The sequence below is a fragment of the Vidua chalybeata genome, chromosome Z (assembly GCF_026979565.1).
Source record: "Vidua chalybeata isolate OUT-0048 chromosome Z, bVidCha1 merged haplotype, whole genome shotgun sequence".
Classification (NCBI taxonomy): Eukaryota; Metazoa; Chordata; class Aves; order Passeriformes; family Viduidae; genus Vidua; species Vidua chalybeata.
The window spans coordinates 68,482,752-68,553,604 of record NC_071570.1 but is presented as its reverse complement, the minus strand read 5'-3'; the positions used below and the strand labels follow the sequence as shown (position 1 = coordinate 68,553,604).

Below are 70,853 nucleotides of genomic sequence, written 5' to 3'. Positions count from 1 at the left end.
TGAATGGTAAATTTGTTCTATTGCAGATCTGCCATTTCTTTCAAGATCATTATATTGCCTCTCCATCTTGTCCGAACACAACACTCTCAGTTTCTTTCCTCTTGTATTGGTTTTGCATTGGTTTTGGTAGGAGGGGATGCTACAGGGCTGGCTCCTGTGAGAAACTGCTAGAAGCTTCCATCATGTTTAGCAGAGCCAATCCCTGGTGTCTACAAAGATAAATATGCTGCTGGGCCAGTTAGAAATGGTGGTAATGCCTCTTAAAACACATTTAAGAAGAAAGATAAACAAAAAGTTGTTGCACAGTTTTAATTCCAGCCAGAGGAGAGCAGGGTGAGAACATGTGAGAAGAACAACTATGCAGACCACAAGGTCAGTGGAGAAGGAGAGGGAGAAGACGCACCAGTTGCTGGAGCTGAGATTCATCTGCCAGCTGTGGTGAAGACCATGGTGAAGCAGCTGTGCCCCTGCAGCCCATGGAGGTCCATGGGGATGTAGAGATCCACCTGCAGCCCATGGAAGAGCCTCCACCAAAACTGGTGGATGTCTGGGAGGAAGCTGTGATCCTGTGGGAGATCTGTGGAGAGAGGAGCTGTGTTCCAGCTCCTATGCTGGAACAGCCTGTCCTTGAGGGACTTCACCACATGGCAGAGTGACCCATGCTGCAGCAGTTTTGGAAAGACACCTGCCTGTGGGATGGACTCACATTGCAGCAGTTCACAAGGAGCTGTTGCTTGTGAGATGGAGCCATGTCAGAGAAGTTCGTGGAGAACTGTCTCCTATGGGAGAGACCCTATGATGCATTAGTGGAATGCTCCTCTTCCTAAGCAGCAGGAGAAGCCACAGGAGATGAACTGATCGTTCCATGTCTCTTTGCACCACTGGGGTAGGAGATAGAGCTGAGAAGGATGCAGGGGTGGGAAGAAGGTGGTTTTAAGGGCTTGTTTCACTTCTCATTATCCTGCTCTGATTTTTTTTTCTTTTGGGGTGTATTTTTGTTTTTGTTTTTGTTTTTGGTTTTTTTTGTTTTGTTTTGTTTTGTTTTGTTTTTGTTTGTTTGTTTGTTTGTTAGTAATAAATTCACTTAATAGCCCTAAGTTGAGCCTGTTTTGCCCATGATGGTATTTGATGAGGTGTCTCTCCTGGTCCTTATCTCAACCTATGAACTCTTTGTTATATTTTCTCTCCTGTGTCCAGCTGCAGAGGGAAGTTAATGAACGGCTTTCATTGGTGCCTGGCATCTGACCCAGGTTGATCCACAGCACCTCCCAAGATAGTTATAATTGACAAACCTGCTTAGTATGCCTGCAAATCCTGCATCTAAGTCATCTGTGAAGACATTGAAGAGTGCTGGGTCTGGAATGGAGGTCTGTGGAACGCCACTAGTGACAGATCACCAGCACCCCATTCATTGTCACCCATTGTGCCCAACCTATGAGCCAGTTGCTGTGCTTGTGATGATGCATTTATCCAGCTGAGTACTGACATTTTGTCCAAGACACTGTGAAAAACAGCACTGATGACTACAGAAATCGAAAAAGATTACATTAACTGTCTTCCCTTGATTGATGAAGTGGAGAATCTTGTCATGAATGGCTATCAGTAGAACTTTCCCCTTATAAACCCATGCTGGCTGCGAATGATGACTGTGATGTCCTTCAGGTATTTTTCAATAACTCACAGAATAATCTTCTCCAAATTCTGCCAGGCACTGAGGTGAGACTGACAGGTGGGTAGTTACCAGGGTCATTCCTCTTGCCCTTCTTGAAAATTGGGATGTTAGCCACCTTTCAGTCATCTGGGAACTTCTATGATTCTGTGTTTCTGTGATTATATGGTGATAGAAACACATACAAAGGCTGTGCAGCTCTCATACTTTTGGTCTTGAGTAGTATAAATAATTTCCCTTCCTCCCCTACCTATATAAAAGATAAGTTGCCACATTTTCAATTTTAGCTCTCTAAATAAATTCAGTTGACTTAGAGCCTTAGATTTTGTAGCAGCTTCAGAACCATTTGATACTAGAAAGTATAATGTAGAAAATAGGGTTCTAAATTTAATATGGGTATTAATAATGGGTACATTATTATGGGTAATTATTTACCCATAGTTAATATGGGTAAACATCTGCTTTATATCTGCAAGTAGGATAGATGTTCTAGACCTTGTTCTGCCCAAGCTGGACATGACAGCATTCATTTTCCCAGAGGCAAATAAGACCAGGGCTTATTTGCCTGAGCAGGTGGGTGCTTCTGGTCCAATTTTTTATGTTTTCCACTAACATGCCATGAAATACCTGAATTCCAGTATGTGATATTGATTTAACTGAAGTATTTGTACTCTTTTGGATATAAGTAGTAGATAGTCATTAAGATTTTAATTGATAATCTTGGAACTTTAGCTGTCCCCAAGAAAAAACCCTTACATTCATGTGTTGGTGTAAGTTTCAAGAAAAAGAAAGCTAAAGTAGGATATATTAAAAACTGGTTAATTATAAAATGTTATTTTTTTTATTTGAATGCAAACTCTGTTGTCCTTGGTGCCGATACTTGTCTTCAGTACCTATGAAATTGAAATATTTTTCTCATTTTTTTAATACTGTGGATGCTGTTCTGTCCATTTGCATTACTAGATACAATAAATCAGAAACAAAATAATTTGTAATGTTTCAAATTTTAAATGAAAATAAAAATTTTCATGTTAGAATCAGGTTTGTTTTCTTTCTGAATTGATAAAAGGGCAGAATTATGATTTAAAATGCAAGTTTTGGGGTTTTATCTGTGTGTTGTTGCTGTGGTCACTGTTCTGTCACGTCCACTGTGGTCTTGAGTGCAAAGTATAGTGAAGTAAATGTACTCAACATCCCTTTTGCCAAGGTGTGAGACTTGCCTTGAACATGACATTCCACAGCAAAATCCTGTTGAAACATTTAGGGTTATCTTCTGTTTCTTTTCTCCCAGCAAACACAAGTTCAGTTTTAGGTAGCATATGTACCATTCTCCAGGGAGCAAAAGCAAGGGAAGGCTACTGTGAATATGTTTTATTCAGTAAAGTTAAATCTACAGCTTCTTAAAATCTTTCTCAGTTTAAATGGCAAGATGATAATAGTTTCATATTTTCAGAATTAATTTGAATATTTTGTTCAGAAGCTACTTAAAATCTAAGACTGACAATGGACTACAAGCCTTCTATGTAGAAGAAGCATTATAAACTTGGCTAATGCTTCAAAGTGAAGTTGCAACTCTTAACAGTGGAAGGAAGAGAGCATATGCTTTGTCCAAGGTTAGCCCTTGACCAGCAACCATTTTGGGTTGTTAAATAGACGCACCTATTTTGACTATAGTTGCATGTGTCAATAATGTCCTTGGTACTTTTCAAAACTGATGACATTTAATCCTAGAAATATTCATGGCAGACTTCTCAGGGACTCTATGCCCATACACTGAAAGACAACATCCCCTTAAAAATTCTGCAGCAAGTCTTCCAAGTGTTTCTCTTTTCTTCCTAGCTAGTAATCAGGAATCTAGTTCCTAAGTTGTTATTTAATCTCAGTAAGAGGACATATGGATGAAATAGATGTGTTATAAACCTTAACTAGCATGGCAAATTAATATTTTCTAGTTACTTCCACCATTGTGAAGTTTACAGAATAAACTGACTCCAGCAAGACTTTCACAGGAGTGTTGTTAATTGTGGGAATTGTGCCTGTTGCAGAAATACAGGAAGAGGGTCAACATTCAGCCTGCATTGCCTGAATCTCAGAAGTTCTGTTACCAACAATGGCAAAAACAGAAGTGTTCACAGGCTTTTCCCCTGAGGATATTTCCAAATAATGTCAGTGATATATCTGACACAGATGTGTGGCAGCAGGTATCCTATCATCACTGAAAGAGCATCCATCTACTAACGTTACCAGCCAAAGCCAAGTGCCCACTTTGTTGGGGCTACTGCCAAACAGTGAAATGTTCCTTCTGCAATATGCTACCTGACACTCTACTACTAGCTCTGGCTAAGATGGCTGCTTGCCCAAGCTTCTTTTTTTCTTTATTTTGACTATCTGCTGTTAGTCAGATTGGACTTCTCTTCAGCAGCAGCTCCCAAGCTGAACTGTAATCAGTCAGGCTTCCTCTTCCTTATCAGCCAAGCACTCAAGAAAAATATTTGATTTAGGATTTTGTGTATTTTTCCCCGGGGCCAGTGTAACCCCCAAATGGGCCTCTCTAGCCGTTCTGTGAAGCTGCTGTAAAGAAGGATTTGGTCAAAGCAGGCAAGCTCTGTGAACTACTCATACTAACATGAGAAGGCAGTACCCTTCAGTTACAAACAACTACCAGTGGAACATGGAAGTGCTGCTAACATATTTTGTCCCCTTTTATTGTAAACTTAAGTACACTTTTGGCACTTTTAGCAAGAAAGTAGTTGCATGTTACGACGTACAGGTTTTCTGTCTTAGAAAGGCTTTTGGTTTCTTTCTGTCTGTGACTTGTAAATGCTACATTCTGCTGTCAGCTTCTCAAGGACGAGAGGCTGTGTCCAGATCACTTAAAGAAATATGAAATGAAATGGACTGCAGTGGAATATGAAGAGGCCTTTGAGGAGTCATGAAAGGAATGGAAAGGTGAACCTTCTTGCATAGGTATCATTCACAGGTGCTGTTAATGACTGTATGAACCAAGTGATTGCATTTTGCTGTACTATAAACATTTCCATATCTTGCCTTCTTCCTTCTTTCCTCCTTCCTCTCTGCCTTCCTTCCTCTTTCAACAAGGGAACCCTCTTCTGTTGTGTAATAAGTGCTGACAAGAAGACATATCCTTCCTATGAAATGGTCTCCCAAGCACGATCACTATCCAGAATCAAAGTCAACCTGCCAGACATGAGGCTCTGGGTTTCCTATTCCTCATGTCTGCATGGGAATGCCTGGGGGCTCAGTTCATGGTCACCTGGCAGAATTTAAGGACCCACTATTTCCAATAGCATTGATGATTAGAATTGGAGCCACGTTAGCCACTGGAACAGTAGTAGTAAGGTAATGCTGTTGATGATATTGTAGTTGATGTCCCATGTTTAGAACAGGTGCCAACTTAGGAGACAACTGCTAGAGTACTGACATGATGCACATCAGTGTTTACAGCCAATATCTACATGTGAGATGTGCATGAAACAGTTCTGCTGAGACACTGCTGTGACACTGTTCTTTTGATTGAGACTGCAGGCTTCCCGTGTTAGTCACTGGATTTCTTATCTATGGGCTCGCAGATATGTGTCCTGAATTCTGTGACACTTAACACTAAATATTTCGGGTGGTGCCACAGATCTTTCTTGTAACTGCATTAACTGCAGTATTGAACTGGTATCCCTTCAAGGGGATTTGAAGCTCATCCCTTTGACGTTAGTGTTGCCTCCTTCAGGCCTGGAAGAAAAGCCTAGAAAATGGAGGCTACTGAATTGAATAGAATGCCAGCTCCAAAAACTAGTTCACGAATGCAACCTCTTGCACCCAGAAATGTATATGTACAAAAGTTGAGGGGATCAGCCTGTACACCTGTAATTTTTTAACAATGGTGGACGTAGGCTCAAAAACTGCCAGCTCAAAACCACTCAGACAGTAGCTTAGTCTTTTTTTTTTTTTTTTTTTCTGACCAAGTTGCTGCAGATTGAGTTGCTGCCTCTCTCATGCTTTACTAGATGTCTCTCAAAATTCTGCTTGGTAAAAGCTCTACCTTATCTACCTCCACCTTGTCAGTCACGGCAGCATACTGCCTCAGTGAGATGTGTGTGGTTGTTGAAGGTAAATGAGAGGTAGACCTTAAAAAATAAGGTAGATGAGAGAGGAGCTGATGAGCTGATGAGTTGGTAGTGAAAAGAGGCTCAGAAAAGGCTTGCCAAACTTAAAGCAAAACTTGTAAATTTTGCCTTAAATCATACCTTCTTCACACCTCTTTAAATCTTGATCTAGTGGTTCCTCTGTGGTTTATTAGTGTAGGTGTAAGTGAAGATATATTGGTGGTTTTCCGTGTGGGAATGTTTTGTGCATACAGTTGAAATATGTAGCCTAAATAAACCCTTGAAAATAATGTCTGGCTGACCTATACATCATCATTTAGGCATGTTGTAGTCATTGGCCCATGTTTGTGACAGATTACTTTTTATAAGGTGAATGCATCTGTGTTAGCTTATTTTACATAGATATCAGCACAGGCAGGTGGCAGATAATACCATTTTCATTTAAAAGCTAGATTTGATGTGAAGGAGCAGTCTAGACATGATGGTAATATCTCACTACGATGTACTTAATACTCTTTTAAGGAGCTCTAATGGAGACAGATTCTTCTACATTGACAACACAGTGTACTAAAAGGAGATACAGTTTACTTACAAGCTGTGTAAATATTTACCTCCAGAATAGCTGCACTACTCACAGCTTTGCCTTGCAATGTTCTCACTAAATAATAATATTGATGCTTATATAAAATAAACAAAGTTACCAAAACACTTGATTCATGTGCCTAATTTCCATAGAGGTCAGCTGGATTTAACTTGATGTCTAATGTCTCTGCTTAGCTTGAAGCATTTAAGTTGTACCAGTTTGTTGGAATTCCAGTTATCTGGAAGAATCAGGTAACTAGACCAGGCCACTGCAAAGCCATTCCCTGTTGAAAGTGTGCAGGCAGACACGATACCCTGTTCATGTCAAGGAATTATGCACTTAGTAGTACTGAGTCTTGATAGATCATAGAGTTCTGGCTTAATCTGAAGTAGGTGTACTTAAATAAAAATTTGCAATATATGAAGAACTTGCTAACCACTTTGATTAGACATGTTGCTCCACAAACATTCAGAAGGCTAGATGCTTCAGTGTACAAAAAAGAGTAACACTTACTCAACTTAAAATTTGTTACATATTTAATGGTAGTATGCAGTATCAAAAATTTAGTTACATGTGTTAAACATTATTATTAGCTTTATACTGAAGTAAAAATTCAGTTTTTACAAGATAATTTTTTTTAATATTGTCAAAAATAAATTAATTTGCTTGAAGGTTCTTGTTTGCTATGAGTCTCTGTTTAAGACAGATGGAAATACTTACATGAATTCCTTAATATCTGTTTCAAGTAATCCTCACGGTTGCCATAAGGTGGTGTTTTTAGTCTTCATGAACAGAAGTTTGGGGGTTTTTCTGCTGGCTTGCATTTACTAAGAATATCAATGCTGTGGTTTTACACACTTGCTATTTTAAATCTTAGATTTTAAATAGAAACTTTTTACAATAACATATTTGATCACTTAGTGGAGAATTGATTGTTGATATTTATAATGGTAGTATTTCAAACAGAAGTCCTCTGACCCTTGTTAGGTTCTTTCATGGCTTGTGTATGTCCTCATTGCCTATAAAGCAGTTAGAATAGGTGAATTTACAACAAAAGATCAAGTGCTTAAATTTTTGGGAAAGTACAGATTTTCTCAGCAATCTTATTTTAATTTTCTACACACATGATGATATTATTAGTGACTGTGTCTCCTTTTTCTTTCCACAGTATTTTTTCTTGTTTACTGGACGATGGAAAAATCAATAAATAAACTTTCATTGTAATGTTTTCCTCACACATTTGCATGATTTAGGCCATATTCCAGTTTTCAAATGTAAAAGGTAATTACTTTTTCCTTAGCTTTATTTCAAGATACCCACACCAATTGTGTCTTAGGCCTTCAAATTAATAAAAATCAAATCAATTTTTACAGAATCACCAGAAGTTCTTATCCCCAGTCTACAGTTAAGGTACCAAGACCATGAGAAATTAAATTTTTACTAATTTTAGTAAGTTTTCTTTAGTTAAAACAGCTAGAGATGATTTTCCAGGGTGTTAAAGCATTTAATATATTCTGTGAATGTGCTGGTTTTTTAATTTTTGTGTTGTATGAGCTTTTATATACTCAGAATCCTAATTTGACTGATCAGGAAATGAGAACTACATAGTGAATGGCAAAGTGGACACATTTTGAGTTAAAAGGTTTCTTTGACATCACTTGGAGACTCATGACAGAGCTTGGAGTGGAATCAGTTTCTCTAGAGCATTGTTCAATTTTGTTTCCCTTTCTTTTTCCTTTTAAGCTTGAAATAAAGCACATAGATGTGTAATCTCCATGCATCCCTGTGGTGGTGCATTGCTACGCAGAAGGAGCACAAAGCTTTGTGAATTTGAAATGGGAGTTTCTGTTTCCTAAACCTAAAGTTGGAGTTTCTATTCTGTATATGTGTATTTACCCTTCCCTCTGAAGCTATTCCCATTGGATTTCACCTGTAATGTATTCATACTGGGCATTGTTTTATTGGTCTTACCTTATCTCTGATATTCCCAATAAAACTGTAACCCAACCCCAGACCGGGGTCACTTGTACGTGCGGCGTTTGAACAAACACAACTTACTTCGGACTGCACAACAAGTGTCCAATCTCTTGAGTCTCTTTATCCCGGTCATGGTAGCGCTCTCAAAATAGCTCTGTCTGTATCAAACGAACCCCAAAGGTGTTTGTTGCTTCTCTCCGACTGCTCCCATAAGCGCCTGGCCAGCGCCCCGGGAAAAAGGAGCCGGGCAGAAACAAAGAAGTTGGAGAGAGGGAAAGTGACAAGTGATGCCGCAACGTGTGGCTCTGATATGGCAGCTGTTTTAAAGCACGACAGATAGTGCCCCGCTCGGAGCTTCTCCAGACGCTGTTTTCAGCCGCTGTCACCGCCGAAGACACAGCCGCCGACGCTGCCACCGTTGAGCCGTCGGCGCCACAGTCAAATTGGAGGGGAGAAGTTCCCGGACCACGCCGCTCCTGGGGGTTCACGCCTCTCATGCCCGGCCAGCAGCACTATCGCCGCTGAGAAACCATTCCGGTTTCTGTCCAGTCCTGTTTTCAGCGGTGAGAAGACGCAACTTCCACACACCCTGGAAGACAGCTTCAGACCGGGAACTGCTGCTGTTTTTTGTTTTCTAAGGGTCAACGGTTCGGTAAGCTTCAACACTAGCATGGCAGGGCCCCGGCTAGTGAAATTGGGTGGAGGCACTCGTGTTCCTGCAGAGGGAAAGGGCCACGCAGCGCGGGCAGTGCCGCCTGTCGCCCTGGTTATCAAGAGTTTTCTAAAGCCTTCTGAGTTTACATTCTTGTAGAGAACTTTCTCTCACAACTTTCTGTAAATAACCTATTGTTTTGCATTCTTTCATAGAGGCGGAGAAATTTGATGTACAGGTAGTTTGTCCAGTGTCGTTGGAGAGGTGGCACGTTCACCCTCCAATCCACTGGCATCTTTTGAGAACTATAAAAGATTGGAGTCAGAAAAAATAAATTAGTCTCTTCATCGTGACCAAGGCTGTGGTGCGTCGTTTTTGCTTGTGTCATTTGGTGACATCTGGTGGCCGCCGGCGTGCACTACAGCTTAGGTCGGGTGAGAGTGTGCTTAACCCCCCCCTCCTCTTTGGCGTTTTGCCTGCTGTGTTAGTGATGGAAACCTCTATCGGTTTCGGGATGGAATCTCTGATGTTGGATCTCTGGAGGGAGGTCCTGCAGAGGAACAATGTTCCCATCTCCTGGAGTGATTTTGAAAGGCTGTTTTTGTGGGCGAGGCAGCGGGGGTTCTTTTCTGACCTTAGGGAGGTGATGTCCCGAGAGGTGTGGTCTCAAGTGGGGGGCAGTGTCATGAAAGCCCTGTTTGATGACTGCTCTGTGGACGTTGGACCATTGCTGGTGCAATGGAAATTGCTAGACGTGGCTTGGCCGGGATCTGAGTTTGGCAGCTCTCGGGGCTCTTTAGGGGAACTGTCCGTCTCGGACGTGGATGACGGGGAATCTGAGTTTCTCCAGGATGCAGGCGCTCCCCCTCTCCCCGAGACGGTGAGCCGGAAGACGGTTCCCCCTCTGAGGTGGATCGGGCTCCCAGCCTGCTGGCTTTGAGCGAGCGGTCGGTGGAGTCGGCTCGGCCGCCTCGCCCTGCTCCGCGCCGTAGGCGCAGTGAACCGGGGGCAGAACGGCCCTCTCTCTGCGCTTTCCCAGCGCTCGGGGACGAGGTAGGGTTCGGGGATCAGCCCCTGCCTCTGACTGCGTCTAATTCGGTGACGACGCTTTGTCCGAACTGCGGCGTTTCTACGACATGCCCCCTGGGGGCGGCGGGAGCGGGCTCACCCGCTTCGATCTCGGGCTCGTCTTCTGGAGGGAGGTCGTCTCCCATTTCTGAGCCCGCGCAGCCTGCTGGGCATGCGCCGGCAGTGGAAGCCGCCGAAGGCGGGGCGTTGGTCAGTGTTCCGTCAGGCCCCGCTCCAGCAGGCGGGCAGCCCGCCCCGCTCCGTCCGGCGGGGGCGGTGCCCGCTGCGCGGCTGCGCGGCACGGGCCCGACGCTCCTTGGGGCCGTGCCGGACTCCCTTGTGTCGTCCCGCGGTGACGTGACTCCGCACGCCGCGGCTCTCTCTGCGCACCGTCCCTTCCCCGCGCCGGGGGAGGGGGGCGCTGCACCGGGTTCGCGGTCTGGGCTGGCGCCTGTGTCCGCCGCGGTGCCCTCTGCCAGTGCTGCGGTGGACGGCACTGCCGAGCTGCCGGCTGGTTCGGCTCCGCCTTCCCCGCCTGCCGCGGGGGCTGACACTGCGGAGCAGCGGGGCGCTGAGGTGTTTACTTTTAGCGCGAATGCTGACGCGGTCAGCGGGAGACCAGTAGGTTCCCGTGGCCGCGGGTCCTCCCCATCGGCTTTGTGGGACCCTCCCCGCCTGCCAGGTGACCGTGCGTCCGCGGGACCACGGGCGGTTTTGGCAGGAGGTCCTAGATAAGGCTGAGGAGATGTGCGACTCTGCTTCCTCGCAGCGTTTGCGAGATCGCGGAGGAAGTTCCTCTGGCTCTGCTGATGCTGCGGGGGGCGGGATGTCAAGTAAGGCTGCACTGTCCCGCAGTCAGGCGGCTGGTGTTGTCTCGGGAACCTACGGGACGGGACACGGCAGATGATGCAACCTTACTAAGGGGTCCCCAGGCTTTCCCTGTGCTTACGGGTGTTACTCATAACACCCATCAGCCTTTATCGTTTAAGGTACTGAAAGAAATCCGTGATACCGTTGCCCAGCATGGTGTTGGGTCTGCTGAGGTCATGCAGACGCTCCGAATGCTTGTCGCTGATATGCTGACACCGTATGACATCCGTTCTCTGGCACATGCTCTTTTTGACCCTGTGCAGGTTGACGTTTTTGAGGACAAGTGGGCTCGGTTGGTGGCCAACGCAGTGGAGAAGAATGCTACGCGGGGGCCACAGGATCCCAGGAGTTCAGTTGGCGCTGACATGTTGCTGGGCACAGGCAATTACGCTGATCCTCAGGGGCAAGCCGGATATGGTCGCCTTGTGCTTGACCAGTGCCAGACGTTGGGTTTGGCAGCACTGATTCAGACTCTAGAAATGGCTGCTCCGTTGCAGCCGTTTGCGACCACTGTTCAAGGGGTCGATGAGCCCTTCATGAAATTTGCAGGGAGGCTGACTGCCTCTGTGGAGAGGCAATTGGCAGATCCTGAGTCAATGAGACTTGTGCTTGCAAACCTGGCCAGGAGCAACTGTAACGCAGAATGTAAGAGGGTCATACGGGCTCTTCCTAGTACGGCTACTGTCTCGCAGATGGCAGAGGCCTGTGCAGACCTCAGCCCCTCGGTTCAAAAGATGTCTGCTTGGGCTAATGCTGCGCAGCCAGTCTGGGCAATGCCGCAGGGCTGGCAGCAGCAGCGGGGGAGTGCTCGGACCAGCACCAAGCAGGGGAAGAAAGCGCAGAAGGGAAGGTTTCCCCTGTTCTTGTGTGGCCGGTGTGGAAGGCCTGACCATATGTCATACGCCTGCAAGGCAACTGTTCATGCTAATGGCCAAGCACTGCCAGGCTCGGGAAACGGGAGGCGGAACGTGAAGGGGAAGCGCGCCCAGACACAAGTTCATCTCCAGACCCACCCATGGAGGTTTGCTCAGCCAGCTTGCAGCCAGCACCCGGGGATCAGCAGGCGTGGATGTCTGCACAGCAGCAACAGTTGTTTTAGAATCATCTAAGATACACGAGATTCCCCTGGATGCCTTTGGTCCCTTGGGTGTGGACATGAGTGCTCTCCTTATGGGGAGGTCTAGTGCCACCCTTCAGGGAATCATTGTGCACCTGGGTCTCATTGATGCAGACTTCACAGGGCAGATCTGTGCAATGGTTTCCACACCCACCCCCCCCATCATGATCCTGAAGGGGACACGGCTTGCTCAACTTGTACCTTTTAAGTCTTCTGTTCGCAGGATGGCTGATCGGCCACGTGGGGCTGGCGGTTTTGGGTCCACTGGACCGCCTCAAATTCACTGGACTGCTGTCCTGACCAAAGACCGTCCCGAGATGTCATGTACTCTGTCCATCCCTGGTGCGACGCCGTCAGAGATTCGCTTCCACAGGCTTCTTGACAGCGGCGCTGACGTCGCAGTTCTCTCCCTTGCTGCCTGGCCTCCGGACTGGCCCCTGAATCCAGTGGAGACGTCTGTCGCAGGACTGGGGGGAATGGCGTGATGTTACGTGAGCCAGCGGTTCGTGCTGGTCACGAACCCAGAGGGACAGACGGCCTGGGTTAGGCCGCATGTTACTTCTACTCCTGCTAACCTCTGGGGGAGGGATGTTCTGTCTGCATGGGGGGTGCGCATCGGGACGGGTTTTTGATGGGGGCCACTGCGACGAAGGGCGCAGAGTGTCCTACGCCTCCTATACGGTGGCTGGTGGACACACCTGTTTGGGAGAACCAGTGGCCCCTACCTCAAGATAAATTGAGCGCCCTTCGAGATTTAGTGCAGGAGCAGTTGGACCAGGGTCATCTGGAGCTTTCTACCAGTCCCTGGAACACTCCTGTCTTCTGCATCAAGAAGAAGTCTGGGAAATGGAGGTTGTTACAAGACCTCCGAAAGGTCAATGCCGTGATGGAAAGCATGGGAACATTGCAGGCGGGCATGCCATCGCCTACCATGCTTCCTGCAGATTGGCCGATCTTCATCGTGGATTTGAAGGATTGTTTCTTTACAAATCCTTTGCATCTTTTTCATGAAGTATGAGCCTAGAAGAGATTTTCATGACATTCAATTACTGAAGGCAAGTCTCATATTTTGATTGCACAAGCTTGATCCTGTAGTTCCAATAAACCTAAACATTGTTTGACTCAGCAGGGCTGGAACTAGACTTTGAGAAAACCTTCATTTCTGTTTAGGCACTTAAATAGCAGATGGGTCTTAAGAGACAAGTGTGGTAGTGGTTTAACATGCGAGTCTGACTTTAATAAAATAACATTATATTAAAACCACTAGTAGTTGTGTTTATTTCAAAAACTTAAGACTATAGACTGTAGACTATCCATAGCCTAGATGGAGTTTTAACAGACTCCCAGATGAAAAGTGAATCATTAAACATAAAAAACTAGAATGGAGCTGAATAAGCAACCAAAATATGTACTTGGCAGCAGAGATATCTGGAATTTATTGGGTTTTTTTCACTTCTCTTTTTCTCTGCTGCATCTGTCTGTGATGGGAGATGAGATGACAAAATCATTACAGAAATATAGTCTGACCAGGGTAACACACTGCCAAAGTCTCAACTTCCTCCTTTCTCTCCCTGAGTGTTGGTTGCGGTGCGGAGGATCAGAAATGCGACATCACGCCATGATCAATATGATCAAGTGAAGCCAACTTTATTATACAGAAACCTATGTTTATAATATAATGTCCGCGTCCCTCTAGTTAATACATAATTGACCAATCCTAACTGTCCACGCATCTAAGACAAAATGCTAATTGGACCACCTAATTCTACACGCGTATTGCTGTGGTCGTCTGGCCCACCCTTAGTCCTCTTTTTTTTGCTTTCCTGAACTTTGCTGACAACTTGCTGATTCTCGCTGACTCTTCTTCTGTCTTCAAGGATCCACTGTCCCCGGTCCTTGAACTGGTTACTTTGTTACCAGAAGGCTGGATTGTGCATCTCCTGTATGTGTCCATTGCCCTGCAAAAATTCCTGAACAGTTGGTCACACAGCCACTTCGGTGTGATCCTTGGGCTAGTAATTGGAAAGTGGAGGAAGGTAGAGATGCTGAAAATTCCCCAGGAATGGGAAATATAGGGGCTGGGTTTTCTTCCTCTGTGTGTATATGTGTTTACGTGCAGAAAGGGCATACTTTTCTTATAATTATGGTTTCGTCCCCTCTCCTGTGTGCCTATGATTAATATTGCAGGCACCAGATCACTTTATAATATATCACTTGCACTTCCGTATTTAGAGGCATTTCTTAGCATTTTAGCAGGCTCTGCTTAACTCATATTTTTTCATCCATTCTCTTTCTCTCCCTCCCTTCTTCCCTCAAAGGGTACAGCCCTTTTCTTTAGTAGCACAACCCTTGCCCCTTCTTAGACAAAGACAATTACATTATTCTTGAAAATATTTGGCACTCTGACTGTGCCTGTGTATTGCATACTCAACAATATGAATAAAGATTCTGCTGCCATGTTATGTCTGGCACAGGTATAAACCAGTAATTATATGAAAAACTTATTGTGGAATTGTTAAGAAAGTCTGTGCTATGGCTGGTTCAAAGAGATAGGCAAAATAATATGCAACTTAGGGGCTGGGAAAAAAGGCAGATAATTTTTTCCTTCTGTGCCACAATCAGCCAGTCATATTTATCACTTCCAGCCTTCCAAAAGTCCTTGTATGCTTTGATATCTCCCGTTCATCTTTGTCATGCACAGATTGTCCTACTGAGGCTTCCCAGTACTCTTCTTGCTCTGCGAGTGCCCTTGAAAGTGATAACTGCTACTGAGGATTGTTTGGTATGGGAAAAATCAAACTGAGTGACAATGCTGAGAAAGGCTGGTCATACACTGTATGACCCAGGTCTGTGAGCTACTAATTAAACACTCTAAAAGTGTCAGATTAATTTTGCTAGTTCATGGAGCTGATTCTTCAGAGGGGCATAGTAATCCTTATTAGTGTCTTCCTTTATTTCTCCTTAATTTCAGGAGTGCATCTTCAGGAAGTTCATAGACAACACCAAGTTGAGAGGGAGTGTTGATCTGCTGGAAGGCAGGAGGACTCTGCAGAGGGATCTAGCTAGGCTGGATTCATGGCCTGAGGCCAATAGGATGAGATTCAACAAGGCCAAGTGCTGCGTCCTGCCCTTGCGTCACAACAAGCCCTGGCAGTGCTACAGACTGCGAGAGTGGCTGGAAAGCTGCCTGGGGAGAAGGGCCTGGGGGGACTGGTGAACAGGATCTGAACGTGAGCCAGCTGTGCCCAGGTGGCCAATGGCATCCTGGCCTGGATCATCAATACTGTGGCCAGCAGGGCCAGGGCAGTGGCTGCTCCTCTGTACTCAGGACTAGTGAGGCCACACCTTGGGTGCTGGATTCAGTTCTGGGCCCCTCAATTCAGAGCACTGAGGTGGTGAACTGAGTCCAGAGAAAGGCAATGGATCTGGACAAGGGTCTGGAGCATCTGAGACACAAGAAAGGGTCTGATGAAGAGCAGCTTAGGGAATTTGGGGTTTTTATCCTAAATAACAGGAGGGTCAGGAGGACCTTATCACTCTGTACAACAATCAGAAAGGAGGCTGTAGCCAAATGGGGATGAGCCTCTTCTCCCAGGCAACAAATAACATGGTAAGAGGAAGGGGCCTCAAGCTGTGTCAGGGAGGTTTAGATTGCATATTAGGAATTTTTTTTTTACAGAATGGGTTGTCAAACATTCAAACAAGCTCCACAGGGAAGTGGTGACGTGACCATTCCTAGAAATGTTCAAAATATGTGTGGATGTGGTAATTGAGGATATGGTTTAATAGTGGGCATGGTGGTGATGCTGCCTTGACAGCTGAACTTAAGGTTCTTAAAGGTCTTTTCCAATCCTAATGAATCTATGATTCCATGGTGTAGAGTTCTTCCTCAAGAACAGATGAAAACTGACACTGAATCTTATTTCCGTTGTTAGTCAGGCAGCTGGTATGAAGATGCCAGGACATAACCTATTGAGCAACATACCAGAAGAAATGTCCAACATAAGGGGACTGCTGTCTGGCCCTATTGCAAAATATTGAAGGTTGTAGATGTGAATGTAGAGTTAACTTTGTAATGTCCTGGACTGTGCTCTAGCAAATGTTTTTTCCCTCTTGAATACTCATGATAAAAAAAAAAAAAAAAAAGAAAAGAAAATTAAAACCAGCCAAAAAAACTGCTCAAAAGCAGCAAATTTGTATACTAATGTAGTGAAGAATGGAATAAATGAAATAGGAAGCTAAGAAATACATATAATTTCAAAGTTTACAAATCATTAGGGTTTTACTGAAAAAGAGTATTTTTTTTGTCAGTCCGAAAGGGTGGCTGATTGCCTAAATTGTAAGTACAGTCTTTCTTTCAGCCTCAAATGCTTAAAATTTCAATAGCATGTATTTCTGCAAAGTTTTCTACATTAGTTATTCTGGAGGCCAGCTTTTCAACCAAGAGGAGAAAACTTGTGCTGTAAACTCCTTTTGGAATAGGTCAAAAACCTGAAGACCTATTCAAACTTTTAGCGGACTGTATTTAGAGAAGGGATGGGCAAATTCTCAGTTGACAGAGAGATATGGCATTATTTCTGCTCAACTGTCTTTTATTTCCCTCTGACACACCAAGGCTCATCACTTTTTCTAGAATCCTAGAATCATACACTCATAGAATATGATGACTTTGAAGGGACTAACCAGGATCATCTAGTCCAACTCCTGGGCCTCCACAGGGCACCCCAAGAATCACTGCATGGGCCTGAGAGCATTGTCCTAACACTTCTTGAATTCTGTCAGGCTTGGTGATGTGATCACTTCCCTGGGGAGTCTGTAGTATAAGTAATATATAATTAAGTGGGTAGAGAGATCGGTGGATGGATGGATGGATGGATGGATGGATGGATGGATGGATGGATGGATGGATGGATGTTAGTATGATCTACTCCCAAAGAGGAGTAGAAATGTTTACCTGTTCTAAATGAAGAGTTGAGGGAATTTGGAAAAGGAATGCTTCCATCTAGCAGAGTAAGTTTCTGAACATATAATGCAAAAATTTCATATTTTGCATGAAAAAAAAAATACATGTCTGTGTAGCAGCTCAGTTTCACAAGGTCTGTTCTACCTAGGTTTGCAGACAGATTTTTGTGTTTGTGTGGTACACCAGTAAAAAAGAAAGAATCTGCAGGACAGCTTGTAGGTTCAGATCCAAAATCTCTACCATGAGATCAAGTGTTCTGGGATGCAGGTCAAAGATTAAATACTCACATTATTAATTATATACTTTTACTTCAGAAGAGTTTCCGTTTTTGTCAGTGTATTTTTGTATTTCAGTTTTATATTTTTTATAAATCTGAAAGGTTATCAAAGCAAGGAGATAAGACAGAAATATTTGTCCTTTGGATGTTGTTCATCAGCTTTCTGATGTGTTCAGATGCCTGTACAGCCTCACCTTCCTAGGTATTTTTGTTCTCTGAAATGAACATTGCTGACTGCATAAGTGATATACAGATTGTAAACTCTACACGTTACAATGCATTTATGCTTTGATCACCAACTCTGTCATTTCCATTATTATATTTCTTACTATTATATGAAGAAGGGTTATATGTGATTTGGTACAGGTTATGTAGTTTTTTAATTTTTTTCTTTTGACACAAGGTGAGGCCAAGGTGATAACGACCTCTTTCTGCTTTGCTGCAGATGGGTGAAAAGGCTTTGGAGACTTCAGAGACAGTGTTTAGAAAGGTTTTTAGCCCTGTGAGAATGAAATGTATTTCCTTTCTCATGTGCACAGTTTGCAATGCTGTCATTCATCTGAAGAAAAGTCCTTTCCCTTTCCATTTGTTTTGGTTTATGCATACACAAAATCCACACAAAGTCTGAAGGGGAGTGAAGAGATTAATTCTGTTATTGTGTGGCATGACCCCTGCTGTGTTTTTTTTACCATCCTTGGCCGCCTAGAAACTCAAATACTCATTATAAACAAACATGTTCAGTCTTGGACAGCAGCACACATTTGTCACTGATGCCAAGTAGCCAATTTCCTTTGGATTGCCTAGCAGTGAGATATAGGATCTCTTTTCTTTTCAAGTAGCTTGTTCCTTTTAATTGTACTTCATCTTGTTTCTTGGATCCCATTTTTCATTAGAATTCCTCAGCAGAAGTTAAATGATCTCAAGAGAAATCTGTAAAAATCAGCTGAAGTGAAGAGGTAGGAGCAAACATCAAGATTACCTGATGTTCCAAGAGAGCAACTGTTGTAAATCCTGCCAATTCTTTTGGAATTTGTACATACAAGCAGAGATGCCTTGCACAGAATCTTGGAACCCTGGTGATCAGTGGCACAAAGTCTAGTGGTGGAGCCTGGAGGACAGTGCTGAGTCCAGTCCTTTCGGACACCTTTGTTAGTAAACTGGGTGATGGGGCCAGTGGGTGCCCTGCCACAAACCAGGAGCAGTGGCTGATCTGCCAGAGAGAAGCGCTGCCATCCAGAGGGACAGTTCAACAAGGGTGACAGTTCAATGACGAGTGCTGAGTCGTGTCCCTGGGAAAGAACAACCACGGGCACCGGTATCTGCTGGGGGCCACCCAGTTGAAAAACTAAAGTTTGGCAGGGTCCTGCTGGACACCAGGGTGCCCATGGGCCAGCAATGCACTCCTGCAGCAATGCAGAACAGCGTCCTGGGCTGCACTGGGAGCTGTGACACAGCTGGTGGAGGGAGGGGATCCTTTCCCTCTGCTCCACAGCAGTGAGGCCAGCCCTGGAGTGCTGGGCCCAGAGCTGGGCTGCCCAGTACAGGAGACAGGGACAGACTGGACAGAGTCCAGCACAGGGCCACAAAGGTGATGGAGGGACTGGAGCATCTCTGCCGTGAGGAGAGGCTGAGAGAGCTGGCACTGCCCAGCCTGGAGCAGAGCAGGCTCAGGGCATCTCATCCCTGGGGGTAAATACCTGGGGGGAGGCTGCAGAGGGGACAGAGCCAGGGACAGTCCCAGGGGTCTTAAGGCACCAAGTGACACACAGGAGGGGCCCTGTGCAAGCGCAGGAGACACTGCTGTGCTGGGAGAGTGGCCGAGCACTGGTGCAGCTGCCCAGGGAGGTGGTGGAGTCTCCATCCCTGGAGAGACTCAAAAGCCACCTGGACACATCCTGGGCAGCTGGCTCTGGGTGGCCCTGATGGAGCAGGGGCTGGGCAAGGTGACCTGCAGAGGTGCCTCCAGCCTCCCCCAGCCTGAGATTCTGGGACTCTGAGAATAAACAGGCTGCAGTTTCCTAAGGACAAATGAAAAAGCTCCACACATTGCAGGTTTCTCCTGCTCTCACCAAAGTGGTTCATGTGACATGTCTCCCTTCTGCAGATTCCTCCCTGCCTCTCAAGGTCACGCCTTGAGGCTGAGAGAAATGTTTGCCGTGGTCATTGGTTTGGGTGAGTAGCATCAATCTTTAAGAATTGGTTTTGCTGGCTTGACTAGAATTGCTACCATGTTGCTTCAAAATAGAATGCACTATACTGGAAGTTATAGGTCTCTGTGCTGGGTAGTAAATAACCCTGATGAAGATCTATTAGTTTAATCATGATCGTAATAAACTCTTTATTTTTCTATAAATATGTCTTTCATCCTATGGAACACAGTTGTGTAAAGACTCAATTTCACCTATACTATCCTTTAAACATAAACTACTGACTAAGTCTAAGACTACATCCAGCTGCACGCTGCCTCCTCTCTGAGATGTTCAGGAAGCAAGGAGGTCCTTTCTGCACCTCGTGTCTCCTTCCTGCTCCCTGCAGAGCTCTCCAGGTGGTCCTGTTGGTCTTGGGCCAGCTGTGACTGCAGCAGGGACACCTGAAAGAGGCACAAGACCCGGCTCAGACAAGCCCACGCTGGCAGGAGCATCTGTCTGTCTGTCCCGGTACTGGCTCTCGGGACAGACAGAGCCTCCAGCTCCAGCCTTCACCAACACTCTGCCCTGGGGCAAGGGGAAGGGAACAGGCTCCCAGACAGAACAGAGCTCAGAAGTCCAGTTCAAGGCTGGCAAAGCCTTCCCACGTACATCCCTCAGCCACCACAGGTCTGTTAGAGAGAGTTCCCATGGGATTTAGGAACCCAACTCTGCTTTCCAAAGCACACATTTGGGCCACTGACCCCTTTCTCCACAGGCTGTGCATCAGCAGGAGGGCTGCTGCTCCCCTGAGCTACTGGAGGAGTCTTCTATTGTAGAAGTCAACCGTTTTCGATGGGCAGACTTGTGGACAGGCAACATAAAGTAGTCTGGGCAGAACACTCTCCTAAAAATTCTGATTCTTCTCCTTTCAGGTTCCACCTGCACATTGGATGGGAGAGAGGGTCACAGAAACCTGTCAGCAAACATGGAGCAAAAGGACCTCCGGACATCATGGCAAGGAGAGCTCTGCTCTGAGACCCTGAATTGCACTAGACAACACTGGGAGCAAAAAGCTCTCGCTGGGGGCTGTGCAAGAGAGGCCAGTGTGTGCGCGGGAACACAGGGCCAGGGAGGGAGGCAGCGGAGTGAAGGTGCCCTTGTGAAAGCCAGGGTCTGCCCCAACAGAGAGAACAAACAAAAGGGTGTGCCCACAGCAGGGACAGGGAGAGGCAAGGAAACAAGCAGAGGTTTCCAAAGCACTGCCAGGGCTAATGTGCCAAGTTCCAGAGAAGCCTGAGGCTCGGCAGAGGCAGCAAAAGCCCAATTCACCTGTTTGCCACTTCTCCTGGGCTCACTGGTTAATTCAAGCCTCTCTTTCTTCTCTTCCTCGGCTGATACAACAGGCTGCTTGGGTTCCAGGCTGCTCCCTGAGCCACGTAACAGCTGTTCCACTTGTGCTCCAATTGCCTGCTGGGTATTCAGAGAGGAGATGATGCCCATATTTCAAACACCACAGCAGCTGTCCCTCAGAAATCTCCATTTTGGGAAGCATCCCAAAGCACCAGCAGTGCACCTGCTCTTCGGCCCACTCAGTACAAAACCCAGCTGGGTTTAGACCATCACACTGCTCATCTGCTCCATTAATTTGCACACCAAATGCAAAGCCCCACGTGGTTCCTCCCCTTACATGGGCACAGGAAAAGCAGCTCCTCATGCCCAGCTTTTGGTCTGGAGCTGATTTGAACTGCAAGCTCCAGAGCTGGATCAGTCATTCTGGGCAAGCCAGGAAACAATCTGGCAGTCAATGGTCTCCGGCTGGAGTCAGGCAGACAGACAAGGCTGCCTGCTGCAGCCCGGGCTGCTTTACCCGAGCAGGCCCGGACTGACAGGGATAGAGACCCACCTCTTCATGGGAAACAGCACTGGAATCTTCCAGGGACCCTGGAGTGGACTGAAGGTCAGTGCCAGTGCCTGCCTGGATACCAGACTTTCCCTTCAGCATGTCCAAGTGTTTCATCAGATGACCCTTGGCAATTTCACTCTTCATCAGTGCAGCAGTCAGTACTTCAGCCTTCTCTCTCCATTTCTTCAAAGAAGCAGCTCCATGCTCCAGCTCTTCCTGCATGCCTTCCTTCTCCACTTCCGATTCTTGACCGTTTTCCTTACGATTTTGCATCTCAGGTGCATGCATTTCATTCCTCCTTTCCAGATCTCTCATGCGCTGCTGGTTCAATTCCCGTTCATGCTGCCAAAACAGGGAGAAAAAATGTCACTCATTCCCTCTCTTGGTTTGCTTTTCAGATCCGATCTGGACTCCTGCTGCAGGGGCAGGCACAGGCTGCCCCTCTCTCTCTGCCCCTCGGGATGCTGCAGACCTTTGCTGGGCTCCCCCCTCAATGCTGCGCTTTCCCAGCTCACTCAGCCTGTCCCAGCTTCCTTTCTGCCCTTCCCCAGCCTCTTGCAGCTCCACTCCAGTGCTCTTCTGGGGAGGAGCTGCCAGAACTGCAGCCAGGATTTCAAGTCCATGCTAAGCAGGATTAAGACAGTGCCACGACGATGTGCTCTCCATCAGGGAGGAAGGGAAGAGCAAACCCGCCCCAGCATTTCCTTCCCTGGGGTTGGGCTGACAGCAGTGGTTTTCCACCTCTCCTGTGCAGAGTTTCCATGGCTCCTCCCCGAGAGCCCCACTGCCCTCTCTTGGAGCAGCAATGGCCAGATCAGTCTGTCATTCCCTGCTGCCACTCAGGACGAGTTCTCCCCTTGCAGGCACACGTCCTGGTGTGGATCAGCACTTTCCTCTCCTCTCTCCCCACTGGCTGCTCTCAGATGGCCAAGGCCAAGCACCTTTCTATTAACAGCAAACTTGCTCCTCTCACCTCCCCTTCCAGATATGTAGAAATATGAACATGGGTTTGGACACAAGGAATTCCCCAAACCATGCAATGTCAACAGAGACAGTGTGGCTTCGGAGAAAAAAGCATCTAGGGCACAGAAGCCCATCATGGAGGAAAATCAGCAGCATTAGCTGAAATTTACATGACTACAACATCCTTTCTTCCTTATTCAGAAGAATGCAATTGGAAAAGTTTAACTGGAAAATTCTGCTCCTTAGAACTCTGAACAGAATGTGCAAACACAGCTAGGAAATGGCCCTTTGTGGCATCTGCCAATCTCACCGGCACATCCATCCTGTCCTTCTCCAGGTTCTCCAATTTCCTCTTCAGAGATGCCACCTCCTGACAAAGAGTCACAGCCTCTTCCCGTCTTTCAGTGGCCTCTTTCTCCAGGGCAGTTTCTCGAGAAATGTGCTTGACTGCTGCCTTCCACAACTCTGCAGCAGGGAAGGGGAAGGGGAAAGGAGAAGGGGAAAAGCAAAGCAAAGGCAAACTGATGTGCATGCTGCAGAGACAACAGCGCTGTCTTCTCTGCCTGCCTGTGTTTGCTAGGCCCTAAGCCCACAAGGGCTCCAAAGCTGACAGGAAGGAAGGAAACTTCCAGGCCGAGAAAAAAGCAGGAATGAAAGGAGCAAGGTTCAGAGGGATAGGAAAGTGTGTTTGCTCTTGGCCTTGTGCAGAGTGAACAAGGCAAGAGAGACAAAGGAGAGGGGATGCCTGTGCAGCCCTGCTCCAGAGAGGCCAATAGCCTGGAGGCTCTGGCAGGGCCTGGAGTTTGGGGGAATCAAGCTGAGGCATCCAGCTAGAGCTCCTTAGCTGCTGAGACAGCAAGGGGCAGTGAGTGGGAGAGGAGAAGCTGTACCTTTCTCACTTTCCTCCAACTCCTGCAGCTCCAGGCTGCGGGCTCTGAGATTGTCCCTCTGAACCTGCGTCTTCCTCAGCTCCAGCTCCACGGCCTTACACTGTATGGCCAAGGCAAGAGCCTTGTCATCAGAGCTCTGGAGCCTCACACGCAGCTCAGACACCTCAGCCTCCAGCACGTCCACAGAGTCCCTCAAAGCACATTCTCCTGCTCCAGACTTGTGCAGTTCCTGCAGCAGCTGCTTCTCTCGAGTTGCCTGGGAAGCCTCCATCTGCAGGTCCTGCAGGGCCCAGATCTGGAAGATGGATGCACAGAGCCTCAGGGACAGGGCTGCTCCTGAGGCCGCAGAGTGGGCCGGAGGGAGAGCAACAAAGAAGAAATTATTTCAGGCAAAAACCATGCCAAAACCAAAAGGAACAACAGAAGCAGGGATTCCAATGGAGACAAATGTAGAGAAAAGAGGGAAAGGGAGGCAATGGGCATCCTTGAGGCTGCAGCTCTGAACAGCAGCTGAGATGGCTGCGCTGGAAGTGCCCTGCCCAGCCTGCCAGAGGCACCTCTGTGTCCCCACATTGCTCAGGGCCCGGCACAGGCACCAGCTCCGTCTGGGACGACACTGCTCACTGAGGGACAGAGAAGCTCCAGAGGAGTCTGCTGCTGCTTCCCCTCCCAGATTTCCTGCTGGGGCCCAGGAGGGAATGGTGGAAAACTTTGGCAGCAGACAGCAGATCCAGCCTCGGCCTCAGGGTGCAGCAGCAGCCCCGGGCAGAACACGGCAGCTGTGGATGCTGCTGGGAGGGGAAAGAGGTTGGGGCCTCCAAGCCAAAGGTGCTGTTGTGTGTCCCTGGAGAAGTGGATGCCACTGCACAGCTTACCTGGGTGTTGAACTCCTGCATTTGTATTCTCTGCTCAGAACAGAACTCCTCTGCCCGCTTAAGAGCAGAAAATAACGGAGACGCGTGATTGTTCAGCGCCAGGTTCTGTTTTTCCACCCTTCTGAGGCACTGGTGCTTTTCCTCCAGAGACAGGATCAGCCTAGAAGGGAAGCAAGCAACTCATTACTATGTGATATCACATTTTATGAACTGGTAGGACTTGCGGCGCCTCAGGGAAAAACTCCTCTGTCTGATGAGGTTTGTCTAAACAACTTGGCTGTTTATTCCTCCTGCAGTCAGAGCCCAGCATGTGCCTACTCTGCTTTTGGCCCTGAAAGAACAGGGAGGTCCTGCCTACACGCCCTACCTTCTTTTTGAGATGGGAATGTGAATACAAACCTAACCAAGTCTTGCAATGAAGACATTAGAGGAGAGGAACAATTTTCTTCTGACTAACCAGGCTCCAAGGGAGGGAGGTTTGGTCAACATGGAAGAGACATTTCCTTCCCCCATCTTCTACGTCCAGGTAGGAGGAGCAGCACCCCACAGCCAGGGGCTGTCTGGCAAGTTCCCTAAGATTTACCAGCACCCACCCTACTTTCAGCTGGAGAAACAAAGGCCCAAGTGGCAACCGAGCCTTGGAGCAAAACCTGATGGAAGACACAGAAGGCTCCAGGCAAGCAGGAGAGCCCTGCCTTTCCTTTGCCTTCTTCTTGGAAGAAGAATCCTGTGGCACTGAAGACCGGCAGGACTTGATCAGCTGGAGGAGCCCCCCATACCTTGGTCCTGTGTCTTGCATTCTTTGCAGAGTCAGTAATGCCTGTGACTGTGCAGGGTGGCAGGGAGGCTGCTTGACCCCCTCCAGGCACCGGGGCACAGTTCATGAGGAACGATGCAACAGAGCCGTTCTTGTTTCTGGGCTACCTCTGAGGGCAATCTGGCCTAAGATCAGCAATCAGGGCCTTAAGATGGTTCTGCCCAGAAAAAGCATCAGAAGCCAGGCTGATCCACATCCCAAAGGCTTCAAGTTACAGGACCCAAGGTGGAGCTGATGGATGCATCCAGCTCCTTACAATGCAGCTCGGGCAGTGTCAACACACCCACCTAACAACACAATACCCCCTAGATGGAAAGAGCTACCCCCAAATCCTTTGTCTGCAGAAAAACTCTTATCTGATGGCTTCAAAGAAAAGAAAATGAAAGACAACATCCAGACAATGAGAAGTGTCTGCACGGAGAGTTCAGAATCTGCGAGTTAGGAAATGCTGCCAGTGAAATGCCTGGCAGTGCAAAGATGGCAAAGAGGGAATCCATTCACCACCATGCAGAGTCCCACAGGCCTTCATTTACCTGTCTTTTTCACTCTCTAGGGCATTCACGGAAGCCTGCAATTCTGAATTTTGCTGTGCCACTTCTTCCCATTGGCTCCATTCCCTCTCCAAGTACTCCAGATGCACTTGCAGCTCCTTTGTCTGATTTTCCACCTCCTTCAGCATCTTCTGGGCATGCTCAATCTCCAGCAGCTGCTGCCTGAACATTTCCTGGGCCTCCCTCACATCTTGCTGGGCTCTCTGGACAGTCGTTTCCTGGGACTCTCGGCAGGCTGCCAGCTGAGATGTCAACTCTCCCACCTCCAGTCCAACAGAACAAAGCAGTCAGAGGCTACAGCCACAGCTTGTCACTGTCAGCCACAGCACCAAGCCGTGAGGAAAGCTAAAGGACAACTTTCCATTTCTCCCTGGCCTGAGAGCTCCAGATTCACACTGGCTATGGACCACTTGTTTCAGTCTCTAAGCGGCCCACCACCAAGGGCACCTGAAAAGCACCTCCCAAACCAAGGCTAGCTAGGAGAGGCCAGCAGGAATCCATGCTGGTGGTTGCTGGCCAACAGCCCAGAGGACTAGCCCAGCTGTCCAGAGCAGCAGCTGAGATCCGGCAGAGCTCTGGGTGTCCTTCAGAGCAGCTGCCGTGGAGCCCCCAGAGCCCGAGACAGCCCCGGGGATGGGGATCACCCCATCAGCTGCTGCTCTGCCACGGAAAAGCAAGAAGGCCACAGACCCCGCGCTGCATGGCTGCAGTGCCATTGCTGTTTCACTCACCTGCTTTTGTAGAGCCTCCCTCTGCTCAAGGAGCAGATTCATTTCCTCTTTGAGGCCTTGTAGCTCTTCCTCGTGCCTCCTCTGCGCTGCCTGCATGTCACTGTGAGCTTCCTGCAGCTCAGCTTGCAGATTTGCCTTGATGGTCTGGCAACAAAATGCAGAGCAACTTCCTGGAACCTGCCCTCAGGCTCAGCTTGTTCCACTTGCTGCCTCAAAATCCCATTCCTTCAGCTGCTTCTTTCGGCTTCTCTACCCAGCTCCGCTTCCACTGCAAGCCTTCCTTCCTGGGGCTGAGCTCTGGAGCTTACCAGGCTCTGTGCTCCCAGGGCCTGAAGCAGCCCTTGCCTCCTCAGTCCCAGGAGCTGCCTTTTGTGCCCTTGTCACTGCCCTGCCCTCTGTTGCTTGCCTACTCACACTTACCTGGCTCTTCTCCTGCTGCTCTTTCACCTCCTGCCTGAGCTGCTGGACCTGCTGGTGGGCTCGGCTGAGCTCTTCCTGAGTTTGGAGCAGTGCCTCTGATAAAGCACTCTTCTCCTTCTGCTCTTCCAGCAGCACCTGCACAGAAGGAAAGAGCAGAGGGCTTCACACTTCTCCTGCAACATCCGTGTGGCAGAGGCAAAGACTGATGGGCTCACGTGCTCTCACAGCACTCGGCTGCTGCTCCCCTGGGCCACTGCCTGCCCCGGGGCAGACACAGCTTCCCAGAAAGTGACTTAAAACACAGCCCAGAAGACATCTCTGGGTTACTGTTCAGAAATACTCCCGGCAAGTCTTTAAAAAGATTTTTCTCTTGTCAGTGTTCCTGCTGCGCCCTCCCCGTTCCCACATAAGAAAAGAGCTACAAACTCACTTTGGCTATGAACACCAAAAGGGGAGCGGAAAGAGAACGGTGAAGGTACCCTGAGGTACGTCTTAGAACAACAGAGCACAAGAGCAGCACAAAAATCTCAGCTGACAGCTGATGTTTCTGCCTGGCTTCCTATGAGAGGGCTCATTCCTGGTCCCAAAGACAGCCCCGTTCAGCTTTCAACCTCCCCTAGTTCAATGTAGAAGACACGGAGGGCGTGCTCCACACATCCCCACCTCCTGCCATCTCCCACAGCTCCAGCCTTGCAAAAAATCACACCAGTTCTCCTCTCACAATCATTACCTCTCGCTTGGCGTTTTCAAATCTCATTAGTTCTTCCTGTTGGGCCAGCAGGGTGGCAACTTTCTGCCTCATCTCAAACTGCACCTTCCTGTGCTCCTGCTCTCTCTCTGCCTTCTCTTTTTCCCATTGCTCCAGCGTCTCCTTCATCTCTGCACGGTGCCTTTTGCGCTCACTTGCCTGAGGAGGGGAGGAAAAATTTGCAAGATGAAGTCCCAGGCAAGCTCCTTGCTGAAAAAGGTGAAGCTTCATCCCTCCCACAGCCCCCAACAGGAAAAGGCAACAGCACTCCAGAAACGGTATCCTGTCATGGAATTCAAAAGGAAGCTCAGCAGGTGCAAGAATCACAGACTCGTGGAATCTCTTCTCTTGGCAAAGGCCTTCCCAAGCGTTGAGTCCAAGCACTCAGAAAAGGAGGCGTCACCTTCCGCTCTCTGATGCCCCAGTCACAAGGACTGAAGGACCAGGGACAAGGGGCCTGTTCCATTTGCTTCCAGCCCAAAGCTAATCCCTCTGTCCACCATGGAAGCACAGCAAGAAAGGAGCCGAGTTCCCACGCCTGCAGCCAGCAGCACTGTTGGCATCTGCTCCACGCTGGCATCTGCTCCACGTGGCAGGTGGGACTCGGGGATGCTCCTGCCCTGGGCTGCCACGTTTTGGGTGGGCACTGCCCAACCCGCTCCGCAACTCCTCGTACACCCTCAGTGGAGCCGTGGCTGCATTTACTGTCCCAGCACCATCGTGGGGGCCTTCGGGCACCTCCAAGTCCGAGCTGCTGGCTCTGCTGCCTGGCCCAGCAGCAGGAGGCCTCTGGCAGAGGATTGCTGCCCTTTCACACCCTCAGGCTCTGCTTGTGCTAAACCGACCCACAGGGCTGGCTTGGACAATTCAGAAGTCCCTACCAGGTCTTGCAGGAGCTTCTTTATTCCCAGTTGCTGAGCAGTTCCCTGAAGCCTGAGGCTTTTGTGGTGCTGCTGCTCTGCCTGCAGGAGCTGTTGAGCTGTGTCTTCCCGTTCCTGCCTCCTGAGAGCTCTCTCTGCTTCCAGCTCACGTTGCAGGCACTTCACTTGTCCTGCAAACACGACCAACAGCAAGAGTCAGAGTCTTTACTGACTTTACTGACCTCAGGCCCTTTCAGTGCCAGAAGCCCCACCACTCCTCAGAAGCCCTGTGGACATAGAGGCAGCTTTACAGGGTGCTTAGCTTCTCTAGGCAGGGGCAGCACCACAAACAAAGCACATGAGGTTCTCACCTTCTATCACCTCCTTGGCCTGTGTGACTGTGAGCACTTGAGCCTCCAGAAGGTTCCTGGTCCCCTCCAGCTGAAATATCTGCTGCTGAGCAGCAAACAGCCTGGATTCCAGGCTCTCCTTTGCTGACCTACAAGTTGCACATACGGAGAGACATGAGTTGCTTGCTCCAGACACCCACAGCCGCTTGGTTATTCCAGGACAACGTGGCTCAAGATCCCCACACCTGAGTATGGGAAATGGGGAAACTTGCCCAGAGAAGGCACATTTGTGCCATTTCAATAGCAGAGCAGGGCCCTCGGAGGGACTGCCCAGGCCTTCCTTATGGCCTGGCATAGCACAGACAGCCCAGCCCAACTTGGCCTCAACAGCCAAACCTTCAGCTGCTGATCCTGACCTACGACACTGGGTAGCTGTGTCCAAACAGGCTGGAGCGACGAGCAAAAGCCCAGCCCCTGCTCACAGCCCTTCTCTCATCAGCACTTCCAAGCTGCTCTGCAGGGGGACACAACAAGCTCTTGTCCTGGCTGACTGCTGGCTTTTTAATGCTCTTGATAATGGACATAAAGGTACATCATCCTCCAGGCACCCTGTATTTACGAGACTTCAGAACTACTTTGCATGACACAGTAAAATCTCATGGTCACGGCAGCACTTGTAAAAATTCAGAACACCCTTTGGTCTGAACAACAACTACCTGAATGCAGAGACTGCCGTTTAAACTCTTGCATGGCCATGGAGTAGACTTGCCACCTTTCTTTTAGTGTTGCTGGCCAAGCAGGTAGTAGCCCAAGGGACTTGTCCTTCTTTACAGAGTGAGAGGGACCATCCAAAGGGACATTGGCAGGTTTGGCAGCTGGGTGCCCATCAACAATCAGCAAGAATCCCCAGAGGCTGTTGCAAATTCCAAGGAGCATTCCCTGATGCTCTCTAACCTGCTCTAGGTCCTGTCCCACACTTCTCAAGAGTGTGCTTGGAAGCAGAAAGCCCTCAAGATTTTCAGCAGGAGCCTTTGGCTTCCCCCTGAATGGCAGCGTGCTACTCCCAACGTGCCAAGGGAAGAGCCTGGAATGCTGAAGACGAAGCTTCAGTTCTGAAGATCAGGATCATGTCAAGCTACTTGGTAAGGAATGAGGGATGTTCAATGCCCAGAACAAGGAACCAAACCCAAGAGAAACTTAAGGTTTCACTCAGCATCTGCATGGTTTAACTACTACTCAGTTCAGGGCTGGTGGATGGCTTTGGACTTCCCACAGGAGTGTGCTCGGCGGCACAAACAGGAGCCCAAGGCTCACAAGAGCTTTGCTGGCTTTTGATGTCAGAAAAATAACCTTCACATTGTGGCGCTTTTTTTTTTTTTTTTTTTCCCTTGAGATTCTTCCATATTCTGTCCATGGAAGGTACAAATATCAGAAAAGGCTCTACTCCCTGCCTTTACCTGGTCTCTGCCAGCTGCCTGGAAAGGTCTTGTCGGAGCCACTCCGTGGCTGCCAGTCGGCCCTCAAGGTCAGCCTTCTGGCCCAGCAGCTCCTCCTCTCGGCGCACCCGGGCCAGTGCGTGCCCTTGGCCAGAGGGTTCTGGGCTCAGCTGCTCCAGAGACCAGCTCGATGAATCTTGCTCCTGGGAAACCTGGAAGTGGGACAAGGTACAGCTCGAGCCCTTCCTCGGGAGCCCTGTGCAGAGCCAGCCAGTGGCACCGCGCAGGCAGCCAGAGGACAAGGAGCACCTGTGCTCTGGCCTCAAAGTTTCACAGCATCTGCCCTATGCAGCTCTGATAGCCTGGGATGCCAAAAGCCTCTGGCACTGTCACCTTGCAAGTGCTGTGTCAGGCCCTGCTGGCTTGCCTGGGACCAGTCAGCTCCTTCCCAACAAACATCCCTACTCCAAACTCCGTGTTGTCACCCAAAAACACTGCGTCTTCTACAACTGCCAATACCATTTTCTCTAAGCACCAGGAGTGCAGCTGATTTTCAGCCATTGCTCCAGTTTAGTCCATCACTCAGTTTAGTCCATCACTCTGCTCACCTGCTCCATTACTTCCCACACCAAATGCAAAGCCCCACGTGTTGCATGGGCACGGGAAAAGCAGCTCCTCATGCCCAGCTTTTGGCCTGGAGCTGATTTGAACAGCAAGCTCCAGAGCTGGATCAGTCATTCTGGGCAAGCCAGGAAACAATCTGGCAGTCAATGGTCTTCGGCTGGAGCCAGGCAGACAGACAAGGCTGCCTGCTGCAGCCCAGGCTGCTTTACCCGAGCAGGCCTGGACTGACAGGGATAGAGACCCACCTCTTCATGGGAAACAGCACTGGAATCATTCAGGGACCCTGGAGTGGACTGAAGGTCAGTGCCAGTGCCTGCCTGGATACCAGATTTTCCCTTCAGCATGTCCAAGTGTTTCATCAGATGACCCTTGGCAATTTCACTCTTCATCAGTGCAGCAGTCAGTACTTCAGCCTTCTCTCTCCATTTCTTCAAAGAAGCAGCCCCATGCTCCAACTCTTCCTGTACACCTTCCTTCTCCACTTCCGATTCTCGAGCGTTTTCCTTTCGATTTCGCATCTCAGGTGCATGCATTTCATTGGTCCTTTCCAGATCTCTCATGCGCTGCTGGTTCAATTCCCGTTCATGCTGCCAAAACAGGGAGAAAAAATGTCACTCATTCCCTCTCTTGGTTTGCTTTTCAGATCCGATCTGGACTCCTGCTGCAGGGGCAGGCACAGGCTGCCCCTCTCTCTCTGCCCCTCGGGATGCTGCAGACCTTTGCTGGGCTCCCCCCTCAATGCTGCGCTTTCCCAGCTCACTCAGCCTGTCCCAGCTTCCTTTCTGCCCTTCCCCAGCCTCTTGCAGCTCCACTCCAGTGCTCTTCTGGGGAGGAGCTGCCAGAACTGCAGCCAGGATTTCAAGTCCATGCTAAGCAGGATTAAGGCAGTGCCACGACGATGTGCTCTCCATCAGGGAGGAAGGGAAGAGCAAACCCGCCCCCAGCATTTCCTTCCCTGGGGTTGGGCTGACAGCAGTGGTTTTCCACCTCTCCTGTGCAGAGTTTCCATGGCTCCATCCCCGAGAGCCCCACTGCCCTCTCTTGGAGCAGCAATGGCCAGATCAGTCTGTCATTCCCTGCTGCCACTCAAGACGAGTTCTCCCCTTGCAGGCACACGTCCTGGTGTGGATCAGCACTTGGCTTTCCTCTCCTCTCTCCCCACTGGCTGCTCTCAGATGGCCAAGGCCAAGCACCTTTCTATTAACAGCAAACTTGCTCCTCTCACCTCCCCTTCCAGATATTTAGAAATATGAATATGTTTTTGGACACAAGGAATTCCAAAACCATGCAATGTCAACGGAGACAGTGTGGCTTCGGAGAAAAAAGCATCTACTTTCACAGCATCTGCCCTATGCAGCTCTGATAGTCTGGGCTGCCAAAAGCCTCTGGCACTGTTACCTTGCAAGTGCTGTGTCAGGCTCTGCTGGCTTGCCTGGGACCAGTCAGCTCCTTCCCAACAAACATCCCTACTCCAAACTCCGTGTTGTCACCCAAAAGCACTGCGTCTTCTACAACTGCCAATACCATTTTCTCTAAGCACCAGGAGTGCAGCTGATTTTCAGCCATTGCTCCAGTTTAGTCCATCACTCAGTTTAGTCCATCACTCTGCTCTCCTGCTCCATTACTTCCCACACCAAATGCAAAGCCCCACGTGTTGCATGGGCACGGGAAAAGCAGCTCCTCATGCCCAGCTTTTGGCCTGGAGCTGATTTGAACAGCAAGCTCCAGAGCTGGATCAGTCATTCTGGGCAAGCCAGGAAACAATCTGGCAGTCAATAGTCTCTGGCTGGAGCCAGGCAGACAGACAAGGCTGCCTGGTGTAGCCCAGGCTGCTTTACCGGAGGAGGCCTGGACTGACAGGGATAGAGACCCACCTCTTCATGGGAAACAGCACTGGAATCTTCCAGGGACCCTGGAGTGGACTGAAGGTCAGTGCCAGTGCCTGCCTGGATACCAGACTTTCCCTTCAGCATGTCCAAGTGTTTCATCAGATGACCCTTGGCAATTTCACTCTTCATCAGTGCAGCAGTCAGTACTTCAGCCTTCTCTCTCCATTTCTTCAAAGATGCAGCCACATTCTCCAACTCTTGCTGCACGCCTTCCTTCTCCACTTCCAATTCTCGAGCGTTTTCCTTACGATCTCGCATCTCAGGTGCATGCATTTCATTGGTCCTTTCCAGATCTCTCATGCGCTGCTGGTTCAATTCCCGTTCATGCTGCCAAAACAGGGAGAAAAAATGTCACTCATTCCCTCTCTTGGTTTGCTTTTCAGATCCGATCTGGACTCCTGCTGCAGGGGCAGGCACAGGCTGCCCCTCTCTCTCTGCCCCTCGGGATGCTGCAGACCTTTGCTGGGCTCCCCCCTCAATGCTGCGCTTTCCCAGCTCACTCAGCCTGTCCCAGCTTCCTTTCTGCCCTTCCCCAGCCTCTTGCAGCTCCACTCCAGTGCTCTTCTGGGGAGGAGCTGCCAGAACTGCAGCCAGGATTTCAAGTCCATGCTAAGCAGGATTAAGGCAGTGCCACGACGATGTGCTCTCCATCAGGGAGGAAGGGAAGAGCAAACCCGCCCCCAGCATTTCCTTCCCTGGGGTTGGGCTGACAGCAGTGGTTTTCCACCTCTCCTGTGCAGAGTTTCCATGGCTCCATCCCCGAGAGCCCCACTGCCCTCTCTTGGAGCAGCAATGGCCAGATCAGTCTGTCATTCCCTGCTGCCACTCAGGACGAGTTCTCCCCTTGCAGGCACACGTCCTGGTGTGGATCAGCACTTGGCTTTCCTCTCCTCTCTCCCCACTGGCTGCTCTCAGATGGCCAAGGCCAAGCACCTTTCTATTAACAGCAAACTTGCTCCTCTCACCTCCCCTTCCAGATATTTAGAAATATGAATATGTTTTTGGACACAAGGAATTCCCCAAACCATGCAATGTCAATAGAGACTGTGTGACTATGGAGAAAAAAAGCATCTACTTTCACAGCATCTGCCCTATGCAGCTCTGATAGCCTGGGCTGCCAAAAGCCTCTGGCACTGTTACCTTGCAAGTGCTGTGTCAGGCCCTGCTGGCTTGCCTGGGACCAGTCAGCTCCTTCCCAACCAACATCCCTATTCCAAACTCCATGTTGTCACCCAAAAACACTGCATCTTCTACAACTGCCACTTGGAAAACAAAATTTCTCTCTGGATCTATTTCATTGCTGGACATTTTCAGGCAGGTTGGGGAAAACAATTTTGATTGCTGAATCAAGGGGAAATATACAGGATTTCCCCCTTCAAGAACAAGACTCCCATCAAAGTGTCACCTCCTCACATATTCAAAGCAACTCTGCAAGGAGAGGATGCCTCACAGCGAAATGGCTCTTGTGCTGAGCAGACATTTCATGACTGATGGGCATCTGGCTGATGTGGCCGAAACAAAACCTCTGCTGTGCATTTCCCAAACCTACTACATTCCTCAGAACTGAGATTGTCTGACGGAGACCATCAGAAGCAAAGCCTTCTCCTGCAGCTATCCTGTAACACCCAATCCAAACCTCCTCTGGCACAGCCTGGGGCTGTTTCCTCTTGTCCTGCCCCTTGTTCTCTGGGAGCAGAGCCTGACCCTCACCTGGCTGCAGCTTCCTGCCACAGAGAGCTGTAGAGAGCAAGAAGGTGCCTCCTGAGCCTCCTTTTCTCCAGCCTGAGCGCCCCCCCCCAGCTCCCTCAGCTGCTCCTGGCTACACCTGTGCTCCAGACCCTTCCCCAACTCCGTTCCCCATTTTAGAGGCTCTGTGGCTGCCCAAAGCAACACATTTTGCAGAAGTATGCAACGCTTTGCTGATGAACACGCATATCCCTGGCTAGTAAAGGCATGTGCCATCTCGAGCCAGGTGTGCACAGCAGTGTGCCTGTCTTCTACTGCCAGCAACAGCATCTGGGCTGATCTGGCTGCCTCAACTCCCACTCCCACAGGTGCTGCCTAGGAATAAGGTGTTCAGAGCCATGCTAACATCATGCCTCTCTTGCTTCAGCAGATCCCTCTGAAGCTGCAATTCCTCCAATGACTGCCTCTTGACTTCCAGCTCGCTCTACAACGATGGGCCTTCTCCCTCGAGTGCAGCCAAGTCCTCCACTGTACAAGAAGGGGCAAGACGAGTTTTCAAGGGAAAACCAGTCTCATTTCCAAAACCAACCTCCATCCTGTCCTGCTGTTCTGCCTGTTCTGCCTGGGCTGATGTTTTCTTCCGCTGCTTGGTGTTCTTCAGACGCAGACACAAGGCTCCTGGCTCGGGGATTCCAGGGCACTGCAGCTGCATTTCCCTGGACTTCTCAAGGTTTGCACAGTCACTGCAGAGACAAGGCTCAGTCAGAAGAATCAAGAGGCCTGAAGAGTCAGCAATGCCATTTTCAGCACTCCAGGATGGAGCTGGGGACAGTGGGCTAAGGAAGACCTTGCTCTTTCCCTCCCAAGAAAATCCTCCAAAGGCAAAGGGAAAGGCAGGGGTTTGCCTTCCTTCAGTGAGAAGCAGTGGCTGAGCAGGGTTACGCAAAGAACAGAATTCAGGGAAGCAGCACGGTGAGAAGAAGGAGTCTTCTATTCCAACATGGCTCTGCATCTCCCAGACAGCCTTGGCAGTCACAGTAGAGCATGAAAAAAATAGACAGGACGATGCTCGAGAGACACACTGAGGCCTACACATGGTAGGCAGGTGACTTCTTCACTCAGGACACCTCTGAACTCCCAGGCCTGGAAGCAGGTCTTTTCTGGAATGCAGCAGGAGGAGGAGGAAATGCTCACCTCCTGATTTCTTCTAGCAGAGGGTCTATCAGCTGGAAGCGGCTTCTGATCCTCTGGCCTCTCCCTTCCATTTGATCAAAATATTGATGAATGTGCCCACAATTCTCTGTAGCTTCCCGAACCAATTCAAAGGGATGCTGCTCATCAGTGGATGTCAGAGTTGAGAGGCTATTCCCAGGATTGTCGGTGCAGATGATGCAATTGGCCATGCTGTCACTGTCGTCTACCAGTGCCTGAAAGCCCACATCCAGCTGTTAGTCAGGTATTCTGTTCCTATTGCAAAGCAGCACTGAGATGCCTCTTCTGATCCCACAGGAACCAGTGTCCACTCATGGAGAACCAGTTTCAAAATGCCAGCCAGCTCAGCACACTTTACTCACCTCAGGGGCTCTGGAGGAATGTCCCTGCTGAGAAAGCCCTCGAGCTCCCTGCAAGAGCACAGGGAAGAGCACACTCAGACTGCATGGCTGCCCCTGAGGCAGTCACCTCTGAGTGCTTCCCAGCCTGTCCCAGAGCACAGCAATTCCAGCTGAGCTCTTCCTCCCCTCCTTGGGAATATTTTCAGCCCAGTAGTTTGACAGCAGCGCAAATGAACATGCTGGAAGGTGTCTCATCACTTCTAAGAACACCAGAAGGCGAGTTGCCCAGAGCCCCATTCAGTCTGGCCTTGAACAGTGCCAGGGATCCAGGGGCAGCCACTGCTTCTCTGGGCAACCTCAAGCCTGGGTGCCAGGGCCTCAGCACCCTCAGAGGGCAGAATTCCCTCCCAATATCCCATCCATCCTTGCCCTGTCTTGGTGGGAAGCCACTGTCCTTTGTCCTGTCCCTGCAGGCCCCTGGCTAAAGTCCATCTCCAGCTCTCTTACAGCCCTTTCATGCATTGGAAGGGACTCTAAGGTCACCCTGGAACCTTCTCCAGGCTAGACAACCCCAACTCTTGCATCCTTTTCCCTTGCCACAGGTGCTCCAGCCCTTGGAGCATCTTTCTATCATCCTTGTGACCTCCTCTGGACCCCTGGCGATCATTTCAGAGATGTCTGGGAGAAACCCATTCTTGACTCTGGGTTAGCGCTGAGCTGTGCTGTAATTTGGGTGAGGGGAAGGCAATGAAAAGCTGCTCCCTTGTTTGTACCCACGACCTCCAGTGAGACAAGGACGGAGGAGGAGATGTGGCTGTGCTCTGGGATGGCCAGGAGCCACCCATTCCCTCCCACACCTGTCCCCATGGCAAGCACCAAAGCTGCTGCCAGCTCTGGAACAGCCAACTGTAAATCCCTTGCTATTTCCAAAGGGAAATGTTTCCCGAGGCCCACCCCAGGCCCTCCCAGGTCCCTGCTGGGCTTGGCACAAGGAGAGCAGCAGCTTTCTCACTCACCCGCCGGGTCTCCATCCGTCCCTCGGCACAAGTGGAGAGTAAACAGCAGTGAACAAAGGCCCTTGGCCTTTGCAGGGTCTAAACCCCAGTGCACAAAGGCTCTTGGCCTTAGCAGGGTCTAAACCCCAGTGCACAAAGGCTCTTGGCCTTTGAAGGGTCTAAACCCCAGTGCACAAAGGCTCTTGGCCTTTGCAGGGTCTAAACCCCAGTGCACAAAGGCCCTTGGCCTTTGCGGGGTCTAAACCCCAGTGCACAAAGGCTCTTGGCCTTTGCAGGGTCTAAACCCAAATATCTAAAGGTTCTTGGCCTTTGCAGGGTCAATAGCACACAATCAAAGTGCCCTTGGCCTTTGCAAGGTCCAAGCCCCAAAGTTCATGAGCTGTTGACAGCTCCAGGGTCCAAACCCCAGTAGCCACGAGCTGTTGATTGTTGCCAGGATCCAGCCCCCAACATTCCATGGCCTTTGTGATGGTTGCCAGGGTCCAAGCCCCAACATTCCATGGCCTTTGTGATGGTTGCCAGGGTCCGAGCCCCAACATTCCATGGCCTTTGTGAGGGTTGTCAGGGTCCAAGCCCCAACATTCCATGGCCTTTGTGATGGTTTCCAGGGTCCATAGCCCAGCATTCCAGGGGCTGTTGGAGAGGTCCTCCCTGGCTCTCCCCCCATCCCAGCTCCCTGCTGGTCCTGGCACGGAGCCCCAGAGCCCTGTTGGGCAGCTGGGCAGGGACCTGGCTCATAACATGAGTTCAAAGTTGCTGGTGCAGACAGTGTCAGTTTGAAGGCTCAGCATTCTCAAGACCTGCAGGCTCTTTAGGGATGCGCTTGGTTCCTGAGTCACAGGAATCCTTCTGTCTTTCCTGACAAAGGAGAGATGGAAGAAAAAGCCTACAAAGGTTCTTGCTGCTTACAAATATTCATGGAAAGTAAAGCTTTGCCTTTAGAACAGCCACATGAGGAGGAAGAATGGTGTTTCAGGGGCTTTTCAAATTCCTACAGAGAAATGCCAAGAGCTGCAGTGTTTAAGGCTCACAAAATAGATTAAGAATCCTGAGACAACCACAAGTGCATTTTTTTTCTCTGCTCTCTGTTTGGCAATATATCACTAGGTCTTCTAGACAGAAGAAAAGTCTTGCTGCTTACATCAAAGATTCCTCTCTAGGAACAGAGCTTCAAGAACTAAATGAGTCTGCATGTAAAAACCTTGGCAGGCACTTTTTGCCCTCATCTTCAATAGCGTTTGTCTGTGCCCTAGGGAGGAATTTTGTGCCCCAGTTGACAGGAATTAGCTTCTGAGCAGGGCACAAATCCTGCGTGGAAGAGAAGAGCTGCACCTGCCTTCTGCAGGACCTGTCTCTCCAGAGACGGATGGCCCCAGGATGTCACTGCCAGTTCAGGATCAGAGACCGATGCAGCTTCAAGTCTCTGCTTCCACAAGAGCAGCTTTGGGCTCCTTGAGCAGAGCTGCAAAGGAGCAGGACAGCTCCTGCTGAAGGTCTGACAGCTCCTGGCTGGTCCTTGCACAGGTCTCAGTGTAGTTCTGCCAGTGCTGTCAGTCTTGGGCCAGCTGTGACTGCAGCAGGGACACCTGAAAGAGGCACAAGACCCGGCTCAGACAAGCCCACGCTGGCAGGAGCATCTGCAGCCCCACGGTACCGGCTCTCGGGGCAGACAGAGCCTCCAGCTCCAGCCTTCACCAACACTCTGCCCTGGGGCAAGGGGAAGGGAACAGGCTCCCAGAGAGAACAGAGCTCAGATGATCAACAAGTCCAGTTCAAGTACACGTACTTCCTTTGTACATCCCTCAGCCACCACAGGTCTGTTAGAGAGAGCTCTGACAGGATTTAGGAACCCAACTCTGATTTCCAAAGCACACATTTGGGCCACTGAGCCCTTTCGCCACAGGCTGTGCCCCAGCACGAGGGCTGCTGCTCCCTTGAGTTCCTGGAGGACTCTTCTACTTGAGCTTCTGGACAGGCAGCCCAGGCATGAGGGGAATGTAGTGCTTGGGGTTTTCTGGTACTTTCTTGAGGCATTTGAGCACCCCAAGCCCCATATTACATGTCCCCATTTTTACTTATATGTTAATTATGGCTTTAACTGATTTATATTTTTTCATATTTATTATGCTTCTACTCAATTTTACTTAATTTTGAGGGATTCTTCAAGGGGATTTGGGGTTTTTCTTGGTTTTGCCACATTTCAGTGCGCAGTCTGCCTTTCCCACACTCCATTGTTTAAATGTAACTAAAATATAGCCTTAAATACTTCCTAGTTATTCAAATTTATTCCATTCTGGTCAGTTTTGTGTAAATTTTGAGGAGGTTTTTGAGCCTTTTTGGGGTCATTTTGTGTACCCTCCCAGCCAATCCCTGAGGGCACTTTTCCCCCGTTGTCACTCACTCAGGTGAACAACTCAGAGTGAACTTCTCCCCAGCGTCCCCTTGTCCATCACTCCCGCCGCTCCCCTGCCTCGCTGCCAGTGGCCCCTTGTGACTCGGAACTTTCCTCAGCTGCCCCAGTCTGGACTGGTTTCCACTGGTTTATTCTCCCCCCTTCCCAGGTAGTGGAGCTCCAGCACCCCCCAAGCCCCCGCCCCCCACTCCCCTGAGCATCAAATTCATGTGGCTCGAGGCTTGTGTCCACAAAGGAGACAGAGGAGTCCTGTAAAAGTCCCTTGGTTGGAACAAAGGGAGGGAGTCCATCAGGGTCTCTCTCAATTAGCTGGAGCAAGTAGCCTTCTTTTCTCCTTTCCTGGCTGCATTTTCTCCTCATTCACTTTCCCCCTTGGCTGAGCTACCTGGGAGGTACTCAAGACTTCCCAATCCGCCTATCCGTGTCCCCCTTAGTATGTGCCCTCTGTAAGACACACAAGCCACGATCATTGCAATCAGCTGAATCCATTAATTTATTTTAGAAACCTTATTAACTGACATGGACTTCTTCTCAGGGAAGAAGAATAAAGACTTAATAGGGGCCGTGAGCGGTGAGGGAAGACAAGCACACAATCAATATGATTGATAAGCAAGCTCCGATTTATTCAGAAATCCTGTCAGTTTATATAGTCTTTTACATGCAATATCAGCAACAAGCTTCTCATTGGTTAATTCATAAAGGTTCATTGTTCCATGTTCTCTTATGTGCAGTTTCAGCTGCATCTAAGTTCTTCATCCTATAGCTTGATACATTTTACTTTACTAGGAACAGCTTGTTTTACATCTTGTTCTTGTACAACTCATTTCTCAAGGATCTACTGCCTTTGCTATCTGTACATGTGATGTGTACTGTTTCTAGGCCAAGCACAGTGTACTGATTCCCAGGCCCAAACACAGTGCGGTTTCCCAGGCCAGACACAGTGCTGTTCCCAGGCACAGAGCTGTTTTGGGGTCTTACACAGAGGACTCCTGGAACAATTGTTCCATCGATCCATGGCCCTGTTCCTGCAGCCATTCCCCAACAAATAGGGTTTTGAATATTAACTTTATGAGAAATTACGCTCACTTTTAAAATTTCAAAGGTTTATTAAACCTGAACAAAATTGCAGCAAAAGTCGGTGTAAAATGACTACATAATATTGGCTTTCACATTTATGCATTAGCTTTTGCATGTGGTCAGGGATTGTAAGTATTTAGAAACAGTACCAGTTGTAACTCCTTTTAGCTGCTTCTGAATATACTATCATCTCTCAGCTTAAGTATGCACTGTATTGCTCATAGAAATAGTGCAATGAATATAATAGCTGTGTATCAATTGTGGAAATAAGAGTGTGACGAATGTACTGCACTACAGAAAAGGCTTTTGCGTAACTAAGAAGAACAATGTAAGGCCATCCACTGACCGACCCGTCCACGTGATAAGATAAGCATGACACAAACCGGAGCACCAGAGGACAATTAGAGAATACCACGTTAAATTTAAGGAGGACATACTAAATCCTTATCAGAGGATGTAAAGCAGCAGGACGGAGACACAAGAAGAAATAAAATATATTGACCTGATACCCAGGATCATGCAGATAAGCCAGAGTGTGAAGAAATCAAACAAAGGAGTTCCCAAAACATCAGAAAGTTTGAAAGAATGCTTGAACAGTGTACGAAACACATGAATATGCATGTATCTCAGTGATGTAACTGTATAATTGGCCCCGATCAGACCAGACATCAGCGGGTCCAGTCTTTGACCGTCTCCTAGAGATTGCCTGCTCTGTGCCCAGCCTTCTCCAGGATTGCAAGCGGCGTCTGGGACCAGTTCCAGAGACAGTCGCCCTTTCGGTCCGGAAGGCTTCTGTCTCCTGGGTTCTGCTGATAACCGACGGACCTTCGAGCTGCGCGGCAGCAGCGACGCCCTCGGACCAACAGACCCCTCTTCGATGTCCCCGTTTTATGCCTGAGTCCTTCAGAGGTACGCTTATCTCGCTTTTTCTTACGCCTGACCAGGCTTCACCTCCCTTTTTTGGTTTTGTTTGTTTTTTTTTTCCTTTTCAAAGAGGGCGATTTAGCTGTGAGACCTGATATAATGGGCAACCGCCTGTCTCCAGCTCAACGGGAGTTTTATATCCAAGTTAAGTCCCACCTTGTTTTAGGGAACATTTCTTTTAATAAGAGAGATTTAAAGCCTTTTGTTACATTTATTTTCGAACATTTTCCTGCTACTACACGGGAAGATGTTTTGGTGCCTGATTTCTGGGGAAGAGTTGGGAGAAAGATTTACGATTTACAAGTTCAGGGGAGGATTTCAGTCGGTCGTTTTTTCCCGCTTTTTCATTCCATTCTTAATTTGTTAAAAAAGAAGGGGGAGAGTTGGGTCCCCAGTTCACCTACCTCGTGTTCCTCCCCCCACAATCCTATTCCCTCTTCCCCTAAGGGCGGATCGGGAGACAGATCCTGCCATACATCGGCACAGAGCTGCTGCCGTCTCTCTGCTGCTTCCCGATCCTCCCTGTCCCATTCGTGTGTTGGGACTGGCCACCCCAACACACACCATTCCTGTTCCCTCCACCCCAGAGACCCTAATCCTAGTTTGAAACCCTGTTGCTCTTTAGAGGACTTAACTGAACAAATGGGACAAAATGGCGCCTGCCTCGTGGCGAAAAAAGACCAGCCCCAAGATGGCGCCCCTCCTTCTCCTTCACCCCAGAAAATTCCCACCGTCTCGCCCTGTCGTGGGGACAGGACATTTTCATGCTCATTATCCCAATCGTGGTTTTTGTTCCCTGTCCTCAGTTTGTTTTGTCTTCCTTCCCCCCCCCCCGGCTGGCTGCTGGCTTGCCGCTTAACTTGCTTGCTGCTTTTGCTTGCTGCTGGCTGCATGCTTTGCTGGCTCTGCTTTCCTCTCTTTTTTCTCTGCTTTTCGCTGGCTTGCTTTTTTGCCATTTTTTTTTCCTTTTTCCCGGTTTCCGTTGTTCCCTTCCGCCCCCCCCCCCAAGACATCGGACCTACTCCGGGCAGGAGCTCCCCCGGGGTCTGCGAAAGAAGCTGCGTACCCTCTGCGGCGAAGAGAGATACAGCTCAACCCCCTTGGACTGGTGAAAACATCTGTGGTCATCTTGGGCTATTTCTCTTGTGCTGGGGAGTGTTTTTTGTTGTGCCTTAATAAACAAGTTTTTTCCACTTCCCCTCTGAAGGAATTCCTCCCGAACCCGGTGGTGGGGGGAGGTTGCGGAGGGTTTGGTTTCCTATAGGGGGCTCCTTTGGAGGTGTTTTCCCCTAATTTGTCCAAAACCAGGACAAATAATTTGGTGGCCCCTACGGAGAGGCCCAGACAAAGTGGAAAAAACTTTATTCTAATAATATTTTTGGCTTTAACCGTTCTGCAGGAATATTGGTATGTCTCTTTTTAAAGTTATGATGTCATTTGGAGTGAAAGCCTGCCTCTATTTGTGGTCATTAGGGTTCTTCGAAGTTTTGATCGCTTTATGGTCCCTGGAGTTATTTTCTTATCCAGAAGTAGCTCCGGTATTGTCCCTAATACGTAGCTTTTGTAGCAGAGGGGCACTAACGAGAATATTTATCGGGCTGGGCTTGGCTGTAATACTTTGCAAGGGGCTTATAAAAATGTTGTTATCGGCTCCAGGAATGTATAACTCGTAGTTGTGGCTGTGTACTAAATTTGTTATGGGGGAGGAGGTTTTTCAGCCTTTGCTTTCCTTTTCCTCCTCTGAATTGTTTACATCTCTATTAGGAAATGTCCTGTCCTCCCTGACTGCCAAGGATACCATCTTTCTGTTATTTAATTTAATAACCTTTCTCTATACTGTCTGCAGTTTATATAAGATGAAGGCTTAGATTTCTAGAGGGGCTGGTGAGACCTCTGATTTAGGAGTACAACCAAGGGTGAAAAATCCTGAGTGGTGCGGGAAATGGGAGGATATGGGCAAAATTTTAAAGGAGTTTTCTGATCCTGTAGTTTGGGACTTTCCATCCGAACACATCCAGAACCCAGCTGAGGTGGCGAAGTATCTGAAAGGGAAATGCCAGGATAACCCCAAGGAGAAAAGGATCATTGCAGTGAGCTGGGCCCTGGCATATGCTTATTGTACTCTGCTCGATACTATAGGGCAGCAGACAGAGGAAGGGGGGCAGGGAGATAAACCAGCAGCAATCCCAGTCACTCAGGCTGCAGCCAACAGCCCAGGTTCGAACCCAGTAGTTAAACCAGACTGTAAGCCTCAACCAATGGCTGTGGCTACTAGCACACGAAGTGGAAAGTGCACAGAGAAGACTGATCGACCCGTGGATGACAATGATGAGTACGATGCAGGAGAAGGACCCTCAACACCTCCTGACATAAAATCAGGAGTCAAAGCAAGTGGCACAAGATCAGAGGCTAATATTGATTCCTTCTCCCTGAAGGACCTCCGAGGCCTAAGGAAGGATTATCGGCGACAGCCCGACGAATCTATAATTAGTTGGCTGGTCCGCCTTTGGGATGCGGCAGGGGAGGCTACCATTCTGGATGGCACTGAAGCAAGGCATTTGGGGTCCCTGTCACATGATCCTGTCATCGACCAAGGCATGATGAGGGGCGCTAGCCCTCAAAGCCTCTGGGAACGGGTCCTGGACAGCGTAGCACAAAGATATCTGTGTGCCGATGACCTCTATGTCCAGCAGACACGATGGAAGACCATAGAACAGGGGATCCAGCGCCTGAGGGAGATGGCAGTGGTGGAGATCATTTTTTCAGAAGACGTAACAATTAGGAATCCGGACCTTGTACCATGCACACCTGTAATGTGGAGAAAACTGGTGCGACTTGGGCCACCTGAATACGCTTCTGCTCTAGCAATAATGAAGCGGGAGGAGGTATATGAGACTGTGCTTGATATGGCAAAGAAGCTTCGGGCATATGCGGATGCTGTACATGGCCCGACCCATGCCAGAATTGCAGCTGTGGAGACACGACTGCAGGAATTAGAAGGAAAAATAGAGGAAAGCCGCAAGAAACTCAGGGAAGAGATTAAGGAGGACCTCCTCCAAATCTCAGCTGTGCAAATTAGAGGCCCTGGCACCCAACGCAGACGTTCCTTTGTTGGGGAGAGAAGGTACACCCCACGAGCTGAGTTGTGGTTCTTCTTGCGTGAGTCTGGAGAAAACATGAGGAAATGGGATAGGAAGCCTACTGCTGTTCTGGCACAACGGGTGCGTGAATTGAAGGAAGGTAAGAAAAGGAAAGCAGCCCCAGTTGCCCGTAGCCGAACAGCCAGGTATGATGATGACACGTCTGATCCCCTTGAGGGAACCTCCAAGACATATGCCCAAGGAAAGAAGGATAATCAGGCATAGAGGGGCCCTGCCTCTAGCCAGGTAGAGGCATGGGAAAATCGTGTTTTCTGGACGGTGTGGATCCGATGGCCTGGCGCATCAGAGCCACAAGAATATAACGCTTTAGTGGATACTGGTGCACAGTGTACGTTAATACCATCGGGATATGTGGGGGCAGAGCCTGTTTTCATTGCCAGTGTGACAGGGGGATCACAACAACTGACCCTGGTGGAAGCTGAGGTGAGCCTGACTGGGAAGGAATGGAAGAAACATCCCATTGTGACCGGCCCAGGGGCTCCATGTATTCTGGGCATAGACTTCCTCCGGAGCGGCTATTACAAAGACCCGAAGGGATTCAGGTGGGCCTTTGGAATTGCCGCTGTAGAAGCAGAGAGCATTAAGCAATTAAACACTTTGCCTGGACTGACAGAAAACCCATCTGCAGTAGGGCTCCTAAGGGTGGAAGAACAACGCGTGCCAATTGCGACCTCGACAGTGCATCGCTGGCAGTATAGAACGAATCGAGATGCCGTGATCCCCATCCACAAACTGATTCGTGAGCTGGAGAGCCAAGGGGTGGTTAGCAAAACCCACTCACCCTTCAACAGCCCCATCTGGCCTGTGCGTAAATCTGAAGGAGAATGGAGATTGACTGTGGACTACCGAGCATTGAATGAAGTGACTCCACCACTGAGCGCTGCTGTGCCAGACATGCTGGAACTCCAGTACGAGCTGGAGTCCAAGGCAGCACAGTGGTACGCCACTACTGACATTGCTCATGCGTTTTTCTCCATTCCTCTGGCAGCAGAATGCAGGCCTCAGTTTGCCTTTACGTGGAAGGGAGTGCAATACACCTGGAATCGACTGCCCCAGGGGTGGAAGCACAGTCCTACCATCTGCCATGGACTGATCCAGGTTGCACTAGAAAAGGGTGAGGCTCCAGAACATTTACAGTATATCGATGATATTATTGTGTGGGGGAAAACGGCAGCAGAAGTGTTTGAGAAAGGAGAGAAAATAATCCAGATTCTCCTGAAAGCCGGTTTTACCATCAAGAGGAGCAAAGTCAAGGGACCTGCTCGAGAGATCCAGTTCCTGGGAGTGAAGTGGTAAGATGGACGGCGTCAGATTCCTACGGATGTCATCAACAAGATCACAGCTATGTCCCCACCAACCAACAAGAAGGGGACGCAAGCTTTCTTAGGCGCCATAGGTTTTTGGAGAATGCACATTCCTGAGTACAGTCAGATCGTGAGCCCTCTTTACCTGGTCACCCGCAAGAAGAACAATTTCCATTGGGGCCCTGAGCAGCAGCAAGCTTTTGCCCAGATTAAGCAGGAAATTGCTCATGCAGTAGCCCTTGGCCCAGTCAGGACGGGACCAGAGGTCAAGAATGTGCTCTACTCTGCAGCTGGGAACCATGGTCTGTCCTGGAGCCTTTGGCAGAAACTGCCTGATGAGACTCGAGGCCGACCACTAGGATTTTGGAGTCGGAGCTACAGAGGGTCTGAAGCCAACTACACCCCAACAGAGAAGGAAATTTTGGCTGCCTACGAAGGAGTCCAAGCTGCCTCAGAGGTAATTGGTACAGAAGCACAACTCCTCCTGGCACCCCGACTACCGGTGCTGGGGTGGATGTTCAGAGGAAAGGTTCCTACTACCCACCATGCCACCAGTGCTACATGGAGCAAGTGGATTGCCCTCATCACGCAGCGCGCCCGTATTGGTAAACTGAATCACCCTGGGATTTTGGAAGTGATTACAAATTGGCCTGAAGGTGAAAACTTTGGTGTCACAGACGAAGAACAAGAACCAGTGACACGGGCTGAAGAGGCTCCACCCTACAACCAATTACCAGCAGAGGAAACACGCTATGCTCTTTTCACTGACGGTTCCTGTCGCGTCGTAGGAATGAATCGGAAGTGGAAAGCAGCTGTATGGAGCCCCACACGACAGGTCGCAGAGGCCACTGAAGGAGAAGGTGGATCAAGTCAACTTGCTGAACTCAAAGCCGTTCAATTGGCCCTAGACATTGCAGAAAGGGAGAAGTGGCCAAAGCTCTACCTCTATACTGATTCATGGATGGTAGCCAATGCTCTGTGGGGATGGCTGGAGAGATGGAAAGAGGCTAAATGGCAGCGTCGAGGAAAACCGATTTGGGCTGCTGAAGAATGGAAAGACATTGCTACCCGGGTAGAGAAACTGCCTGTGAAGGTTCGCCATGTAGATGCTCATGTCCCCAAGAGTAGAGCTAATGAAGAACAGCAAAACAATCAGCAGGTAGATCAGGCTGCAAAGATAGGGGTGTCAAAGATAGATTTAGATTGGCAACACAAGGGGGAGTTGTTCCTAGCGCGATGGGCCCATGATGCCTCAGGCCATCAGGGTAGAGATGCCACCTATAAGTGGGCACGAGACCGAGGGGTGGATTTAACCATGGACAGTATCTCTCAGGTTATCCATGATTGTGAGACGTGTGCTGCCATCAAACAGGCCAAGCGGGTGAAGCCCCTATGGTATGGGGGACAGTGGTCCAAGTACAAGTATGGGGAGGCCTGGCAGATTGACTACATCACACTGCCTCAAACCCGCCAAGGCAAGCGCTACGTGCTCACAATGGTGGAAGCCACCACAGGATGGTTGGAAACCTACCCTGTGTCTCATGCTACCGCCCGTAACACCATCTTGGGCCTTGAAAAGCAGGTCCTTTGGAGGCATGGTACCCCTGAGAGGATTGAGTCAGACAATGGGACTCATTTTAAGAACAGCCTTATCAACTCCTGGGCTAGGGAACATGGCATTGAGTGGGTGTACCATATCCCCTACCATGCACCGGCTGCAGGCAAGGTAGAGAGGTACAATGGACTGTTAAAAACCACCTTGAAAGCATTGGGTGGGGGATCTTTCAAAAACTGGGAGCAGCATTTGGCACAGGCCACCTGGTTAGTTAACACCCGAGGTTCCACCAGTCGAGCAGGTCCTGCCCAGTCTGAGTCCCTGAATATAGTAGACGGAGATAAAGTCCCAGTGGCACATATCAGAGGTTTGTTAGGGAGGACAGTGTGGATCAATTCTGCCTCAAGTACAGACAAACCCATTCGTGGGATTGTCTTTGCTCAGGGACCAGGTTGTACATGGTGGATAATGCAGAAAGATGGAAGAACACGATGTGTACCTCAGGGAGACCTGATTGTGGGGTGAGACTCATATGCAAACATCTCAATTTGCTGGATGTTACTGCCATTGTTTGTACATTAAACCACACAGACATGGGACAGAAGGAAATGTGTAAATGTCGAAAGTCAGAGCAAGTGAGAATGGAAGAGAATGTGTAAGTGTGGAAGGTTTGAGCAGGTGGGAAGGAAGTTCAGTAACATGTTCACGATATGGGATAAGGGGTGGAATGTCGTGGGGACAGGACATTTTCATGCTCATTATCCCAATCGTGGTTTTTGTTCCCTGTCCTCAGTTTGTTTTGTCTTCCTTCCCCCCCCCCCCCGGCTGGCTGCTGCCTTGCCGCTTAGCTTGCTTGCTGCTTTTGCTTGCTGCTGGCTGCATGCTTTGCTGGCTCTGCTTTCCTCTCTTTTTTCTCTGCTTTTCGCTGGCTGTCTTTTTTGCCATTTTTTTTTCCTTTTTCCCGGTTTCCGTTGTTCCCTTCCCCCCCCGCCCCAAGACATCGGACCTACTCCGGGCAGGGGCTCCCCCGGGGTCTGCGAAAGAAGCTGCGTACCCTCTGCGGCGAAGAGAGATACAGCTCAACCCCCTTGGACTGGTGAAAACATCTGTGGTCATCTTGGGCTATTTCTCTTGTGCTGGGGAGTGTTTATTGTTGTGCCTTAATAAACAAGTTTTTTTACTTCCCCTCTGAAGGAATTCCTACGAAACCCGGTGGTGGGGGGGAGGTTGCGGAGGGTTTGGTTTCCTATAGGGGGCTCCTTTGGAGGTGTTTTCCCCTAATTTGTCCAAAACCAGGACACGCCCCCACCTCCTCCCCCACCTCCGTCGAGTGCCGCCCCTGCGTCGGGACCCGTCCCCTCCTTCCCTCTGACCACAACCCTGGGTGGGCCCCCTGTGGCTGGGACCAGCCCCCAAGTGGGCCCAGCCCCTGTGGGTGGGAACCCCCCACCAGAAAGTCACGCCCCGGTGGGTGGGTCGGGACACGCCTCCTCCTCTCCTGCCACTGCCGGTTCCCACGCTACCGGAACCGGGAGGAGGCCTGGCCGGAAGCAGGCCATCCTGGCCTGCCGGGCCCACTGTCTCCGGGACCCACCGGCTAGGGCGAGGCACCGTGCCCTAACCCGGCCTGCTTCATCCTCGGAAGAGGATGAGGAGAGTGGCAGTCCCTGGCATTCCAACAAGTCGGGGCGGGGTTGGGCAAAGATCAGAGAGGAGGCAATTAAGGATGGGGATTTGGAATTGGCACGGGACTTGGGCAGCTTTGCGGCACCGGTCATCCTCCGGCGGGGGAGGGAGCCAAAGTGGGAGCAAATTCCATACGCTGAGGTGAAGGAGTTAAGGAAGGCCGCCAAAGATTACGGCAGAAACTCGCCTTTCTTTAAAAATGTGCTGGACTTAACATTTGCTGGATGTTTGCTAGTCCCCCATGATTTAAGGTATATTGCTAAGGCACTGTTTTCTCCCACCAAATGCGACCTCTGGGAGATTCATTGGAAAAAACTGTTGAAACCACTCCTGCGCAAGTATGATCTCGCAGAGGTGGTGGGAGAGGGGGACGAGGCAATGGAGAAGGGGAGTTCAGCAGTCCAGAGGACCAAATTCTACTAGCACAGGAGCTGCTTCAGGACATAGCAACAGCGGGAAAGGAGGCACTCCTGAAGACACTGGACGGTAAGACCCCCCTCCAAAACTTTTCTTCCATCATGCAAGGGCCTGAGGAGACTTTTATTACTTTTGTTGATAGACTGAAAGAGGCCATTGAGAGACAAATAGACAACGTAGAAGCTCGTGCAGAGCTTCTACGAAAGATGGCCATTTCTAATTCTAATTCGGAAACAAAAAAGATTCTCCGTGCACTGCCTCAGGACCCCGAGCCCACCATCTCTCAGATGGTGGAGGCTTGCACAAAGGCAATGTCAATGGAGCACACGGTGGCCCTGGCTGTCAGCAAAGGGGTGGGAGAGGCCATGATAAACTTACAAAATACGTGCTGTTTTAACTGTGGTCAGCTGGGTCACATCCAGGTGAACTGTCCCCACTGGCCACAGATTCAACAACCTATCTTGCCCCCTCCAAGACCATATCCTAGGAACCCATTTTATCAAGATCATCAGTTTCATCTACAGCGACAAGGGTACCAGCCAGCGGGAAACTGGCGGCGAAGCGCGAGGACGGGCCGTGCGATGACACCAAGTGGCCCTTCTCAGCATCCCAGCCTCCCGACCATCAGGAAGGACAAGTGGCCGCGCGGCCAAGTCCAGCAGTTCAGCGCAGCCACGAGGACGGACTCTGCCTCTTCCGCCGGACAGGTACCCTAAATCAGGGCAATCGTCGGGTCCTCCGCAGCAGCGTCACCATCTCTCTCCAGGATGAGGACCTGACGAGAGTTCCTGCTGGGTTCCTGGGCCCCCTCCACGACTGTCGGGACACCACCGTGCTCATCTTAGAAGACTCCTTCAACACGCCAAACGAAATCACCATCTTACCTGAGGTAGTGTGTTTTCCACCAGGAGCGCCGGCTTTTCCCTGAGGCCATCATCCTGCATTACATGGATGATGTGCTAGTTTGTGCTTCCGACTCTACATACCTAAAGGCAACACTGGACAAGACTATTAAGACTATCAAAGCTGCAGGGCTCCAGATAGCGGAAGAGAAGATCCAACCAGGCACACCGCGTGGTCCGGACCCTTCCCGTGAACTTCGCGGTGTTGGGTAAGTGCCCCCACCTCCATGGACTTCTCTTCCAGTGGGATAACAGAGCATCTGATCCCCTGGTCATCTTAGAGTGGCTCTTCCTACCACACCAGCCCTCTAGGACGATCACGACTCCTGCAGAATTGCTAGCCACTTTAATAATGAAGGCACGACACCGCCTCCGAACCCTCGCAGGGTGTGACCCTGCGTGCATTTACTTACCTGTTACATTAGATCAATTGGACTCGTTGTTGCAAACTAATGAAAATTTGCTCATTGCTCTGGACAGCTTCCCCGGACAAATTTTCACTATCCTAAGCATAAATTGTTTAAGGATACATTGCATTTGGCCCCAAGAATGTTTAAAAGTAAAACACCAATTCCAGGTTCCCTCACGGTGTTCACCGATGGGTTGGGCAGATCCCACAAATCGGTGATCACTTGGAAGGAGCCGGACAGTCAGAAGTGGGAGACTGACGTCCAACTGGTTGAGGGTTCCCCCCAGATCGCGGAACTTGCCGCAGTCGTGAGAGCATTCAAAAAATTTCAACAGCCTCTGAATGTGGTCACTGATTCAGCCTATGTCACTGGGGTAGCAGAAGGGGCCAAAGGTGCCCTCCTCAAAGAAGTTTCAAACAAAAATTTATACAGTTTACTCTCTGATCTCATTTGGCTACGCTCCCACAGAGAGCAACCTTATCATATCATGCACGTAAGGGCACACACCGATTTACCCGGAGAGATCACTGAGTGTAATCGGAGAGCGGACCTCCTAGCCATGTCAACACAAATATCTGCAGCCACTTCAACCACGGCTCAGCCATGCATTTTACCATCAGAATGCCCCAGCTCTTGTGCGACAATTTAAGATCTCGATAACACAGGCAAGAGCCATTGTTTCTACCTGCCCGAGTTGCCAGTCTTTCGCTCTCCCTTCCCTCATTCGGGGACAAATCCCCGAGGGTTGGGAGCGCTAGAGATATGGCAGACAGATGTAACACACTTCGAGCCGTTTGGCCGGATGACATGCATACATGTCTCTATTGACACGTTTTCCGGCCCAGTGTTTGCCTCCGTCCGTGCAGGTGAAAAAAACAGGGATGCCATTAAACATCTTTTCATGGCATTCTTTACGTTGGGAGTTCCATCTCACATAAAAACTGATAATGGCCCATGCTATGCGTCAAAGCGCTTCGCTGAGTTTGCGCAACAGTGGGGAATTTCCCATACCACCGGAATTCCCCACAATCCTACAGGACAGGCGATAATAGAGAGGGCCCTTAGAAATCTAAAAAGGCTCCTTGAACAATAACATAACCCGGACATTACAGTGAGCCCAGCCAAAAGGTTATGTAAGGCCCTGTATGTCCTGAATTTTTTAAACTGCTCAGAAAGGGAGCCTGACCCTCCTATTATCCGCCATTTTCACAATAACACCAGAGCGCAACTCGTCGAGAGGCCACCAGTCTTGATAAAGGACCCGGAATCCAAAGCTATCCAGGGCCCTTTCCCTCTAATAACCTGGGGGAGAGGGTATGCCTGTGTTTCTACAGATGAAGGACCAAGATGGATTCCGGGGAAATATGTCAAGCCCTTCGTAGAGGTGCCAGCTCAGCAAGACAACGTGTCCCTGGTGCAAACCACCGAGAACACCTCATCGCTGGACAGAGTTTCCAGTGCCTGGAAGAGGAGGAGAAGAAAGACCGTTCCTCCCAATATCATCACACGTGTCATGATTACCCGAAGATACTTTCCCCTGCTGAACTCTACATACCCAATTACCCCATCGCCCCCTTTCCTTTCCCCTAACCTCCCCTTTCCCTCAATCCTTATCCCTTTTCTCTAATTTTATTTGGTGCTTATTTAATAAATAAAAACGGGGGAGATGTAGGAGGAGGGGTTGGGGAAGGCAGTCTAGGGTTGCCATGGGAAACAGCAGTTGTATGAGTTCTCCACCCCTTTTTGTAAGAGAATTGTACCCTCCCCCTGTCCTGTCAGTTATTGTTCAAGTCTGCCCCTTAGACTAGAATCTTCTCTGTTCCACGTTTTCCCTTTGGTTCTTCCACTAAGAACACTCCTTTCCCTTTTCCCCACTGGTTAATGTTATATCTCCCCTCCCTTTAGCCTTTTCCCAATTGTTCCCTCGTATGCTAAACCTTCCTACCCTTACGCAGTTAAAGATCCCTCACCCCGCCCCTCAGGGCTCTCGGAACCTGCCTCCCTTCTGCCTCGTTGTCTCCCTGTCTGCCCCTTCTGCGATCCTTCAATAAACGAGCAGGATTTCAGCAGTCCGAGTGTCCCTCCCATTCTTCTGGTGGACCCTCAGCTGTACCAACTATCCGAGCTTTGTGCCGAGTGGCTACAAGCCCCCACGGCTCAGCAGGGGGGATAGAGGGGATACAGGGTCCTGGGGGCGTCAAGGAGGGAAGACATGGGAGACATGTGAGAGGCACAGGGAGCTGAGGACTCCTTGAGGGGTTTCGGGCAGTCCTGGATGGGCTGGGAAGAGATATATGGGAGGCATATGGGGAGTACAGAGTCCTGGGTGGGAGATATAGGAGGGGAGATGGTCCTGGGAGGGTCCTGGGTGGCTCTGGGGAGGTCCTGGGAGATCCTGGGGGCTTCTGGGCAGGCTGTGGGAGGAGACTGGGGGGGAGATATGGAGGAACAGGGAAAATGCATGGATGCAGTTTGGCCTGGTTTGGAGGAAGCACAAGCAAGGCCTTATGGATAAACTCTTTATTGATGGAACAAGGGTGTGAAGTTTCCTGTCTAGAGGCCCTTCAGCTCTCCTGCCACATGCCTTGCTTGCCTCAGACAAGCTTTGGGTGCACTGATCTGTGCCGTGCTCTGGCCTGGGCAGGGGGCATTGGACCCTCTAGAGGGATGGGCTGTTGGGAAAACTGTGGGTCCAAGGAGGGGAGAGTGTCCTCAGCAGCACAGCTCTCCTGTCCACTTTGGCATGTGGCTGGGTTTGGGACAGGTCACTGGAAATTCTGTCTGGGGGTTGGTGCAGGCCTATGCCGAACAACCCGCCCTAATACAGACTGAACGATCCAATTTGCCATGGTCCTTATGTCCAAAGTGTTGCCTGAGGTTGCTGGATTCCTTTCTCTCACCAAGGTCCCCTTCACCATTGCAGGATGCTCAGGCTCCATGGTTTTGGCGTAGCTAGTCCCTTTTGCATGGAGCTGTGGTCCTAAAGCAGGCAGCTTTACTCCTGCGCTTTCTTCCTGGCACTGTTCTTCAGATGCTCCAGGGAATCCTGGTGGCATCTGTCTGTTGGCAACCTTATCCTTGGGAAGCTCCAGGATTTTGCTGTACTCACAGCTGGAGTCCCCTCCAAACTGAGAAGCTACCATGGATTTCAAGAGGCAGCGAATATTCTTAACAACTTGGTTGGTGAGATAGTCAAGGCAAGCGTGTAAATGTCCTCTGTCTGTTTCAGCTTCCTTGGATGTGTCTGCTTGGGTGGCTCCTCCATCAACAAGCTGCTCCTTCTGCCTGGCTGCCCTCCCTCAGAAGCTTTGGACTCCAGATGGTCCCCCAAGATCTCCAACTTTGCTTCCACTGCTACATAGCACAACAGTGCTGAATTTCGTTGCCAGTCCCATCCCCGTTCCTGCCACTGCCACAGCTTCAACGCATCTGCAGCCAAAGCTCCAAGAGCCCAAGGAACCACATCACTGATGGACACATGGGACCCTGACAGAGGGAACCCAAATTTTCGCCCTACTACCAGCCTCAGAGAAGAAGTCCTTGCAAGCTGACCAGCTCCAGCTCCATCACCACTCCTATTAGACACCATCCCAGCACATATTAACTATGAGCCATAATAAAGGCTGCAAATATGAGTACTCCAACCTACAGGTACTCAAGCTTAAAACAAAAACTCAAAAAATTATACTCACAAAAACCTCCACATATATGTGTATATATATATATATATACACATATATATTCACTACAGCTTTTAACCTGCATTACAATGTTTAGTGTTATTGTTAATCTGCATCCTGCAAAAATTATATAGTCAAAAGGTACCACAGTGGTCCTTCAAAAAGGAAAAGCTAGACACTCTCAACTGTATTAAACCCTATCCAAAATTAACCAATTCACAATTAACACCCTTATTTGACCTCCTAAAATGTGATCCTAAGTTAACTTCCCACAGAAAATTAACCCCAGAAGCAGAAACTGCTCTCGAAACACTAGAGCAAGCTACCATCAAAACAGACAGTAGTCCTTCTTATATTTCACTGAAAGTAAGACATTTCCTAAAGCTCGGGGGAGTGTCACACCACCACACTGGTTTTCCACCACACTGGTTTTCCCAAATAAGCAACAAGACAAGCCATCATGGAAAGAACACACAACTCTTTAAAATGTAAACTTGAAAAACAAAAGAGAGGAATGTGTGGTGAGACCCCACAGAGCACGGTAGCTAAAGCCATCTAGACACTAAATCATTTGAGAGTATTAGAAAAGTGAGTTGCAGTGAAAAATCAAAACCTTACAATTCTGATAGATTTGTAAGATTTGGTATGTATTTTCTAGTACAGCGTGGGACGCACACCAGGGTTTCCCTTCAGTGGGCATGCACACCCCTTGAGGATTCCCGATCCTTTTTATTACCTATATACATAGGATCTCACAATGAGTTCTAAGGGTTAAGTGGTTTCTTGTTTATAGAGTTAAGTTGTAACTTGTAACTACAAGTAGTTAACCTGTGGCATGTTAGCCTGAAGGACTGTGCTATCTCCTAACAGCTCCTGGAAGTGAGTGCTACAATTTCAAGTGGTACATGGAACCCATCACTGGCTGGTGAATCTAGGTTTGTCAAATTAAGTAAAAGGCCTCATTCAAATTAGACTCATGCTGTCTGTGTCATCTTGCCTGCAAAGGGCCCTTGCAGGTAGGATAACAGAGAACATATCTGCATTTTTTAATGAAGGGAAAAAAGGTGAATTGTCACAGCACAGCTAGTCTGTAGCTGAACAAGATAAATCTGGCCATAACAAATCAAATTTGGCTGATCTGGCTCATTCCAGAAAAGAAGTAACAAAGACCTCAGCCAACTCTGTACAAGCTTAGATGCAGATACACTGCTAGCCAGAGACCTGGGCGGAGAGAGGTCCCATCCAATCAGCTATCTAACCCAGGAGATTCAAGTGCCCTATAAAAAGAGTAGCCATATTAAACTCATTGCTGTTTAATGAGGACTCCCGGTTTTGTGTCATGTGTCTGTCTGCACAATTCATTAGCATTTATACTGCTCAAAAAAACCCACCTCAAAAATTCCTGAATATGATCTAAGAAACAAATCTTCTTTCTATTTACAGTTCTTTGAAGGTATTCCCTTCATTTGCAAATGAAGCATACTCTAAGTTAATTTCTCCAGTCCTGTATCATTACACATGCTACTGTCAGGGTGATCTAGTCCTTATTTCCATATATGAAGTTTCAGACATCCAAGTAAAGATCATGTAGGTGCCTTGAGGAGTTTGTCAAAAAGCTTAGACATCAAATCTCTGTCAAAACCTGGAGAATGGGGGAGGGGGGGGGGGTAAGGGGTGGTGCAGAGATACCAGGGAGATTCGGGCTGGGGGAAGGGGTGGGGCGCAGCTCCTAGCTCTCACTCTGTCAGCATCTGAAGGAAGACAGGCTGTGATCACTGTGGGGAGGATTCACCAGCACTGCAAGGCTCTGTCTCCTGCTGCCTTCTCCTACTGAGGACGGTCAGACCTGCGGCTTGGGAAAAGGAGTTTCACTGCCACCACCATAACCCAGCGGTGACCCTTTCCTCTGCTGCTGGGCCCTGCATCCCCCTCCCCTGCCAGGACATCCCACAGGTTCCAGCTATTTGCCGTTGTTATAGATGGATAATGAGATGATTTGCTCTCGCAATTAAGGGAGAACTATTGTGTGAATACTGAGAAAAGCTTTACTGATGTATAATATGCTATTGTAGTTTAGATGTCCTCTGTTCTCCCCATACTTCCCTTTTCCCCCCCTCTGTACTGTTGCCATCAGACAGTCTGGGTTGTCTAGGACAGCTAAAAAGAAGGCATGAACACGTGCCCCTTCCATGGGGCAGTTGGGAATGGAAAAGCTTGTTGCTTAGGGGGGGCGGCCTGACAACACCTGACCTCCAATCAAGTTACAAGAAAGCAATCTCCACCAATCAACGGCAAAGGAGAGCTGACTGACAGACTTTGGGAGGGGTTAGGCTTGGCTGATGCAAGCCCAGGGGTATAATAGAGTGAGCATCCATGTTGAAGACGGGTACCACCTGCCACGTGGTACCCACAAGGGCAGTTCCCAGCGCTGCAAATTTTTCCTGATGTAGTCCTTTTGTTGTATTTTTGTTAAGGTTTAACAAACCTTTTAAATTTTCAAAGTGAACACACCTTGGAGCTTTGAGACATTCTCATCCTCTGCCCTGGAATTTCTGCTCATCCCTGCTGTTCCAGCCTGCTGCTTCCAAGAGTCCGACTAGGGGTACCGGGATCGGCTGCCCCAGGGGTTTGTAAAGCAAAACTCCTCCTCCGTCCCTCACCGTCTCAGCCGAGCCGCCATGGCCGCGTGCTCCCCGAGCCCGCGCCGGAGCGCCCCCTGCAGCCGCGTGGGGATCACCGCACCTGCCCTGCCCTGCCCAGCGGGAGCCTGCCAGCGCCCCTGCCGGCTCTGCCTGGAACTGCACCGCAGGGGAAAGCGCCGCAGCCGAAAAGGCTGGGACTGGGCTCCTGCTTCTGTTTGTTGTTAATGCCGCAGTTGTTGTTTGCTTGCTTTATTAGATATACTAATAAAGAACTGTTACTCCTATTCCCATACCTTTGCCTGAGAGCCCCTTAATTTCAAAATTCTAATAATTCAGAGGGAGCGGATTTACATTCTCCATTCCAAGGGAGGCTTTTCTGCCTTTCGTAGCAGACGCCTAAGTTGTAAACCAAGACAGTAATATACCAATAGTAGATATTTTGGCAGTTTTATTCCCTGAACTGCACCTGAAAGAAAGTGGCGCTTCTGGGTAAAAAGAACTTGCATGGCATATTTTCCACCATTAAAAACCTGATCTATCACCTTTATGCATATCAAGAGACACTTATTCTAGAATCCTTTATTTGGTCTGCACTGCTAAGAAAGGTTTTGCACTGAGAACTGGGGGGGAGTAATTATTTCACAGAAGTCAGCTTTTCTTCAGATTTAGAAAAAAATTTCTGTGTCTGAAATGCTCAAATTAAAAGACCATTTACTATAGTCTACCATTTAGCTAATAGTGTCTACAAACTTCAAATTCCTATGAGTATTTATTTACTCTTTTTTATCTTTCTGTTATCTGTTTCTGCCTTGCTGATTAGCAAGGCATGAAAAAAAAAAGGTGTTGGAAATCGTTAATGAAAGATGTTAGTTACTAATTTGCTACACTGACAGGGTAGACAGTAATTCTGCCGCCAAGAATATCATTGTATCAAATCCAATTAATAATCATGCTTGAGGAAGATAGATTGTTTTCAGAATAAAGGTAAATTATAGATTAAATTGAAATGAGTGCTCAGTAAACAGACCTGCACATGTGAAGGAACAGTCCATTGCCCACATGGATGCAGAGCAGCATGGATCTGGAGGTCACTATAAACATGCAGCTCATGATGGGTCATCTGGTCCAACCTTCCTGCTCAAGCAGGACTATCCCAGAGCTCATGGGACTGGATTGTGTCTTGAACATCCCCAGTCAGGGAGACTCCACAACCTCTCTGGGCAATCTGTGCCAGTGCTTGGTCACAGGCACAGTAAAGAAGTTCTTCCGCACACTCAGGAAGAACTTCCTGTGCTCCAGGCTCAGTCCATCTGGAAAGGTTAGGTCAAAGAGGGGATACAAAAGCTTTCATGTTTTTCTAAATAGATTCCAAATAGGTAACTGTGTCTTTCAGCATTGTCAGAACATCATCTGCATGTAGCAAAACACTCATTTTAACAATTTCTTTTACATGGTCTTTATATGGTATTTTTCTACTTCACGTGGTTTCATTTAGCTTCGCAAAACTTCTTTGAAATAAAGGCTTTATAATGCTTATTTTCTAATGACAATCTAATACAAAGAGATAAAGGTGAAAACTACTAAATTATTCAGCATATCCCTTCAGAGACGTAGGACTTGATTTACAGGCCACTCAGCATTTTATAGACCTTACCCCTCTCTTTCTTTCTTTCTTTCTTTCTTTCTTTCTTTCTTTCTTTCTTTCTTTCTTCTTTCTTTCTTTCTTTCTTTCTTTCTTTCTTTCTTTCTTTCTTTCTTTCTTTCTTCTTTCTTTCTTTCTTTCTTTCTTTCTTTCTTTCTTTCTTTTTTTTCTTTCTTTCTTTCTTTCTTTCTTCTTTCTTTCTTTCTTTCTTTCTTTCTTTCTTTCTTTCTTTCTTTCTTTCTTCTTCTTTCTTTCTTTCTTTCTTTCTTTCTTTCTTTCTTTCTTTCTTTCTTTTTTCTTCTTTCTTTCTTTCTTTCTTTCTTTCTTTTCTTTCTTTCTTTCTTTCTTTCTTTCTTTCTTCTTTCTTTCTTTCTTCTCTTCTCTTTCTCTTCTCTTCTCTTCTCTTTCTCTTTCTCTTTCTTTTCTCTTTCTCTTCTCTTTCTCTTTCTCTTTCTCTTTTTCTCTTCTCTTCTCTCTTTCTCTTTCTCTTTCTCTTTCTCTTTCTCTTTCTCTTTCTCTTTCTCTTTCTCTTTCTCTTCTCTTTCTCTTTCTCTTTCTCTTTCTCTTCTTTCTCTTTCTCTTTCTCTTTCTCTCTCTCTCTCTCTTTCTCTTTCTCTTTCTCTTTCTCTTTCTCTTTCTCTTTCTCTTTCTCTTTCTCTTTCTCTTTCTCTTTCTCTCTCTCTTCTCCCTCCCTCCCTCCGAACTTCCAAACTTCCGAACTTCCTTCCTTCCTTCCTCCCTTCCTTCCTTCCTCCCTTCCTTCCTTCCAAGATATCATGAAAAAGGTTTGTGATGCTTCTTTCATTTGCAGAATTCTTACTAAAGAGGAAGTCCGCTGCACTAGTGTGTGTACAAAATAAGAAACAACATAGTCTAAAAGAGAGGATTTCTTTTTCCCTCTGATCATGTACTGCTTCTGCACACATATCTACATCTGGAGCATGTAACTGATTAATTTGGTAAAACGTAAGTGACCTGTGCTTGTAGACATCCACATAGGTAGGACAGACGTGATAGAGGACAGATGTGCCACAACCCTTCACAGAAGTCAATCATGTGTTGGCGTGGTTATTTTTTTCTTTTCACAAACGGGATGGGACTGCTGGCCTACATTCCTTGAGCTTTATTTGCAGCATCAGCCTCATTACATGGTTGAGACAATAGGAAGACGACAAAGCCATCAGCCAGCAGCATACAAAGATTTCTTTGTTACAGAGCATCCTAAAAACATTTTAGCCAATAGCAGATTACTAAAGCTTACAGACAGTTGTTCTAAGCAATTATAAAAAGTACACATACAACTGCTTCACAAAATGCTTGCCTGTCTTCCTTAACAATATACAATACTCCGTTACTAAGCTTAAAGCGTTCTACTATGTTGCTAAGCACATTTTCCTGCAGGCTTAAGGTCTATCTTAGTCAAGCCTAAGACTCAAGCAATTGTTTCATGTCCTTGCTTGCCATACCATTGTAATTTCTTCTAATTTCAGACTTCATAGCTGCAGGTAGTTTTGAGTTTCTCTGCTCTTTCTGTTCCTGATGCCTGCTTTTCCAGCTTTCTGAAAATATTCTTACCATTTCCCATATTTCCCCCTCTCGGTACAACTAAAAAGAAACTTTTTAAATTTTGTCGTTAATTGATTACATTGTGTTATATAACTCAACTATAATATAGGGGGATTTTTTTGTTTAGTTTGAATTACTTTTTTGTTAGCTTTAAGTGTTACTATTTTACACTATAGAAATTTTTAATATTGTAATGGATTTGGTATGTTTAAAGGATAAAAGTTAAATTTGGTAGTAGCTACTATTTATTGTTCTAATAAGTTTTGTTTGTTTGGAGGTCTTAATTTAAAGTTTTCATTTATGTTTATACTTTTATTTACTATTTCTCTGAGATCTTGAGATTTTTTTTGTGATTTTATATTTTTCTTTTGTATGATAAAAACTTTTTTGATAGTTTTGTTCATTTTCTGTTGCATACACTGAAGTAGATAAGGTACTATTATTAGTATTACTACTAAAACACTTAACACATATAAACTTATTGCACAAAATCTTTTAAATAAGGTATAAAGTTCTATCTTTTGAACAAATTATCTAACTAGGATCTATTGTTTTCTTTGAGTAGTTACATTTTTTAGCTTTTGTATGTTTTTGTGGATGAATTTAGAATGATTAGACAAATTTATACAACACCATTTTTAAAATTTCTTGTAACTACGTTTATGCGTTCGTAAAAGAAAATTAAATGTTGCTTTATTTTGAAGGGTAGCATTTTTAACTGTTGACATTTGTGAATATATCACTGATTGTAATGGATGTGATATTGGTTTATTTACTTAGCTAACATCTAACTTGATCTAACTGTTTTACTGTTATGGTAGAAATAAGCTGGAGTAAAAATAAACTTGCTGAAACTCTTCTTGTAGATTTCTAGGGCTTAAGATCACTCTTACAGGTTTTTTTCATATTGATGGGTAAATATTTTTTCTCTATGTTTTTTCTTAATGACTGTTTTAGTACTAGGTGCTAGCACAGTAAGTTGTCTAATACTGTATGGACTTAAGGCATGATGGGATGCTTTCTTAAGTCTGATCTCTACAAATGAATTGATATCTTTTTGGTAATTGTTGTGGATATTGATTAACTTTGGAAAGTTTACTCTAACTATTTGAATAATTGCACTGAAAACTCAAATTTTCATAAGTAGGGTGATTGGGAGTGGACATTGTATTTTGGGGGATTATTACCTCGCTAATTGTTATTTAATAATGTAAGAGAGAAATTTATTCTTGGGGCTCAGAAGGTGTTTTAGGAAGTTCTTTAGCTTAAATGTCTTAATCAGTTATAGGATTGTTCTTGTTGGTAACCTCGCTTGATTTACTATTAAGTGGTTTTCTGATTAAGGGATCATAATATATAGGTATCGGCTAATTTTTTTATTGGTACATCGATTAGACAAGCTGAAAAATGCTTTTCTGGCTTCAAATTGGATAGGTATATGATATCGGAGTTTGCTGCTTTGGTTAAGGTTTTTCAGACATTTGGTTTTGGTTGTTCTATAGGTAAATTTGCACTGTAAATTTACACTCTCTTACACTAGGATACATTTGATTTCACTCTATACTTTTCATGAGCTCTGTTTTGGCAAAAGATTTTTCTATATGTTTTAACTCAAAAATTTTGGTTTTGTTCTTTTTTAAAGTTGTCTCAAGACTAAATTATTGTGTTAAAATGAGGTAGTTTCACTTTTAAAAATCTAATGAGGGGAATTACTTTTTTTTGATTTTATAACATAACACAATGGAAACTACACTTTATGTTGAAAGAGTTCTATGAAACTACTAATTCACATATTTATCATTGATATGAAATCAAGGTTTGTAGGTTCTACAGGTACATCAGATGTGACCCGTAGTCTCTCTGTTTGTCTCATGCCTGTGTACTTGTTTCTCTGCTCTTGAATTTGTCAGAGCGTTTTTGTGAGTGATGTGGTTTGACATTCTTTGCTGGAACTTACTTAGCTCTTGCACCTGTAGAGCTATTAGCATACTCTTTGCATTACGTTATTAGTTGGAAAGGACCTTCAATCTGTCTTGTCTTAGGGTTTCTAATTAAAACAGGGGGATTTTCTTCAGTTTCACCTGTGTACTATTTGCAAAATGCCTAAAAATTGGTGGATTAGGTTCTGCAAAAGAGCTGTATAAAAAATTAAAAACATAAAGCTTTGCTCAATCTCATTTGAGGCGTCGCCTCTACGGGAAACTTTGACGCACAGATACTGACACAAGCACTTTGAGACCTGGAAATACGAATAGAGTGAACTGATATGGGAACAGAGACCCCGGGCTGGGACTCATGAGAGGAAGTACGGGGATTTGGAAGCTTGTTTTGTGGCTTTGGGGGAATCAGAGGGTTATGGTAAAGTGTGGAAGGAGATGCAGAGTTATACTGACATGTGAAGGGGCACGTAGAGGGAGATGTAGAGTTGATTTGGGGTTTGGGGGGTTCTATTTGGGACTTAGGAGGGACTACAGATTCAGTCGGTTTAAAAATTTCTATCAATGCTCAGCATGTAGGAAATAACAGCAACAGTCTCATCTATTTTTAATAGAGAGAGCATTATAGAGTTTCTAGTTTACTAGATCTCAGAAATCGTAAGTCAATGCAGACTTTGGGTCCTTTGTATTCACTCAAGTCAGCAAGTCTTCCAGTTCATTTTTCCAGGTACCTGTAAGACAATTATCTTCTAAGTGTCGTAAGCTGGTTAAAAATGTCCTATTCAGGTTTGGACATATGTTATCTCATCATCTTATGTCTCCCAGCGATCCCTTTCTCACCTTACTGCTGTCAAAGTCCTTGGTGAGGAAGGAGGTTTTTTCATTTAATGAGAGAATCTGTTTAGTTTTAACGGCACAGTTTTCCTTATCTGGGGCTCCTAACACCGACGACTGAACAGTCCACAAAGGGTTTTAAAACAAATCCTCACACAGGGCACAATTTGTGTTGGCATGGTTATTTTTTTCTTTTCACAAATGGGATGGGACTACTGGGGTATGTTTCTTGATCTTTATTTGCAGCATCAGCCTCATTACAAAGTTAAGACAATAAGAAGATGGCAAAACTCACGTACAACCAACAGCAACCAAAAAAATTCCTTTGTTACAGAACATCTTAAAAACTTTTTAGCCAATAGCATATTACTAAAGCTTACAGACAAATGTTTTAACCAATTAATAAAAGTACACGTACATCTACTTCACATAATACTTACTTATCTGCTTTCTATTAACAATACACAATACTCCATTATCAAGCTTAAAACCTTCTACTATCCTACTAAGCACATTTTCCTACAGTCTTAAAGTCTATCTTAATCAAACCTCAAACTCAAACTATTATTTCACATCCTTACTTGCTTTACCATTGTATTTTTTTCTACTTTCAAACTTTACAACTACAGCTAATCCTAAGTTTCTCTACTCTTTCTCTTTCTAATCTACTTTTCCAACTATCTAAAAATCTTCTTACCTTTTCTATTTCCCACAAGTCAGAACAATTAAACTAGCATTAAAAATAACATGTGCATATGCGTAATGTCTGCAGTGTATACATAAGCATCACTGTCACTCTGAAGATAAAGAGCCACTAAGTGGTCTTTCTCATAGGCCACATTTTCAACTTGAGAGAATTTCTCTAAATACTAAGATAAAAGTGTTCAATTAATCAACCTCGACCCCTGTTATGACCCAGTCTAAGTGCAGAAGAGCAAAGAAAATTAAGTCTGTGAGAAAAAAATGGATCGAACCCAGAAAAGTTAGAAATATACCCCAAAATTAATTTAAACCAAAATAGCTTAGATGTTAATACCAAGAAATTAATGTCTTTTATTTAATAGTAGAAAAGGCAAAGAATGAAATTGAAAAGAAAGAAAGGAATAGAAAAAGAGGTGTGTGGGAGGGGGAACAGGGGAGAGTGAGAGGGATTTGGTAAAAAAGTATCACCTTTCTGAGGTTCCAACAAGGTGTCATTGATCCCCTCCATCTGGCCTTCTCGGTGGTGAGGATCCCCCATGCCAAAGAGTATTGAAAGCAATTGATTAATGTAGGTTTGGGCAGGAGGGAATGCTCTCCCTGAGGGGGACAAGTTTGACATTGTCCCTTGCAACACAGTGGATCTATTGCATCATTTGCAGTGCTCTGGTGCAGGGTCTGGGGACCCCTTTCTGGGGGGGCTTTGATGGCTCATGATACCTCCTCTGTTGTCCTGTAGATGTGGCTTTCCCCAGGTGAAGGGGCCCCTGAAGGCATTCATTGCCTTGGTCCAGAAGCTTTTTCACTACGCACACGAAACTTCTCCTCCTCCCAGATTTGATGTAGGGGTCTGTGTGACCCTGACAGCAGATAAGCCTGGGGCTGTGGCCCCGAACTTCTAGGCTTGATCGTCCCGTGAATGTATTCTCCCCCAGCCCAGACATGTATCACTTCATCTTATCTGCATAAACTTCCCGTCCAGGACCTCAGTCAGGAGGTGCATTCAGGGTGTGGTCTTCCATGCAGCTCCTGTTATACAGTTTTGCTGTAATAAGCGAGATTCTTTCGTGAAGGTGTTTCAGCTAGAAAATATAACATTTCCGTCTCTGACAACCAGTCTTTCCTTTGTTCTTCACCTTTGCTGAAGAAAGGGGAGGGAGTCCCATGCCAACAGCAATCCTGTACCTCAGAAAGAGAGGGTAGGAAAGGAAAAACTGTGTGATCTCTACCACTTAGCTCCTTTCTTCCTTACAGAGGACATTAGCAGCAACAGACACTTCTACAGACATGTAGAAGTTTATTCAACACAAGGATAAAGAGCCATGTTAAGATAGGTGGGAAGGTTACAATAAAAAGTAGCCTCTTCAATTTGAAAATAAATTTAAATGGTTTTTTGAGTAGACAAAACATACACTTGTCTTATGCATTGAATGCATATTTAACCATCATGAAAGCAAACTCAATTTTATGTTCGGATAGCAGTTTTCCACAATTCTCCACAATAGTTCTTGGCACAGTTTTTCACTTTTAAAAAGTACTTTTGAGAGACTCTAAGGTACTGTAGTAAGCAGAAAAAGATGACAGGTTGTGTGGAGTTGTGTTTTTAGGTTCCACTGTATGTACGTTCAAGATGGTTTATCCCTCTCTACCCCCCTTGTGCCTTTTTGGTTCATCCCGGGTCTTCCCATCAGCACCTGTGTGTCCATCAATCCCCAAAACCCTGACTCAGGCCCCTGACCCCTCCCAGGTGACTTGTCCATCCTTCCCCTCCGTCTGGAAGCTTCTGCCGGGGTCGCTGGGTGACTGGACAATGGCCTGGGGTCCCTCCCCTCCTCCCTCCTAAGTGGATACCCCAGGTGTCCTTCCCTCGGAGGGCCACGCCCATGTCTTCTCCCATTGCCTGATCGGGTTTCCGCCCACCCTATATCAGGGCGTGCTCGAGGCCCAGAGCTCACTCTCTTCTGGGACTTCTTCGAGTGCTGTTGGGCTCTGGGGCTGTCCTCGGAGTCACAATAAATCTTGGACCTACCCCCAGAAGAGTGTCGCCTCCTTCCTTGCCGGTGGGATCAGCAGTGTCCTCGGACTCACGAAGGCACTCTCTAAAGCCCAGCTGGGTTCAGCAGGGAGTGCCTCTCGCTGCCCTATCGCCCCAAAAAGAGCTAGCCGGGCTAGCAAGGGATCTGCTCTTGCAAAGCTGGGACGGGACGCGGCAAGGTTGTGCTTAATTTCTGATTTCCTTTGGAATTCTTTTTTTAATTTCCTCTTGTTCTTTTTCATGTCACCTTTCAAGATGCTCTGTGTTTTAGATTTATATTTGCATTTTCCTAAACTATGGTCTTTTGTCTGTAATTCCTGTAATTTTCTGTAAAAACCCTGTAAACATGCATCTTTTTATATTTTGCTACCTACATATAAAATCTTCCTGTTGCTATAAAATGTCTTTATTTTATTTTCATTTTTATCATCATTAAAATTAAAAGGGAACAGTTCCTATATTCACTGCTTTTGTACTGGATTCAGTTCAGAAATGTGGGCAAACAGTGGAGGAACGTTCTGCTGGAATAAAAGATCTGCAAACAAATTGGCCAAGACAGACAGTTGAAGTGTCTAGTAAAGGTTCAAAATTTGTCTACCACTCTGGCAGTCTGTCTTCATAGCAAGACTTGATGAGGTACTTGGCTAGCATTTTATTGCCGGAAGATAGCAGCAAAACGTACAATTGTTCCCTCCGTTACTTATCATTGTCTAAACAAATTTATTCTTGCTTTGTTACATAAAATACCTTAGTAGTGCGAAAGACTAGAAAAATGCAGCTTTGTTCTGGATTAATTTAAACCAAAGCTATCTGTGCCCAGCGTGATGCTGGGAACCCATAGCTGGATAGAGTCCCTGGTTTCAGTGAGCTGTCTGGAGAGCTGCATTTTCAGTGGGCTTTACTTGCCTGTCTGTAAGGTTGGGAATTTATGTGAAGCCTTGAGCCGTGAGAGTGCCGTGAGCACAGACACCCATCATGTAGCTCTTTGCCAGCCACGGCACACTGAGGTATGATGGATTACTCCCAGAGTTCATGTGGTAGGTAGGTTTACTGGCCCCATGAAGAGGGAGACTTCCATATTCCTGCACAGAGCCATTCTAAATGTTACAATGATACCTTGAACTAATCAAGTGCTATTTGCACAATGGCCAGTGAGCTTGGATTATTAGGCTTCTTGGGTTTGATCTGTTTCCTATTTCAGTAAATAGCAAAACTTCAAGGACTGCAATGTGAATAAGGATGAAACTGCTACCGTATTTCAGATGTTTGCCTAATAAAATGGTGTTTCTTGCAAATATTTGCAATGGTAATTTCAGGAATTGAAACACCAGCTCTGCTCAGGGTAATTCTGAAATTGACTTCAGCTGTTTTCCATGTTTCTTAAAGGGTGAACTGAGGCACTTCTAGCTTTCAAGGCAAGGCATTTCACAGTATTCTCCAAAGAGGCTGCTCAATGAAAAGGTGAAAAAAGCCGGGTGAAGGCGGGAAAATCCCAGTCCTGGTTTATGTCACAGACTTAGCCAGATGATCAATATTCATTAGTTTCATTAGGTATCAGCGCAGAGCCCAAAAAGCTTAAAACATCCAGCCGCTGATTCCTTGCAACAAGTCTCGCAGCCAAAAAGCCAGGCCTGGCCTTCACCTTCCCTTTGCGGCCTACATGTAGGATATGGGGTAATAATTATTAGAGTGATTAAGGCTTATGCCCACCAGAAGGCTGAGTGGGAAAGACACAGCTGCAGGCTGGACAGTCGGAAGAGAGCTGAGAGGTGAGACGCAGTTATGAGCGAGGAGAGAGTCAGTTGGAAGTGAGATTGTGACTGGCTGAAATGGACGGTGGACAGTGTAAGAGCAGGAAGCTGATTAGCTGAAGAAATGCATGGGAAGCTGATTGGATAGCAGGATGTGTGGCCAGCAGCATGGCAGCTGAGCCAGGGTGCCTTCTTTCTGTTAAGTCTCGGTTTGGTTTCAGTTATGCCAGGTTGAAATAAAGGTATAAAAAGGGGCCAATTTCTACAGTAAATGCATGCATAAAGGGGTCCGTGTCGCTTTGTTCCCCACTAGTACACCTACAAGACCTGCCAGACATATGGGTGACTCTCGCTTTCTTTCACAGCTACATAGAAAAGCACATCCTTTCAGTGTCACAGAGTCCTTTGTGAAACCAAACAGTGGTTTGCCTTCAAACAGCTCAATGTGCCAGGCAAAAAGCTTCACTGACATGGCCCCTTGCCTTTTCCTTCCAGCCTTTCCTCTTCTGAGCACACACTGAAGGTATGTACTCTGCTTCTCCACTGAGTGTATTGTCATATTGCTGGAGTCCCATACGTCCATCTCCATCTCACACAGCCAAACCACTTCTGTTGAAATATGCTGATGCTACGTGCTTTCCTGCTCACCTATTCGCACCTTCACGTTCTGTGTCCCTCTTGCAGTCTGAATCTAAATTGAGAAGTTTCTGACTATATCTCACACACAGATGTGCAAGGACGAAAAGGTTGCTTGCACCTTGGCACTTACGTTCAAAAATGTACGTTCACTCCACAATCAAATGAGAGTTTTCTTCTCTTTATATCCTGAAAAATGCATACACACACTTGAGCTAAGCTGTGGTGGTGTGTGGCAACGCAAACGGAGCAGAAAGCTTTGTGAATTGGAAATGGGAGTTTCTGTTTCCTAAACCTAAAGTTGGAGTTTCTATTCTGTATTTTTATGTGTATTTACCCTTCCCCTGAAGCTATTCCCACTGGATTTCACCTGTAATGTTTTCATACTGGGCATTGTTCTATTGGTTTCCCCTTATCTCTTATTTTCCCCTATAAAACCTGTAACCCAACCCCAGACCGGGGTCACTTGTACGTGCGGCGTTCGAGCAAATACAGCCTACTTCGGACTGCACACACAAGTGTCAAATCTCTTGAGTCTCTTTATCCCGGTCATGGTAGCGCTCTCAAATTAGCTCTGTCTGTATCAAACGAACCCCAAAGGTGTTTGTCGCTTCTCTCTGGCTGCTCCCGGAAGCGCCTGGCCAGCTCGCCGGGTAAAAGGAGCCCGACGGAAACAAGGAAGTCGGAGAGAGAAAGCGACAAGTGGCGCCGCAACGTGTGGCTCTGATATGGCAGCTGTTTTTAAAGCACGACAGATAGTGCCCCGCTCGGAGCTTCTCCAGACGCTGTTTTCCGCCACCATCACCGCCGAAGACACAGCCACCAATGCTGCCACCGCTGAGCCGTCGGCGGCACAGTCAAATTGGAGGGGAGAAGTTCCCGGACCACGCCGGTCCTGGGGGTTCACGCCCCTCATGCCCAGCCGGCAGCACTATCGCCGCTGAGAAACTGTTCCGGCTCCTCTCTTGCGGCAGACCAAACCCCTCCCAGGTGCTATTGCAGGCCTCCACCCACAGCACCGCCCCTCCAGGTTGTTCCTTCAGCCCCACCCCTCAAGGTTGCATCACCCGATCCCGCCCCGCTCCACACGGCATCACCAACCTCAGCCACTCCCACACAAACCTCCACACCCCGAGCCTCCAGACCCTGCCCCCCCTCTCCTTTTTCCCAATCCCTGGCCTCTGTTCCCATGGCGACGTGAAAGGCGGGGAAGCCGAAGCAGGGAAGCAGAAAGCAGGCAGAGATTCAAATTCTCTGTTCCTAGCCCCGGTGTTATACAATGAAAGAGGACAAACCCCAGATGGGAACCACTTTCATACGAATGCATAAAGGAACTCTGCAAAACAAAACGTGAATTTGGACAAAAAAGCGAATTTTTAAGGAGCACGTTAAAAGCAACTCTCAATTCTAACACCTTAGTTCCCGCTGATTTAAAGTGCTTGTTCAGTTGCTTGCTCCCTCCATCAGAACACAAAATGTGGGAAAGAACTTGGAAAAGGTTTGCAGGAGACCTTCTTCCAGGAATTTTGCAGAATGCCAATTATGCCAAAGATATAGAGGATGACGAGATCACCCTCGAACATCTTGTGGGTGAGGGGGATTGGAACCAAGCCCAAAGACAAGCAGCAGGGATTCCCAAGCCAGTGTTAGACCTCACAAAAGACACAGCAGAGCGAGCATTTCTTAGTATGCCCTCAAAGGAACCTATAATACCTTATATCGCTCTCAAGCAATCTGTTTCAGAGCCATTCATGGATTTTGTTGATCGAGTGAGAGACATGGTCGAGAAAAAGGTGGAAGGGCAAGAAGCACGAGACGAAATCACGTTTGAAATCATGTTAGAAATTGTTACCACAAATGCAAATGCATTTGCGGCGAGTCATCATGGCTCTTCCAGCATCTCCTCCACCTACGCTGGATCAGCCCATCGAGGAGTGCACAAGAAAAGCCACACTGATGGCAGGGGACTTGGTGAAAAATCCTCGGGGAAAGGTGGTTACTCCGACATCGGCGACCCCAAAAACTCCAGCATTGAGACCTCCTCCACCCAAACGCAGATGTTTCTACTGCAATCAGGAAGGCCACCTCCTCAGCCAATGCCCCTTTCGGGGGACAGCACCTCCTCAGGGGGGGAGGGTGGGGGGGGGGAGAGGTCTCCAACCAGAAAAAAAACTAATTGGGTGTCGGAACCCAAGGTGTCCCTCAGACACTCTTGGATGTTCCGAGCCCAGGGCAGAAGCCTCTGAGACCCTGGCAGGCGGCCAGGAACCCCTGTGGTCTTGAGTCTGACCCATGGAACAATTTACCAACCTCGCAGGAAGAACAAGAAATCACAAAAGTTTAGATATTATAATAGAAGTAGTCGCAAAGTGAAAGGTAGGATTTTTGAGTGCTGTACAGGGGGTTTTAGGCCTTGTACAGAGGGGTCTGAGTTTTGTACATGGGGGTCAGAGGTTCTAAGATGGAGGGATTTGGGCGTGCCCTGTCCTCCTTCTTTCTTCTTCCTATTCCCCATGTTCTTGGTGGTGTTGGCACTCACAGATTGGTTTAGATTAGAAAGTCACTGTTCAACATAGGTAATAGGCATTGGGGAAAAACTATAAACACCTAATACGTAATGTGTGATATAAAAGATGGCACCAGCCCCTCGGGGGACGGAGACAGGGACAGAGACGGAGACAGAGAAGAAGACGAAGAGAGACGCAGAGAGAGACGCAGAGGGAGAAGGAGTCAGGGACAATGTCAGGGAGTCTGTGTGCCTTGAGATAACATGCAATAAACTGCCTTGAGACCAGACGACTGAAGACTACTGAGTCTTTCTTTGAAGGCACGGGTTGGAGGAGAGAC

At 47.7% G+C, this 70,853-nt stretch overlaps 1 protein-coding gene across 5 annotated transcripts; it reads right to left on the bottom strand.

Moving 5' to 3' along the window:
* Window positions 1-19,603: 19,603 nt before the first annotated feature.
* On the bottom strand, window positions 19,604-37,133 carry LOC128782385 (centrosome-associated protein CEP250-like). Of its 5 annotated transcripts, none has more exons than XM_053932706.1 (20): window positions 36,736-37,133; window positions 35,741-35,788; window positions 35,361-35,593; window positions 34,756-34,909; window positions 32,466-32,807; window positions 30,837-31,178; window positions 29,989-30,179; window positions 28,553-28,680; window positions 28,203-28,372; window positions 27,304-27,480; window positions 26,574-26,708; window positions 26,154-26,297; window positions 25,405-25,685; window positions 24,055-24,214; window positions 23,180-23,474; window positions 22,600-22,754; window positions 21,327-21,668; window positions 20,753-20,893; window positions 20,185-20,362; window positions 19,604-19,884 (listed from the first exon to the last, which is right to left on the bottom strand). In XM_053932706.1, exons 1-19 carry the CDS (start codon window positions 36,748-36,750, stop codon window positions 20,207-20,209), a joined length of 3,609 nt encoding a protein of 1,202 aa, XP_053788681.1. In that variant the 5' UTR covers window positions 36,751-37,133; the 3' UTR covers window positions 19,604-19,884; window positions 20,185-20,206. The 5 variants fall into 5 exon arrangements, with proteins under 5 accessions (XP_053788681.1, XP_053788682.1, XP_053788683.1 ...); XM_053932707.1 differs by having other exon boundaries at window positions 20,753-20,890; XM_053932708.1 differs by lacking the exon at window positions 30,837-31,178.
* Between the last annotated feature and the right edge of the window lie 33,720 nt (window positions 37,134-70,853).

Bases quoted from the DNA above. Each gene is read 5' to 3' on its own strand.
- LOC128782385 (XM_053932706.1), bottom strand. The intron at 34,910-35,360 runs GTGAGCATTTCC...TTGTCTCTGCAG, and splicing joins CTGCTAGAAGAAATCAGGAG to TGACTGTGCAAACCTTGAGA. The intron at 32,808-34,755 runs GTTGGTTTTGGA...CTGTTTTGGCAG, and splicing joins AACAGCAGGACAGGATGGAG to CATGAACGGGAATTGAACCA.